The sequence below is a fragment of the Musa acuminata genome, chromosome BXJ3-5, assembly GCF_036884655.1.
Source record: "Musa acuminata AAA Group cultivar baxijiao chromosome BXJ3-5, Cavendish_Baxijiao_AAA, whole genome shotgun sequence".
Classification (NCBI taxonomy): Eukaryota; Viridiplantae; Streptophyta; class Magnoliopsida; order Zingiberales; family Musaceae; genus Musa; species Musa acuminata.
The window spans coordinates 37,866,473-37,925,000 of record NC_088353.1 but is presented as its reverse complement, the minus strand read 5'-3'; the positions used below and the strand labels follow the sequence as shown (position 1 = coordinate 37,925,000).

General features: G+C 36.9%; 6 protein-coding genes and 2 long non-coding RNA genes across 12 annotated transcripts; 3 read left to right on the top strand and 5 right to left on the bottom strand.

The window, feature by feature from the left end:
- Positions 1-1,790: 1,790 nt before the first annotated feature.
- LOC103985674 (cyclin-dependent kinase inhibitor 4-like) lies at positions 1,791-5,548 on the bottom strand. The gene is made up of 3 exons (XM_009403452.3): positions 4,883-5,548; positions 2,559-2,738; positions 1,791-2,403 (listed from the first exon to the last, which is right to left on the bottom strand). The coding sequence occupies exons 1-3, from the start codon at positions 5,266-5,268 to the stop codon at positions 2,331-2,333; spliced, it is 639 nt and encodes a 212-aa protein (XP_009401727.2). The 5' UTR covers positions 5,269-5,548; the 3' UTR covers positions 1,791-2,330.
- Positions 5,549-11,776: 6,228 nt separating this feature from the next.
- On the bottom strand, positions 11,777-13,798 carry LOC135638144 (uncharacterized). Its single transcript, XR_010496523.1, has 3 exons — positions 13,364-13,798; positions 13,139-13,238; positions 11,777-12,908 (listed from the first exon to the last, which is right to left on the bottom strand). It is a non-coding gene; the product is annotated as an uncharacterized LOC135638144 (long non-coding RNA).
- A 2,032-nt stretch (positions 13,799-15,830) lies between these two features.
- Positions 15,831-16,856, bottom strand: LOC135638407 (glycine-rich cell wall structural protein-like). Its single transcript, XM_065151523.1, has one exon. It carries the CDS (start codon positions 16,854-16,856, stop codon positions 15,831-15,833), a length of 1,026 nt encoding a protein of 341 aa, XP_065007595.1.
- Positions 16,857-19,066: 2,210 nt separating this feature from the next.
- LOC103985936 (uncharacterized) lies at positions 19,067-23,804 on the top strand. Its single transcript, XR_010496579.1, has 2 exons — positions 19,067-19,556; positions 23,321-23,804. It is a non-coding gene; the product is annotated as an uncharacterized LOC103985936 (long non-coding RNA).
- Positions 23,805-24,254: 450 nt separating this feature from the next.
- Positions 24,255-24,951, top strand: LOC103985675 (uncharacterized). Its single transcript, XM_009403453.3, has one exon. It carries the CDS (start codon positions 24,380-24,382, stop codon positions 24,761-24,763), a length of 384 nt encoding a protein of 127 aa, XP_009401728.2. The 5' UTR covers positions 24,255-24,379; the 3' UTR covers positions 24,764-24,951.
- Positions 24,952-38,635: 13,684 nt separating this feature from the next.
- On the bottom strand, positions 38,636-41,004 carry LOC135637929 (large ribosomal subunit protein uL6). Its single transcript, XM_065150817.1, has 3 exons — positions 40,561-41,004; positions 39,170-39,292; positions 38,636-39,004 (listed from the first exon to the last, which is right to left on the bottom strand). The coding sequence occupies exons 1-3, from the start codon at positions 40,921-40,923 to the stop codon at positions 38,918-38,920; spliced, it is 573 nt and encodes a 190-aa protein (XP_065006889.1). The 5' UTR covers positions 40,924-41,004; the 3' UTR covers positions 38,636-38,917.
- Positions 41,005-41,294: 290 nt separating this feature from the next.
- Positions 41,295-47,186, top strand: LOC103985678 (uncharacterized). The gene is made up of 8 exons (XM_009403456.3): positions 41,295-41,800; positions 41,885-41,986; positions 42,132-42,213; positions 42,322-42,341; positions 42,440-42,500; positions 45,112-45,170; positions 46,581-46,688; positions 46,826-47,186. The coding sequence occupies exons 1-8, from the start codon at positions 41,384-41,386 to the stop codon at positions 46,880-46,882; spliced, it is 906 nt and encodes a 301-aa protein (XP_009401731.2). The 5' UTR covers positions 41,295-41,383; the 3' UTR covers positions 46,883-47,186.
- Positions 47,187-51,779: 4,593 nt separating this feature from the next.
- LOC135584498 (uncharacterized calcium-binding protein At1g02270-like) lies at positions 51,780-56,354 on the bottom strand. Of its 5 annotated transcripts, XM_065151110.1 has the most exons (11): positions 56,225-56,354; positions 55,953-56,144; positions 55,762-55,866; positions 55,566-55,671; positions 53,785-54,005; positions 53,628-53,704; positions 53,438-53,552; positions 53,204-53,329; positions 52,702-52,812; positions 52,523-52,630; positions 51,780-52,294 (listed from the first exon to the last, which is right to left on the bottom strand). In XM_065151110.1, the coding sequence occupies exons 1-11, from the start codon at positions 56,225-56,227 to the stop codon at positions 52,049-52,051; spliced, it is 1,410 nt and encodes a 469-aa protein (XP_065007182.1). In that variant the 5' UTR covers positions 56,228-56,354; the 3' UTR covers positions 51,780-52,048. The 5 variants fall into 5 exon arrangements, with proteins under 5 accessions (XP_065007182.1, XP_065007181.1, XP_065007183.1 ...); XM_065151109.1 differs by having other exon boundaries at positions 55,953-56,353; XM_065151111.1 differs by having other exon boundaries at positions 51,780-52,291; positions 55,953-56,353.
- Between the last annotated feature and the right edge of the window lie 2,174 nt (positions 56,355-58,528).

Here is a 58,528-nt window from a genome sequence, read left to right as displayed (position 1 = left end):
CTAAATTAATCCTTTAATCTTATTTATATATCTCAACATTTCTAGTGTAATACTGTTCTTTGATTATTATTTTTTCATCTTCACTTAATCATCAATTATTCCATCCATGCATAAATGAATTAAGTTACTATCACCAGATCTGTTATGATGCCTGAGAGTATTATACTATAGTTGGTTTTAGATACATCTTTTAAGGATAGGTTACTTAAAAGACAATGAATTAAATGTTACTTCTTACTTAAAGGTTATACTATAGTAGTTACTTCTTACTCTAAATGTAAATATGTCTTAGTATTTAACCAATAAAAATGAATTAAATCATTCCTCATGTTGTGCTCACCTTAAGGTCTAATTTGGTGTAACCCATAGCGGGATGTATGACCAACCACAGGGTCATCCCAACTTGCATGGAGTCGCACTGGGGCTTTTCCTCTTGGTCATTTTACCCCTTAAGAACTTAGCCACATGTATGATCATTGTGTGCAACTCCATAGACTTAGTGGCCACAAGTAAATGAGATTTTAACTACAAAAACTTTAGGCATAAGTTTGATTCATGATATACGCACCCGATCTGGACATCCCTTAACCCAGGCTTGCTCTTTACACTCAAGCTTAGAGGTCCATATGGCAAGTGATAGGTTAGCATAGCCTAATGAATGCCAACAAATCTTCTTGTAGCCCACATCAAGCATGAGATCACAAGTTGATATGTGCACTAGAATAGTCAAGTGTTCATGCTTATAGAATGACACATTCTCAGGTCTCACGTAGCTAAACATTCATGCATGGGCTTGAATCTCTTGCAGGTATAGGCCCATGAGCGAGTTATGACATTGTCTTTGAGAATGAGCGCACAAATCCACCTGCATATGTTTTGTCTCACCAAACACGAGTCCATGAATGGCACTTCGTTATCTTGCATATGCACGTATATATTTAATGCATAGTAAATGATCTATGTTCTTATATCGCTATTGATGTATTTATGGAATCTTGTATAGGCACATGCATACTTGATGCATGATTGACATACAGACGATTGATCTACTATGCACATGCATACTTGATGCACGATTGATCCACTAAGGTTTGATGTAAGATGTCCACATGTTTGTGCCTCGCTTCGAGCCCATCATGCGATGAAAAGTAATTACTGGATTAAATCCCCTGTATCATCCTCATATGATATACTGTCTTTTGATTATATGTCTAATTGATTAAGCTAATAATATGATGATGATATGATAATATGTTATAACATGTGATTTTGATATGATAAAAGGACCTAGATGATCCCTATCAATTGCAGGAGGATCAGTAGCGATTCTTTTCAGGGATTAGCGAACTATTATATGTGATAGCTAGATAATTCCTTCATCTGTTATTGTGAAAAACGTGTTCATAGTAGACGATGGATATCACTCAATCTAATATTAGAAGTGCGATATAAGTACTCTCTATCTATCAAGAGATGAACTCATCTTATTAGAGTGATACCTTTCTATCTAGTTTTGGAAGAGTATACCATCGAGTGTCCGATTATGCCAAGATGATGACGATGTGCATGGATAATTATATTATATATATATTATGTTGTGCAAGTGACAATTATGAGACTTATAACTTGATCAAATATTCGACTCACAAGTCTGTATAACTAATTATACTTATAAATAATATTACACGAATGCATTCCTATGACTTGTGCATGATGATAGTTAGGTAATCGATAAATGTGATAATTAGTTATGAGATTATATTAAAACATATTTAATACACAGCTCCATGTAATAAATTTTTGAAGGACTTAACGCAAGATATTATTTTCTCAGTATACAAGTTAATTCTTATCAGAACATGACACCAAGTATAATAGCATAAGACGGAGATCTGCCACACGACCAACTTTGTTTCACCGTCGAACACATATGTCCATCAGAAGGAAGCATGGACGAATGAATCATCCAAACAAATGAATCAGATGCAGCACCGTATTCATCTAACCCAGTAAGAGTCCCATGATGAGTTGGTTCTATTGTTAGTGACAGATTCACAGATCAATGACCCCTATGATACCTTGACATGATGTTGAAGAGTTACAACAAGCATGAAGTTTGTCAGGTTCAGGCATCGAAGAGCATCTCATCAGCTCTATATGTTACACAAGTCTAGACTGCACCTATCTTCAGGACCTTTCAACTTCTACAACAGAAGATAACCAATGGTGATTGCGATCCGTAACATTGCGGCCCGTGCTCCTTCCAAGACTCTGGGCAGAGATCACAGGAGCGAATGCGGGGAGGAAGTCATGCCCAGCTAAAGATCTGCCTACTTGAAGTCAATTTTTATCCATTCATACCGGCCAGGAAGCGGATGGTCATTTACGGGATCGAAGTTGTACCTGGACATATGATCGAGAGTGAACGAAAATAAACGGTGAGGAACATGCACAACGTGGTGTCGTATCAGAAGCTCGGTTCTATTTTAATGATGATCCTCATATTCTCATGAACAAGGCTTGATAACAGAGAAAAAAAAATGAAAGAAGAATTGTACCTTTCTATAAATGTTTGTTGTTGGAGTTGCTCTGCACCAGCAAAGAACTCTTCCATCTCATAAGCGGTAGGGATGTTCTGACGAGAAGTTTGCATTCTAGTAGAAATTGTAGGTCTGTTTGCTGAACCCAGGGTCCCTATAGATTCTGTATCCCTTATCAGACTGCAAGGTGTGGTCTCCCTAGAACACCAAAAAAAGAATTTAGAGTTACAGAGTTTATTTGCACTGAGTATTAAAAACTTCTAAGGACCTTTAAATTGTATGTTTCTGATAAAATATTGCCAAAAATAAGACAGCGAGAAATTGTCTAGAAATTATAAATTCTTCTTCGATATATAGCGCAAAGCCAGCCTGATCAGCTCAAGATGCAAATAAGAGAATAGATGAAAGAAGGAAATGCAGTGAAAATAAGAAAAATTAGATTGCCATCAAGGTTTTGCCTTTATGCATGAATGCAATAGTAAAGAAGCAACATGATATCTATTACAAGTTCCATGTTACTTGCACAAGTCAGATCTAAAAAGACTTGATAGAAGGTGTAAAATGCATTAAGAACAAAATAGACAACCAAGGGAGAACAAATACTGGACATGATAAATACAGACAACTCTGTTAGTGACACCTACTACTGTCAGGCAACAATATTCAAACTATGGTTCATGCATGTACTTTATTTAATGTCACTAGACAACAAACTCATCAAACAGTCAGCACAGAAAAAAATCATTGAGCCAGAACAGCTTCAGTCAACATCAGCTAGGTTTAAGATGGACCAGTTGATGTACTGTGGACTCAAATGTGGGGTAAGATCTCAAGTTAACTCAGTATGGTTCTCTATTTTTCTCCTCCTACCATGCTCTATATTGTCCATTGACATGAACTCTAACATGAAGCCATCCCCCATTCATGCAGTGAGCAGTGACCACAATGTCTTCTCATATTTAACCTTCTTAAGAAGCCTTACAGAAAGACAGTTAACCAGCACCAAATTTATCAGTGACAATGCTCAAGCTTTACTGTATCAAATGTCAAATATAGATGTCCATGGTTATAAACAAGGTAGCTCTACGACTAATGTGCCTAATCTTGTCCACTGTATGCACTTTGCTTTGCAAAAGTACTTTACCTGACATTAGGGACTGAATGTGAACAGCCCAAATCTGTCTACCACTAGCAGGGATAACACTGGTGGAACATTTTCAAACACCAAGACAGAAATGTGAAAGGAAGAAGATCAAATAACCAAATAACTACTGAAGAAGTATAAAATAAAATAAAATGGAAGTAATTCCAAGTTTTGTCGATGACAGAAGATCCACTTGGAGGCATAAATGACAAACAGAACAATGAATGCCCCACTAGTACCAAAATCACAGAAAAGAAAATTGTCCGGTCATCAATAATAACTCCAGTAATAAAAGAGGAACACGAATATGAGAATGGCTTAGCCTGCACTGGGTAGTAGTAACACGTACAGCACTCATGTTCAAGAAACAGACCACCAGCAAGAAATGACAATGAAGCAAGTGCAGATTCTCATAGATATCTACATGTAAGAGAAGAGGCACAGGCAATCTATAGAAAAATGTACGTCCCACCAGAAGCAAAGTCTCGGCGGTGCAAAAATAGATAATGACAAGAAGCTTAAGAACAGAACACTTTGCAGGACCAGGAATTAGTAAAACACAGGATTTACTACGTTAACTTTCTATGAACAGAAGTTTCATGGGAGATTTACTAGATAGAAAAAAGAAGGAAAAATGACTCTCTCTTTTTCCCCATGGCACAATATTTTCAATGCACGAAGAGAAGTTTCATGTGAGAAGGCTAGTAAGGGTAGAACCTACATTTCGAGAAAGCATAAAAAGCTTTGTATATGCCAAGAAAATGAGGAAAACAAGCTTCGAGCTTGGGAACGCTGACGTCAAAGAGGGACTTGCAGAGATGAATGCACTGCTTGAAGGAGAGGGATAACTTCTTCCTATATGACACCCTTTGCGAAAAATAGAGATACTGAGTTAGCATGCAGTATTTAAGCTCAACACGTAGAGATAACCTATATTTGAGTCGCAAAGTACTCTTAAACACAAAAAAAACAGGCTATGATTTCCGAAAAGGCGAAAAGATGATGAGCGAAACATATATATGGACATTAATTATTGTAAGTAACTAAATATGGTCCGGTTTTGGAAGGAGATGGAAGAAAGAGGGACGACAGAAACAGAGAAAACAGACGAAAGAAAGCAGGAGTGGAAGAACAAAAGCAAAACCCCGGATTTTAGCTAGAAAGGTTCTATTTTTACTATGATTCGAGCAGAACCCACCTCTCTCTCGCATCGGCATCCAGAATATTCTCCCCATACGATACCTCTGCATCAGCCGGCGCCAACATGATGGCCGCCGCCGGGCACCTGCTCGTCGAGACGGACCCCACCGACCCCGAATTCGCCCTGGGAGCCGGGCCAGACTTGTGCGAGCTCCCCCTAGGGTTGGGCCTGGGCGCGTCCTTGCACGGCTTGCACGCGGGAGACGGCGGGAGGGGCTTCTCGAGGCGGCGGCTCCGTAGCTCGAGGTAGGTGCGGGACGAGTCCTGAGCGGCCGCGGCGGCGAGTGCCCGGGCGCGGGTGCGGACGCCGAGGGTGGACTGATGGGAGACCTCCATGACGGCGACCTCGCCGGAGACCTTGGCTTTCCGCATGTACTTGCCCATGTCCGGCGCCTCTGCTTCAACCCCCCTCCCCGGGCTTTCTCTACGCCGAGCACATACAAGAGAAAGAGAGAGGGACGGATGTGGAGAGACCAGAGGGCTATGGAAGGAATCAAAGTGCGGAAATGAGAGGAGGAAAAGGAGTCGAGTGAGTTGAAAGTGGCCGAAGAAAAAGGAGGGGAAAAGAAAGAGTTTTGAAAGCGGAGTTGAAAGAAGAAATAGTAGGAGAGAGAGAGAGAGAGATTAATGGATTACAGACGGAGCGGAGACATTTAATAGAGAGAGAAAGAGAGAGAGGGAGAGGGAGAGAGAAGGGGGGAAGTACTTGAACTGCAATGTGGCTAAGTCTCGTGAGAGAGGATGTGTTGGAGTGTAATTGAATACATATATAATAGGGAATAATAGTCTCCGAATTAAACTAATAATTTAGTAGGTTTCATATTTATTTTTATTTTTAGCTTCACTCGAACGCATCAAAACTCATCGGATCAAATGTAGATGAAGGAATAATGAGGCCACGACACGTCTGATGAGATTTTAAGTCCAATCTCCAAAAGATTAACTTGTTAATTTCATCCAATTTGCTTCTATAATTACAACAACCAAAAAACTTAGATTATTTCTTTTGAAAATAAAATAAAAAAAAATTCAAAATCATTCAGTTTGGTGTGACATATCAAATCCATTAACCTAACATTAGAGGTTCAAAATATCATTAAATAAATATTACACCTAAAACATTGATATATATATATATATGAAGATTATATTAATTTGATACGATGAGATAAATAATTAATAAAGAGAGAGAAGTTTGAAACAAACTCTGAAAACACAAGAAGTAAAAATATAATGATATATATAAACTATGATCAAATGATAATTTTTTCTTATGCTAATCTATTGGCATTAGACACATCTTAATATACTTTTAATATAATATGGTTAGATTTCATATATATATACATGTACGTCACACATATTTACGATATCTAACTTGATAGGAGCTAATGTCAATTCAGTATGTAGCAATGAAATTAACAAAAGCACCATATAAAATTCACATCTTTAGTATGTATACGAGGCATCATTTAGTTATGTGGACAATATAAGCAACAAAGTAATGTCCAATAGAAGATATATTTTTTATAAAATTTATTGTTATGTTCTTTCTATTTATACGAGAAATTTTTTTTTCTAATAAAGTAATAAGATTCTTTGTGTAGTTGAAAAAATCTTATTTGCTATCAATATCTATTATATGTTGAGTGGAATATGCATCGGAATTGATATAAATAATAATTAGCATGCAAGGAAATAATATGATTGTATCATAATTTTAAAATAAATAAGAAAAAAAACTTTGTTTATCTTCAGGTTTTAATCATGTGACTTATAAGTCTTGTAGCTTTGAGGATTATATAGCACATGAAAACATTGTTTCTGTAATATTATTTTTTGTGTGAGAATAGTTCTATCAGTAAAAATTAAATAACATATATTAGTTTCGATCCATAATTCAATAAGTTTAAAATTTTCGATTGAATTAATATTAATATGATCTATGTTAACATTGACTAATTTAAATCAGATTTATTATCCATTTCTAATATGATATCAAATCTAAGGATAAAAAAATAAAATATCAAGATGATAGAGTCGCACAAAATAGGAAGATATTAGATAAAAATTTATGTGACGAGAGATTGAAAGATGAGTAAAAGAATAATCTCATATCGAGGAGAAAAAAAATTAAGAGAGATTTTTATATTTGATTTGACTCACAACTCAGTAAGTTATATTAGTTTAGGTTGAATTAGTATTAAATAAAATGTATATTAATTTTGATCTATTCAACTCAGATTTATCATCGATTTTCAAATTTGATCAATAGTTGTTCCGATAAACTCGACTGTATATTTCATTAGTATGACATGACGTTTGAGTTTAGTGAACAAATGTTTCATGACTAATGAGTTAGCACGGCTCGATCCATGGATTGATATCGAGAATTTTCTATCGATTGAGTTTGACGTCGAGATAGGTCGAATCTTAACGTTTCTCAATCCGAACGCTGTCTACGGCCATTCGTTTATTCGATACGTGTGGTCGCGTCCAACAATAAATGCTACAAATAGTAACATTTTTATGATATTTAAGGAAAATGACGGCCCCCGTTTCCCATATCGGCAGCATCTTTTTAGTAGCATGCAGAGATAATGTTATTGGCGAGAGGAGAGAGAGAGAAATAGAGTTCAAAGACGATTAATTAGATATCTATTATTTTAATCAATACCATTGAAATGCCTGTTTGTCATCGTGTGCCGTGCAATGATGTCACCTCCACTGCATAGCTACGATCTATTATAATATGTCTACAAAGGCTAAAATATTTTATAGTCAAGACCAAACCACTAAGTAGTAACTATGATTCTTTTCAGAGGAATGGGATGAATCGCCGGTGCGATATGGTGGTCGCCCGTGTTTTGCTGTCGATCCCCTCGTCTTATTATCCGGTTTAAGAAGAGTGAAAGAGTTTAACATCACTAATATCATCATTCTTCCGGAGAACTCTTTTTTTTAATCCCTATCGTAAATTTTGTTGAATATATTTGTTGCTTATAGAGTTGTAAGTTTTGAAAAAAAAAAAAAGTGTTCTTTGCTTTTTCTTATGTGGCTTATTGTTGGTTTTTGTCACGATCCGAATTTGATGAGTTGATTAATTTATTAATTTTATTTATTTTAAATCATCGATAATAATACTTAAACTAAGATTAATAATAATATATTCATATTATTTTTATAAATCGATCAAATTATAGCACGATGAATATGAGGTGTAGCCTAGTGATTACTCCACGTCAAGTCATTCAACTTTGTTTATAATGATTCTAATATTAAGACCTAAATCATTGTAATAATAATATATTAATCGGATCTTTATGAGTCGATCTTAATTTTGTTATATGCGATTAATCGAAGTATTATAGTTCTGTTTTGAATATTTAAAATTTTTAAAATTGTTAAACCCATCCAATTGAGTGATTATAATATTCTTGAATAGAATTATAGTATTTTATTTCAACATACTAAAATATAATGAATTAGAATGGAGTTACAATGTCAAACTAAAAATACTGTAATTAATTGATGATTCCATGAGAGAGTCATATGATTAATTGAAATGAGAGGACCCATATGAAAAAAAAAAAAAAAAAAAATCTATGGGAACAAGTGCATATGTTTAGAACCACTTCCACTTCTTTCTTTCTATAGATACTTTCTTCTATATTTCTCATAATTATGGTTAATTCTTTTGTTATTGTTTTAACCAAATTAGGCTTGATTTATTTTACAATTCTAACTCTATATTCCAGTAGATATACTATTAACATAAGTTATAGCTAAATCAGCATTTTCCACAAAAAATCATTAGCCCCTTCATAATAATAATAACACTATATTATTATTATTACATTAATAATAATAACACTAGATTATAACATATTCATTTTTACTTGGGGGTGCCTTTTTTTTCACTTGGATGCAAATACTTTTAGACTCTTACTTAAATAATTTGATCACATATACTCTTAAAAAAAATATTTAATTTTGATAATATTTTTTTAAAATAAATAATCTTATGATTGTGTTATAGTGATTTTATGAAATTTTGAATTGGTTTAGTAGAAGTTAACTAAGTTACACTCGATTATAGTATCAATTAAAAAATTAAAATTTGATGATTAATTATCATAAAATCTCAAAAAATATATAAATAATTATTATTATTTTAAGATAATTTCTTGTAATTCTATGAAAGTTTGGATTGGTTTAAAAGTTAACTAAGTTATATTCAAAATTAAACTAAGTTATGCTCAAAATTAAGTTATATTTGATCATAGAACCGATTCAAAAAACTCTAATTTTGATAATTAATTATCATAAAATTTTTATAAAAAAAGATACTAATCATGAATCATGAACAAGTAGGTTGGTGAAAGTTGACTAAGTTGCACTTGAAATTAAACTAAATCATACTCGATTATGGAACATGTAAAAAAAAAACTCTAATTTTGATAAATAATTATAATAAATTAAAAAATGATACTAATTATCTTATAACCATATCCTAGTGGTTTTGTAAAAGCTTGAATTGGTTTATTAGAAGTTGATAAGGTTATAGTCGATGACAATATCGATTCAAAAAAATCTAAATTTTGATAATTAATTATCAGGTATTTTATAAAAAAAAATAATCATCTAATAATTATTTTTTAAAAATATGAGTGGTTCAGTGAAAATTGACCCAATTATACTCAAAATTGAACTAAATTACACTCATAGAATCTATCCAAAAATTGATTGGGTTTGATTCATGAGCTTTTTTTTTTATCATTTATAAAATAAAAACATCCGTAAATAAAAATGAATATAAAAAATTATGAAAATTCTTTTCGTAAAATATCCAATAACATTCTATAGAAATTGGCAACTAATAATGATTAAGTTTGATCATTATTTAGCTTACTTGATGATATTTGAGGATCATCACCTAGCGGTCTTGCTAGGTGAAAGTGTTCATTGGATATATCAATTTTTCTCTCTCTCTCTCTCTCTCTCTCTTAGAACGACATTTATACAACCAAACTGTGAAAATAATATACAACCAATTCGAACTTCGTTTGGATGACTTCAACCTTATCAGATCAAAGATCGACCCGACAATGTATGACGATTTAAAGTATATCTTTGCTACTTAGGCATTCCTCTAATCAAAGTCGATTTATTTTTTGACATAAGGAAAAAAGAAAGGTCAATGTTAGTGTCATTGGTTGTGGATGCAAGTTCGGTGCTGATCCTATCTAATTGTTTTAGGAATGTGTTGATCCTATCTTGAGAATTATAATTATCAAAATAAATTACAAGATGAATGCTTCTTCGTGATTCTTCCAAATCAATATCGATAGGAATAGTGCTTAGGGTATGCTTGACAATCCTTTTTTGTTTCTTTTTTATCTTTAAGTTAGTAAGAGATCGGATGTGAGAACTTGAAAAGTGTTTTGGATCAAGATTGAATCTGAATGATGAAGAAAATAATTTTTTACATCAAACACTATCTACACGATTAGTATCGGACATACCTAATGAGCTCACTCAAATACTTAAGTTATATTGAGCTTCCTATATGTCACAGGCACTCAGTAGTTAATTAGATTCCGAATGATAATTAATTAAAAATACCAATCATACCAATAAATATAATCTTTGAAGGATCCACATTAACCTCAGCCATTGACATAAACTAATTACATTTTGTGAACTTAAAACTCAATCAAATCCTTCAAATATAAACTGAATCAAGTACTTTGTTTCGTACACTCTCGACGCAGCTGTTGCGAGGTCTCAACTCGAATCGTTCATTCCTCTGACATCATCATTCGAGACGCACTCGGAAGTCGACTTTATCGAAAAGAAAACAACAACAAAAGGTTTATTATTATTGGATGCGAAGCTCTTAAATCTCTCCCTGCCTTTACTGAACACAACCAGTGGATGTTCTACAAAACCGCGCGTTGATGCATGCAGTTGCGTCAGGTCGAACGCTTGCGTGCGTCTCGTACGAAAGCAGCGTTGTTTCGTTCACAACGGCAAAAGCAACGTAGCGTCCGCCGGGGTTTGCTCGGAAATGATGGGCATGATGACTCACACCGCATGATTCCTCTTCCAACTCCCAACTCGGTGGTGGCCTTCTTCGTACCACACATCATTTCAAGATAGAATTATGCCGAAGCGTTGTCGCCATGGGAAAGCAGCAAGCAAGTGCGAGGCACCGAGCCTTGCTATCTGACGCGATGGACCATCTTCCCATGATATGCTCTCTCGCTAGCTGACAGTGGAACTGGACTGCTATTGAGAATGATGCCAAATCAACATCAATTACAACTAAAAATAATTATATATATTCATATTTTAGTCACAGTTATGTTTGCATTATTTATCTAAAAGAAAACCATTACCATGCATTAGGAGAGTTGAAATGTATGCAATACCAATACAAGGATAAGGATTTTAGAATAAAAAAAAAAAAAAGAATAGCTATTATATGACAGAGATACAAAGTCAGAAAAACATAAAGGATAAAAAATTAGGCTTCTCATTTTCCTCATTTTGAATAATTTTTATGACAATATCTCCTTACACAACTACTAAACTTACACAATATGTTCATACAGACTAACGGTTAAGTGTTTGTACTATAGCTGTATTTGAATATGTAAAGAGCTAGAAAAGAGTAATGCTAATTAACCAATCTTATCATCTCTCAGGGGGAAAAAACCAATCTGTGAGAGTCAAATACACATGCTATGGAATCTTCGAATGAAGGATTTAATCTTAAGACCTTTTGATATCCTGAAACGAATCAACAAGTGAAAAAAAAATTTAATCTTCAACAATAATGTGTTGCATCTTCTTACAGGAAGAGTTTTAAAGCATAAAAGGCTGATTTAATAGATCTTAACAGGAGGTATTCGATAATAGGACCGAAATGAAGGTGGGAAGCATGTGAACCGAAGGTGTTCTCGTGAACTACGGCTTGCAGTACAGTGCAGGCACATATTCCACAGTTTCCTGAGACGCTAAAAAACATCGACAAGACGTAAATCGCATCCTCATTTTGCTAACACCAGTAGAATGATTTCACCTCTCGGGGTTGATGGACAATTAGAGATGAGAGCTTGTTTCCCGCAATGTTGCAATCAACAGGCTTCCCCCAGCTTTCACAATTTCCAATCACATTCCTGCTGAATATGGTCATGATGAACTCAAATGGATCGTTGAGAAGCAGCAGTGGAATCTCCGAGTGAAACACTTCCCGATGAACTCCCGAGAGTGCATGAGGTCATCTACCCCGTGGGAAGGGGAGAGACGAAGGCCAAGTCCCTTTCACAAGTCAGAGAGGGAACAGTAGCTCCGTGGATGAGAACAAAAGACCATTCATGAGTAGTTGTCCTTTCGGAGGACACTGGAACAGCTCCAAGTGCAGCAGTGTGGTTGAGGCTGGGTGGCTCTCATTTCATTGACCTTTTCCTTCTCTCGGTACAAAGTGTTCATCTTGGAGCTTGCTGTGGTATCAGCTTGGCACTTTGCTCATGGGGACAGAGGCATAGCCCACAGGAATAAGGGTTGTGAACTGAGCACTCTAATCATGTCTGCTGCTGCTGCTAGGTTTCGAGTAGGGCCTTGAGGGAGATGGAGTCGTTGATGTTGATTGCTCAATGCAATCTACAGCAGTTTGCCTTGGACTCACATGCATGGAGGGAATCTGGGACACTCGGATAGCATTGAACCCAAATCCTGCGAGGAGTTCTCAGAATCAAGTTTCTTCTCTGTTTCCTCCGGTTTCACCTTTTATGATGTCTGCTACGGTTCCAGCTTCTCCGCGATGAGCAAAATAAGCTTCACCTACACCAGATTATATCAGGTCGGACTTGGGTGGGATCCACGAAAGACCCATATCACTATCGATGGGTTCACATTTCTTCCCCATCTTGTAGAGGAATTTCCAACAACAGGATGGCTCTTTTGCATAAATATGTTACTCATCAAGCTCAAATTTATAGTCGGGTGGCTGCTGCTGACTGAATATGCCAGAGAGTTTTAGATATGTAATTGTAGCAGATCAAGTGTAAAGTATGCACAAAAGAAAATTTGATTACGTAAATAAGACAAACGAATTAAAGTACATCAAAGAACACTAACAAGCAGTTGAGCCTAAAAAAGGAATTTTGGAGAAGGTTACAACGTATGGAAGTGCACTATACCATTGGACATCAAAAAAATATGAAATACATGCATAGAGCAAGCATACCTGGTGATGGATTCAGGTGTCTGTATTGGGCTTCCTTAAGAAATGATGCAGATCCAATCAAACGTTTGGTAGGTCGTCAAGATGAAGGCTTTCGACAAACCTGACAATGAAGAGGCGGCCCCGTTTAAGCCAGAAGAAGTAAGATAGGGACACTAGTCATTTCAATCAAGAAGCCAGCCATTGCATGTGAAAACTTGCATGCCTAATCCCGACTTAAGAACTCACCATGTCTGCAAGTAAGAACTGCAAGCTGATACAACATTTCGTGTGACGAAGAACATGATACATAATCCATAGATGTGTTCCTTCTTATGGGATTCTTAAAGTAGTTTTCTGGATATTCAAGTGTCGGAAACCACTCTGCTACTCCTGAGGTTTTCACTGCAATCCTCAATGACGGAACAGTCTTAGAAATGTTGCCGAGTAAAACAAGCAAGCAAGCAAGCTGAGAGTTCACTCTTAACAGAGATACGTTTTTCCAATCCCGACTGATCTGCTAACTGAGGTGATTATACATGAAAACGCTTTTCTTACTCTATATGATATGCCATAAAGAAAAGTATTAAATCACACATGGAGAGATCAATGTAACAATTTGACAACATTATTTACAACTTAGAAGCACTCACACACAACTTCCATTTCCCTCCTTTTGTGGGCCACAGATTCAAGTTATAATGGCAAGAAATGGAGTAATCGGCCAATAATAGGAAAACGATCATAAGGCCACCTACAAATATCACAATGTGTTGCTACCAATCCATGCATGGCCTTATTGACACACTAAAACCAAGAAATATAACCACATGCTGCAGTTGAGGAAGACAAGAGACCATTATTTTCATAAATGTACTAAAGAATGTTGCTGATGAAATCCCTACCAAGAACAATGGGAGTGTAGAGGAGATCCTCAAATATCAAGCTTTGCAAATTGCGAAGATCCAACAAACCAAAAGGACCGTCAGATAATGTCAAGAATAACAATAAAGACATACAAAAGAAAGTTGACATATGCAAAGAAGAGTCATCAATACGAAGAAAGCTGGTTACAAACTCGAACACAACACTTACTATGAACGATCATCAAGTGAATTCTCACAATAACATAGAATGACATGCAAAAAAGTGACCACAAATTTCTGCATAATGAAAAGAACAATAACAGAAAAAATGTTCATAAAAGTCAGCTAGGTTTACCAAGAATTCTAATGGGAACCAAAATTAGTGAATCAGAAAAATAAAAAGATTAAAAAATCGACATCGAAAAAACCAAACTTCTAAAGACAAGTTAATATCAAACAGGAATATAATAACCTATGAGGACAAGTTTGTTTAGCACTTAATTTCTGCTCCTAGATATGGAAATTCAAACAAGAAAGTGTAGATGATTTTTTTATATTTAGATGTCCACCATGCATTGTGCTCATCTTTGATAATGCATGGCATTATAACCTCAGGATGTAACCCTCAAGATCAATGAGAATGCTATACATTTCACGTGACCATATTCTATTGCCTCTGTTTGTTCTTTGCCTCTCTTCTTCTTCCCTAATATTGAGAAGTATACAAGTCTCCGCTGAACAACTTGGCTTCGAACTTTTCCTTGAAGGTGTCTAGAGAAATCTCAAGAACTCCTCCCAAAGGCACTATAAGACAATTACTACCTAAGGGAAGAAAACCAAGTCATGAAAGAAAAATCAACCAAAGCCAATTACTTGGTCCGATTTTATCCAACACATCAACGTAACTTGAAAAGATCATAAGGATTGTTTAGTATTCATCCACGATGGATCAATTCATCATGAGACAATCAATCCAACCTCGTGGATCTTTGATTCCTCGCATTGGCTCACCACGAAGTCAAAGAAATCCCAAACTTGCTTTGCTCTTTGGGATGCGGTACGATACAAAACCCAGAGAGCAGTGATTCACATAGCAATAAATTGTTCGAAACTCCGAAAGGTTTTTCGAAATAACACAAGGGGCAATTAAATCTAAAGACGACGAGCATAAGAGGCCATCTTGCCACGATGGGAGAACGAGAGGATGTCACTCACAAAGCAAACGCAGCACCCAAAATGGCGAGGTGGATGCGTCATCAAGGGTTCTGACGGTCGTCGCCGTCGCGTTCGACTATGGAACGGGGAGGGAGGGAGAACGCCGGCATCGCCTCGATAGTGGCCATCTTTTCGGTTCGGTGCCAGAAACGAGTATCTGGAAGTGACGTGGGTTTTGCGCCGGATGTCTAATGGACGATCCTCAACGTTCATCGAAATCGGGAACAAATCTCAAAGCGATCGTCGGTACATCTCGATTCAAAACACTCCAACTGGTAGATCAACCGTTCATCACACATCTGTTCTCACACATCTCCCATGACTATTGTTATTGAGGTATATGGAAACTTTGACACTTAGATCAAAAGTATAATTAAACAACCGTAGGATAAAATAATAGGCATTGTTGGCATATGATCCTCCCAGATAAGGCCATCCTACAAATAATATACATGAAACTATTTATTTGATTTATGATAATAATAACAAACAGTACGTCAGCTCCGATCCAAGACAAGCAGCAAACATGGCAAATTGTCTCAGAAACATACGATGGACAGAAGCTTCACAACCAACAGCAACGTAACTCAGTACGTGACTGTAAGACTACATATGTAAGGTGACCATGCAACGTGCTAATGCTTCACTCGGTGACCACCACTGCCAAACCCGCCGCCACCTCCTCCTCCAAACCCTCCGCCACCACCAAATCCACCACCCCCTCCTCCTCCTAGTCCTCCCCCGAGTCCCCCACCTTTCCCATACCCACCCCCAGCACCACCACCCATGCCGAAACCACCACCTGCGCCACCACCAAACCCGCCACCCTTGCCAACTCCACCACCAAACCCGCCACCCTTTCCAAAACCGCCACCGGCACCACCACCAAACCCGCCACCTTTCCCAATTCCTCCACCAAAACCGCCACCCTTGCCGAAACCGCTACCGGCACCACCACCTTTTCCAAGGTGACCGCCGAGTCCACCACCACCACCACCAAGACCGCCGCCACCTCCAAGTCCACCACCATGGCCACCACCGAGACCGCCAGCACCTCCAAGTCCACCACCATGGCCACCACCGAGACCGCCAGCACCCCCAAGTCCACCACCATGGCCACCACCACCACCAAGACCGCCGCCACCTCCAAGTCCACCACCATGGCCACCACCACCACCAAGACCACCGCCACCTCCAAGCCCACCACCATGGCCACCACCGAGACCGCCACCACCCCCAAGGCCACCACCATGGCCACCACCGAGACCGCCACCACCCCCAAGACCACCACCATGGTCACCACCGAGACCTCCGCCACCTCCAAGGCCACCACCACCACCAAGACCGCCGCCACCACCAAGGCCACCACCACCACCAAGACCGCTGCCACCTCCAAGGCCATTACCACCACCAAGTCCACCACCGCCCAAGCCCCCTCCGCCACCAAGCCCACTCCCACCACCGAGTCCACCCCCACCATATCCGCCGCCGAGGCCAATACCCCTCCCGAAACCGGGGAAGAAGCCGCCACCTTTGGTCGGCCACAAGACCTTCTCCCTGCCCTTCTCGCCCCCCACTTCCCTCCCAAAAGCACTCGCAACAACACAGCTGAAGCAGAGCAGCAGCGCAAGCGGCGCTCTGCCAACCCCACTCCTCCCCATCGTTGTTTCTCGAGGCTACCACTACAAGCTGGTGCACTCGTTGGTACCGGGCGAGCACGCAGGAGAGGCTATTTATAGCAGCGGACTGCAGCTGCAAGTGAAGCCAGCGATGCGCGCCTCGCCACTTAAAAGAGACGGCATTGAAGGCGACGCAGTTGGCCGGTTGGCGACGTAATGGCCCGAATTGGAATAGAGACGGCTCAGGTGTGTGTGGCTGACGCACACGGTGCAAACTTGAAAGCCAATAGACAAATGCCACCTCGACAACATCGTAAAAAAAACACCAAAATCAAAATGCTTTCCTTTTGTTTCATTAGCCTGCTCGAGAAATGGGTGTGTGGCTCACACACCTTAACTTCTTATGCCATTCATGCAAATGGAATGGTGAAGAATATAGCTTTCAACTAAACACCAATTTGATAATGATTATGTAAGTTCTTTTAGTTAAGAGGAGAAAGTGTTCATGGTATATATATATATTGGTCACAATGTCATTAAAGAGGTATGACAACAATCTCTTTCTTAGTCTACCCACTCGTTGTACTTGATCAGTGGTTTGATGGAACCAATTGAATTTGACAACATGGAAGAGAACATCTTGATACCAAAAGAATCATCAAGAGAATTAAAAGTACAAACATAAAGAATAACATACACATAATTATGTAATTCAATTATCTTTGCCTGTTTTATAGAGTTAGATGTAGGGTCATCATAAAGTGAACTTTTATGTCTCCTTAATGCTTTGAGGAAGCATATGTTGTTGTTAACACCATAAGCTTGTTTATTTCTGAAATCATAACCTCTTTAGGGTAAGTTATCAGACTCTCTCTCTCTCTCTCTCTAGACATATAATTTGTGTAGCAGAAAATTGTTACAAACTTGAAGAAACCCACAAGTCAAAATAAGACATTTTCACGTACACGATGGACATCACAATCTCCACAGATGAAGAGAAATAGTCCGAGAACTGGATGCAGCTGTGCTTAAAGCTTTGGTAGAACAAGTAGACTAGACAAGAAAATTTTTCCCTTCAATAGCAATGCGTATACTCCAAGAAATGATTCGGCAGTCCAGCTTACTTGTGTTGCACCAGATTCATGCCAAGAGGAAAAGGAAGGTCATCATGACTTGCTATCATATATCTGTAATAGAAGCAGCAACAGAACACTGATAAATGACACGACATGTGTTGTGTGATTATTCTTGCAAACATTTTCTGAATCATTCAACATGTTTATGACAAACTATGCTTCCATTTCTCCTCTTCTTTCTCCAGCTTTGACTTCCTTTCCCCAACCCAAACAGGAGGCTTCCAGTGGAGTGCACGGTAACGAGATAAACCCAATTCTTACCGCCCACAGTGATGGAATACTTATTTTATTGACAACAGAAGCAAAAGCGACACAGAAAATGGTTATTCAAAGTTGGAAGTCAAGTGACGAGTATTGGGATGCAACAGTGGGATGAGCATTCATTTCATTGACATAAATGCTGCAAGTGTAGTAAATCTGATGTTGGGTGGTGGGATGAAGAATGGTCAAGGATGGCTGAGCTGGGCACCATATAATCTTGACAATAGATTTGGTGGAGAGGGGATTGGAGATTGATACGCCAGCAAAGTACTAAGTATGGTCACTTAGACTTAGTAGATAGCTGCACTCCAGCTACTGAGCCATTAGGATACTGGTGCCCCAGCACAGTAAATGTAGCATGTGACTCTTGTAGCAGCAGCACTGCACTTCATTTATTGTCCTTCTTTAGGGTGGTGCCAACAGCGGAACCAACCAGTGTTTGTGTGTAGACTTTGGGTTCGCTGCAATAACACTGGAACATGGCATTTAAAGCCATCGGGTGGGAGTAGATTTCTGGCTATCTACCAAGTCACCAAAGCATTAATATGGGGAGTTAGTGTGCTCGAAGACTTGCAGAGAGAGTATTGAAGATAGCCAGAAATGCTGATCTGATCACCTGCTGTTCTTTAATAAAGGTTCAAATGAAAAGAGGCAGAGTATTGAAGAGAAAGACTTCATCGTACAAAGGAGTAGATGAAGTTCTGCAAGCTTAGTTGTGCTTATAAGGTTGGATGCTTTCTTCAATTCTCTCCAAAGCAAATACCACACACCAATTCTATATAAATACTAGGATGGAAATGCCACAAACTCAAATCTTGTCCTCCGTCTTAAGTGGATAATTCACATGTATTAATCCATAAAAGGAAAAAGATAGTGATGGTGATGATTCGCTTGTTGGCATAGAAATTCTACATATTTACGTTGAGTTGATGATCCCATGTTGATTGCAAAAATGCTGTTGACTGTAGTAAGCTAAAGAAGAATGTTCTCATCCGTTATGGGTTGAGATTGTTCCGTACGTAATGCAATAGTCGCCCATCAAAGGCCCATATACTACTATGGGCCAATTGGCCGTGTCATTGCTGCGTGCTTCCGTCGCGTTGACACGCTGACACGAGGGTGGTCGAGCTACAGGAGGGTTGGGCGTGCTGTTCTTCGCGGCGGAGCTGCTGCAGTTGCCGGTAGAGCGTTGGTGCGGTGCTTCTCGAGGAAGCATAGCCCTGACATCCGCAGAATAAATCCGAAGGTGCCGAGGGAGTAAGCCACCGCAATCTCTCACAGCCTCTACCAGATCGTCAAGGACCATGGCCCCGTCTCCGTCTCCAACACTTGGAACCACGCCAAGGTGACAAAGCTTGGATCTTTCTGTTATACTTGCATATTTGTTTTATTTACTTGCAAGAAGAAAGTGAAATGGCGCTTAAGTATGGATTCTGCTTTTTTCTTTATTTTTCTTAGGCTACATAGTGTGTTGTTCATTTGCTGCTAACAAGATGAATGCGTTGCCTTTTAGGTGTTTGATGAAATGTCTGACCAAATTTTTATCGTCTTCCACCCCTTTGTTAATATTTACTAGTTCTCTCTCTCTCTCTCTCTAAAAGATAAGTAGCTATATTAAACAACCGAAACTACAAAAGTAGAGGAGAAGTAGTCTGAAGTGGGTGGTCGGTTTCAAAGAAGCTTCCAAGTAAAGATTTTGACTTTTGGGATTACCACAAGTTGTCATGCAATGTTTCAACCACTCTATGTATCGCCAGTATACTATTTGCTGTCTTTGAGAAATCTATAAGCATTGCTGGCTGTTAGGGAACCTTGTGGGGACAGGCTTCAAACTCAAGCATCGTTATAGGGGGAGGAGGGCACATGAAGCATACGAATGATGAGGAGAGGGTGAAAGAGCTCTTGCAGCTTAGTTAAATTCCAAGATCCATCCGAAATCAGATCAGCAACAGTATTCATGTTCTCAACAAAATTTATGCTAAAAATAATAGCCATCTACTGAATGATATGTTGCTGACCCAGGATCAGTCCGAACCTTGATACTTGCACCATTGTCAATGACAATTTGGAGACATTCTCTAATCAGATTAGTGAGGCAAGAAAAACCCCTTTCAACATGGAACATCCTTAATGGTCTATGGTCGACCCAGGGGTTGGGGTTACCATATTTAGTGAGGAGGATGTTTACCTAAAGTTTGTTTTCACGGTTGAGAAGAGGGAGGATACGTCTATAATTGATTTTTTTTTTTTTTTGACCAAGTTGAGGTCCCGTAAACGTAGTCCTCCATTGGGTTTAGGGCTGGTGATCTGGTCTCAGGAGATGAGTTTACATTTGGAATGGTTTGGGGAGTCATTTCAAAAGAAATCTTTGGATATTCTGTTCATATGAGAGACAACTTTGTCACTGATCCAAGAGGTCATAAGGGTATGGGTTGGAGTGGCGTTAATGATGGAGTTGTTGAATACAGCCTTCCCAGCTTGGCTAAGGAAACCATTATACCAGCCCTTCACCTTTGCAAGGGTCTTGTCCACCATTCTACTTTGGAGGGAAATCGAGATTCTATTGTGAGAGATGAAGGAGCCCAAGTAAGGCATAGGCCAAGTGCCTTTTTTAATGCCAAGGATGCTACATATTTTATGCTTGATGGGTGGGGGACAATTTCTAGGGAAGAAAATATTGGATTTGTCCAAGTTGGCCTTAAGGCTAGTGAGGTTGGCAAAGAAATCCAAGGTCAAAAGGACGCTATGGTAGGATTTTGGGTTTGCTTGAAAGGAGATATTGACATCATCAGCGAACCTGAGGTGAGAGTCCTTGATCCCCTTAATATTGAAGGGGGTAAGCTTGTTGTTGTTGACGAGACTGGTGAGGATGGAGGCGAGCAGTTGTTGGACAAGGATATAAAGGTAAGGGGATATGGGATCCCCTTGCTGAATGCCTTGATGTCTTCTGAACTAGTTCAAAGGGTTTCCATTTACCAAATAGGTGAAAGAGGGGGAAACCAAGCATTTCGTGATCCAGCTTAAGAAGGTACTAGGAAAGTTCACAAGGTAAAAGGTCTTGCTAGTGGCAATCCAAGAGATATTGTCAAATGCTTTTTCTAGGTCAAGCTTTAGGATAACAAGAGAGAAGCTTCCTTTAGATGGCTATGGAATGGACCAGCTCGTTGGCTATAAGGATGTTGCTGCGGATGGATCACCTTGCTTCAAAGGTAGATTGTTCCTGTTGGACAAGGTGATTAAAGTGATTGCGGAATCTGTTGGTAAGTTTCTTGGACAGAAACTTATAGATGACAATGTCAGGGTTATCTTTATTGGGGATGAGAACAAGGAAGGTCCTACACTATCTGTGAGGGAGAAAGGGAGCATTCTGGAAGGAGTTGAAAACTTGAAGGATGAGAATTTTCAGGGTGTCCCAGTAAGTGAGATAGAACTCCACATTGAAGTCATCAAGGCTGGGGCTCTTACCCTTCCCCGTTTGCTTCAAGGCAGTGTGGATTTATCGAGAATGAAGGGGGCACAGAGCTGATTATGGTCAGAGTTCACGAGGGTGCAAAGTGAGGGAAGAAGGTTCTAATCCTCAAGAAACTGATTGATAGAACAAGACCAGAGACGGGTATACCAATCTGAGAATTGGGCTAGGATAGCCTTGTTCTCCTGGATCAGGTCGTCATAGTCAAGTTTGAGGATGTTGATGTGGTTTTTCTGTTTCCTGAAGGTCCTAGTGAGTCTGAAGGCCTGTATGAGGAGGGGAGCGTGGTTAGACGTCACCTAGCAAGGTGCTGGACTGCAGTGTGATAAAAAGGTTGAACCAGGACTGGTTTCTTAACGCTCTATTAAGCCTAGCAGAGATGCGAGAAGACCCATAACGGTTGTTACACCAAGTAAAATGCTGTCCATGAAAATCAAAATAGAGGCCAGTCCGAAAGATGAAATTTTGGACATGACTTGTGGTTCTATTCCCTTTGCCATAGAAGCCCTTGCGTTTATGAACAACAGGAAAGCATTTATGAACAACCTTCTCCTATCCTAGGAAAGCATTCTTAAAGTTTATAAGCGGTTGCTTTTTCTTCCATGGTTTGAGCATTAATGCCATATTACTAGTGTATTTTTTCTTGGTCCATGAGAGATTTATTATGCTTAAATAATAAGTCATCAAATTGCAGCCAAGTAATAACCAGAGTATTCTTCTAAAATATTAGAATCGCAAATAGTCACCTGTAAAATCAAAATTAGGATAACTCTTTTGTTGTCATTACTCCATGATACTAGTTCTCACAATTTCAAGATTTTGATTTTACAAAATAAATATCCTAGTCATCAACTTTTTGTTGCCGTGCCAACCAACCATAATATTGAATGTGATTTTCAAGTGAACAAATATTAGATCTCATAAGATATATTCTATATAAACTTCTAATTATGATGAAAAAAATTGAAAGTCTAGTCTAGTCTAAATTAAACTAAAAACATGAGTCCATGTGCTTTGGATGCATCATTTGGCATTAAAAGAAAAAAAAAATTAAAGTCTAATTCAGACTCAATCAAGCTTTAAAACCATGACACCATTTGGATTGAGATATATCATGTTCCAATGCTTAAGTTCATTATTATGAAGGCTAGAGTCATCATTTCTTTGGCTTGGTTGGACTGTGCCAAGTAGTATATTCAAAAGAAAAAAATATAGATAATGTTAAGAAAAATTAATATTTTTTATCCTCATGTATTAGTTGACTCCAAATAGTTCAAATTTTATGACTTTGTTGTTGTTGTTGTTGTGTGTCTACATTGACACAAGATTGTGCATATGGACTCTGTTTCATGTTGATATCCTATGCTTTGCTTTGTGATAAACTAATTTGATCAAATTTTACAGCATTTTTTAACATCAAGAAACCTATGGCAATGTGATGTGGAGGTATGGTGCTGTTTGCTCAAATTTGTTGATTTTACTTGGAAAAGCTTTGACGTTTAAAACCATGTAAATTTTTTTCTTTTTTATTTTTTAGGCTGCAAGAAAGGAATTTTCTGTTATACCATTGTGTACTACATGTTGTGACAAATCTGATTTAATTATCACTATTACGGTTGATAGAACATTCATTTGTCCAGGAATCTAGCATCAATGGATCGAACAGTAAAACCCATATGAAAATCATGCTGAAATGGATGATGGGTAGGAAGATGCTCAAGATTTCATGTACTCATGTTGATTCTGCAAAAGAAGTTTCACCGCTCTATTCTGCCGGAAGATCCTCAAGCTCTGCACCACCATCTGACACACTGAATGACTCTAGGCAAGGAGAAAAAAGCAGACACAAAGTACATCAAATAGGAGGGGGATATGAAGTATGTTTCATGCCACCGCGAAAAGGATAAGCTGTGCTCAATGTTGTGAGTGAACAACGTCATTATCTTGTCATTAGATAAACATGTTTCAACCTCAACACCCTAAGTCCATAATTCATGTGAATCCTAATGTAACGTTTTTAGCTTGTGATGACCAATTGTGAGCACGGTGTTTATTATGCTGTTATTTATTTTCATGCTGACGAGAGCCTATCTAAGTATTATTTCCAAAACTTGGTTCTTTTTATGGTTCTGTTTTCTATGATTTTTTTGGTCCTACGGTGAAATGTTTAGGGTCTTTATCTGAGAAGGAAATAATATACCTCGTTCTGTGTATGAGATCACGTCATATATATATATATATATATATATATACACACATGGACATTGTAGTAGGACTTGGTCAAATAATTCATTATCTCTGTCATTGTCATTATGATTAGGCAAAATTGCACATATTCCTGTGATTTTCATATTTATCCTTCTAAATTTTAGTGTATTAAATTACATTTTTAAAACTTAGTTTAAATTAATTAATATTAATGATTAATCTAAACTTTAAAAGATAAAAATAGGTTACTTCTAAATTTTCTTTTTTTAAAAATCAAATCTATTTTTTTATTATTGTTGTTTATTTCTTTAGTTGGCGTTTCACGACCCGTTCCCCTATCGCTCACCAACCGAAGCTAAAAGCGGATCCCACGAACGTGGCAACTAAAGAGAACGCCTCCTTCACCTTCTCGTTCGCGTTTCTTTCCCCGAAAGACGCGACGCGGCTTTGATAATTAGGGTTAGGGATTCGTCCTGCGTCTTTGGCGAGCCATGGCGACCTCCCGCCGGCTCTCCTCCGTGTACCCCGTCGTTCTCCTCGCCCTATCCCTCCTTTGTCTCCTCGTCGCCGCCGCTAGTTCCGAGGACTTTGACGCCGCCGCTGACGCCGTCGATCTCTGCGGCGGAAGATCCGACGGGGTAGCCCCCTCTTGCCGCATCAATTGCTTCCGGCCGGACCCCGTCTGCGGCGTGAACGGCGTCACGTACTGGTGCGGGTGCCCGGAGGCGACGTGCGCCAGCGTCCGCGTCGCGAAGAGGGGGCCCTGCCAGGTCGGCAACGGCGGGAGCGGCCTCGTCTCCGGCCAGGCCTTCCTCCTCCTCCATATCGTCTGGCTCATTGTCCTCGGCTTCGCCGTCCTCTGTGGCTTCCTTTGAGCTTGCCTTCTTGGATGAAGGGTCGCCGGTATTTCTTCTTGTCTGTTTCGCCTCTTGTAATGTCCCATTATTTTCATTCACTTGTCAATTCGTTGTGTCAGAGAGCATTTGATACCATTCTTGTATCGATTGTAGTTAGCTGTAATCTTCTGGACATTTTGAAATCATATATTATTTGTTTCTTCTGACCTTAAGTGTTTATGCAATTCTTCTCATTAATTGGACGAGGGATCTCCATGTGAGAAAAAAAATAAATTCAAACAACCTTTTTGTGTTTGCTGGGATTATCTAACTCGTTGTTCCCCTTTACTGAAAATGTTAAATATGAATATGGCTTATGCATATAGTTTTATCCAGGAAGGATTTGATACCAAGATGATGTCTTGGTTCTGATGAAGATTAATCCGATCCTTGGGATGTAAAAGAATGGAAATTACATGACACATCATAAGAACCCTGCTGTTTGAGCTATTCTGTGTAATTGTGGATTCATAGTTTTCCTCAGAGCTAAAGTGAATCCATATGTTTTCAGCATTCTTTATCAAGAGTAGACTTACACTGTTTCAGGTAGTTTTTGTAATTGTGGATTCATAGTTTTCATCAGAGCTAAAGTACATCCATATGTTTCAGCATTCATTATCAGGATTTGCACTATTTCACATTTGTTCTTTTTCTTGTTTACCTCATTATTTCTCATTTGAGGGCGATTCTTGGTGTCAAGGTAAAGTTGATCACAGTTTGAGTTACGAAAACAACTACTATGCTTACAGGGATTTGACCATGTGCAAATCTTGCATTGGCAGGTTTGACTTTTGCTTCAGTTGTTTGTTTTCTTTTTTTGTTTCCCTCATTAGTTGTCATTTGAGGGTATTTTTGGTGTCAAGGTAAAGTTGCTCCTTGCAGTAATGTAGATGTTCATGGTTTGAGTAATGAAAACAACCATTATGCTTACAGGGATATGACCTTGCCCAAATGTTGCATTGACAGGATCCTTGTGTACTGGTTGCCCTCAGTATCTGCCATTCCTTTGGTATGTTATAGTTTAACATTTTCATTGTGATGTGTGCATGATACATCTAATCATATACCTAATAAAGGATATCAACACTAGTAGGGCAGGCATTTAATTGCACAAGGTGTTGAGGACAACCCTTATAATGTCATTTTGTCATGTATATTAGTTTAACACTTCTTTATGGTGCCTGCATGATGCTTCTAATCATCTACCTAGTAAAGCATATGGATGCCAGGAGGGAGAGCACTTACTTAATTGCACAAGGTATCCAGTCTGCATCTAGCCAACTTTTCAATTTCTTTGTTGATACTTGTCACAGTTTGCTAAAGAGATAGTAGTAGCTTATCCCTACATATTGCTTGTTGCAAGAAATCATGGCTTCTTTTACTAAACCTAAGTGGGAATAAAACAATATTTTTGTAGATCGATGTATTTAGCATCCTGTGCAATTGAGTTGCTTATTTTATCTGAGTGCTGTAGTAGGTAAATCCAGTATTTTAGATCCATTGTTGTGTCCACACTGACTGAACACATTGATGTATATAATTTGGATGGTAATTTCATCATTGTCAATATTGACATATACATGTTATGGATGACAGTTGGGGATCCATATCTTTTAATGGTAAGTGATCACGCTTTTTTGTCGTCTATTTGATAAATGATCTATAAGCAAGCACGAAATATTATCACACGACTTCTAGTGGTATGGAAGGAAACCTAAGGACATTCTTCGTTTTTGTTGCTTGCAAAATTATGCTTATTATACCGCTTATGATTTTTTTATTGGTGTTATTGGAATTATTTATAAGAGATAAATTAAATGAAAAATCCTTCAGTTTTATGAGATTGTTTCAATGCATTACCCATCTTTCCCTATATGTCAAATACTTGTTTTTAGACGAAACGGGGATAGGGACGACGGAGAATCCAAAGAGTCGTTATCTATATTCTTCTAATTAATTTATTTTATTTTAAAATAAATTATTATTAAAATTAATTAATAATATTAAAATTTTATAAATAATAATTATAAAATATTTATGTTTAAATATTATTATGATATTATTATTATTATTATCAAATTTTCATATTATTAATTAATTTTGAGAATAATTTATTTTTTAAAATAGAATGAATTAACTTGGAGAATAAGAAGAACCTGAGTTTTCAACAGAAATTTCCACCCCCATCCCGCTGGCCTTCCTATTCAGGAAGAAATAATGAAAAATCCAATGCTGAGGAATCAAGGGCAGTTATACCTCAAGAAAGAAATCAATACTAAGGTCCTCGAATCTCACCTCATAAAATTCACTGCAAGGATGTAGAAAAATGAACTGAGGTAGCATTAGCTAGTCAACCTTTCAGATGATAAAAGCTTCTAAATACACGCAATCAGATCTGCAACAGTAGTGCAGCTCTCCCAAGTCATGTAACATCCAAATCATTGTCCTTGACATGTTTCTAACTTATTTCCAGACCAATGTACTCGAGATATGTTTAAACTTGTTTCTCCTGTTTCTGAAGAAGAGATGCCAGTCCTATAGGCCAGAAATTAGTCACTGGAGGCTCTTGCTCTTGCTTCTTAGCCACTTCGGAGGATCTGCAATGCGCACACACCATAAAGCATGAAGGAACATACACTGACTACAAGGGTAAAAGAAAAAGAAATCTCATGTGATTTTATGTAATATAAGCCACATTGAAATGTTGAAGCACAGGCAGTAGGTAAGTACAAATTGAAATGTTATGAGCTGCACTGCTGTCTGCTGTAATAAAGAAACCCAAGCAGCACATCCAACAAGTGGAACCACTTTTATTGCTTCCTTTTCTTTATTTACTGTAACCACATATGTGGATTATTGGCTGTCAAATAGAACCACAAACATGCTAAACTATCTGATACTGCACGTGACAAACCCATTTGTTGCGTTGCACTCTGATAGGAAAACCTCATCTAACTAAAGCTTATTAAAGCAAGATGAAAGAGAATATTTCCTACTCACATTCTGATTACTACTGAGATAGAAACATGAAGCAGCCGCTTGTAGCCTCCAGAATAAAGAAGCTTTAGTATCCTTAGTGCATGCCCCATTATTGCTGAAGCAGCAAAACCGAACAAGTTTAACATCTATTGTCACAGATTGTACAGCTTCTGCCCCATGTCATCCGTGCAAGCTTTTCTCCTAAAACAGCTTTATATTCAAACTGGAACCACAGTTTCCAACCTAAGGTTTACAATATGATAGCTGTCAATATTCCCAAGTCAGAGATGCAAATGCTTGAACACCAGGCTAAGATTTCATATTCTTCAACGGCCGAGTGCATCCTAAGTTTTTCTGATTTCCATGGTTTACTTTAGTACTACCACTTCAGTACAATAATGATTGTTCATTGGAGTCCGCAGATTATGACATAGTGGCACTGGAAACAATCATTGTTCTATAGACGGGAATAGACTTATAATGGATTCGCTTGGTCCAGTGCCATTCTAAAAAGTGAATTTTACAACTTTAAGCAAGCTTAAGAAATGACACTCATGAACAACATCTCACTAACATTGCAAGATCCAAAAGAGCTATTCTACTGTCTAACCATGTTTAAAACTTTGATACCGTGTCTTCTTGATGTCAGAGATGCAAATGCTTGAACACCAGGCTAAGATTTCATATTCTTCAACGGCCGAGTGCATCCTAAGTTTTTCTGATTTCCATGGTTTACTTTAGTACTACCACTTCAGTACAATAATGATTGTTCATTGGAGTCGGCAGATTATGACATAGTGGCACTGGAAACAATCATTGTTCTATAGACGAGAATAGACTTATAATGGATTCGCTTGGTCTAGTGCCATTCTAAAAAGTGAATTTTACAACTTTAAGCAAGCTTAAGAAATGACACTCATGAACAACATCTCACTAACATTGCAAGATCTAAAAGAGCTATTCTACTGTCTAACCATGTTTAAAACTTTGATACCGTGTCTTCTTGATGTCAGAGATGCAAATGCTTGAACACCAGGCTAAGATTTCATATTCTTCAACGGCCGAGTGCATCCTAAGTTTTTCTGATTTCCATGGTTTACTTTAGTACTACCACTTCAGTACAATAATGATTGTTCATTGGAGTCGGCAGATTATGACATAGTGGCACTGGAAACAATCATTGTTCTATAGACGAGAATAGACTTATAATGGATTCGCTTGGTCTAGTGCCATTCTAAAAAGTGAATTTTACAACTTTAAGCAAGCTTCAGAAATGACACTCATGAACAACATCTCACTAACATTGCAAGATCTAAAAGAGCTATTCTACTGTCTAACCATGTTTAAAACTTTGATACCGTGTCTTCTTGATGTCAGAGATGCAAATGCTTGAACACCAGGCTAAGATTTCATATTCTTCAACGGCCGAGTGCATCCTAAGTTTTTCTGATTTCCATGGTTTACTTTAGTACTACCACTTCAGTACAATAATGATTGTTCATTGGAGTCGGCAGATTATGACATAGTGGCACTGGAAACAATCATTGTTCTATAGACGAGAATAGACTTATAATGGATTCGCTTGGTCTAGTGCCATTCTAAAAAGTGAATTTTACAACTTTAAGCAAGCTTAAGAAATGACACTCATGAACAACATCTCACTAACATTGCAAGATCTAAAAGAGCTATTCTACTGTCTAACCATGTTTAAAACTTTGATACCGTGTCTTCTTGATGTCAGAGATGCAAATGCTTGAACACCAGGCTAAGATTTCATATTCTTCAACGGCCGAGTGCATCCTAAGTTTTTCTGATTTCCATGGTTTACTTTAGTACTACCACTTCAGTACAATAATGATTGTTCATTGGAGTCGGCAGATTATGACATAGTGGCACCGGAAACAATCATTGTTCTATAGACGAGAATAGACTTATAATGGATTTGCTTGGTCTAGTGCCATTCTAAAAAGTGAATTTTACAACTTTAAGCAAGCTTAAGAAATGACACTCATGAACAACATCTCACTAACATTGCAAGATCTAAAAGAGCTATTCTACTGTCTAACCATGTTTAAAACTTTGATACCGTGTCTTCTTGATGTCAGAGATGCAAATGCTTGAACACCAGGCTAAGATTTCATATTCTTCAACGGCCGAGTGCATCCTAAGTTTTTCTGATTTCCATGGTTTACTTTAGTACTACCACTTCAGTACAATAATGATTGTTCATTGGAGTCGGCAAATTATGACATAGTGGCACTGGAAACAATCATTGTTCTATAGATGGGAATAGACTTATAATGGATTCGCTTGGTCCAGTGCCATTCTAAAAAGTGAATTTTACAACTTTAAGCAAGCTTAAGAAATGACACTCATGAACAACATCTCACTAACATTGCAAGATCCAAAAGAGCTATTCTACTGTCTAACCATGTTTAAAACTTTGATACCGTGTCTTCTTGATGTCAGAGATGCAAATGCTTGAACACCAGGCTAAGATTTCATATTCTTCAACGGCCGAGTGCATCCTAAGTTTTTCTGATTTCCATGGTTTACTTTAGTACTACCACTTGAGTACAATAATGATTGTTCATTGGAGTCCACAGATTATGACATAGTGGCACTGGAAACAATCATTGTTCTATAGACGGGAATAGACTTATAATGGATTCGCTTGGTCTAGTGCCATTCTAAAAAGTGAATTTTACAACTTTAAGCAAGCTTAAGAAATGACACTCATGAACAACATCTCACTAGCATTGCAAGATCCAAAAGAGCTATTCTACTGTCTAACCATGTTTAAAACTTTGATACCGTGTCTTCTTGATGTCAGAGATGCAAATGCTTGAACACCAGGCTAAGATTTCATATTCTTCAACGGCCGAGTGCATCCTAAGTTTTTCTGATTTCCATGGTTTACTTTAGTACTACCACTTCAGTTCAATAATGATTGTTCATTGGAGTCGGCAGATTATGACATAGTGGCACTGGAAACAATCATTGTTCTATAGACGAGAATAGACTTATAATGGATTCGCTTGGTCCAGTGCCATTCTAAAAAGTGAATTTTACAACTTTAAGCAAGCTTAAGAAATGACACTCATGAACAACATCTCACTAACATTGCAAGATCCAAAAGAGCTATTCTACTGTCTAACCATGTTTAAAACTTTGATACCGTGTCTTCTTGATGTCAGAGATGCAAATGCTTGAACACCAGGCTAAGATTTCATATTCTTCAACGGCCGAGTGCATCCTAAGTTTTTCTGATTTCCATGGTTTACTTTAGTACTACCACTTCAGTACAATAATGATTGTTCATTGGAGTCGGCAAATTATGACATAGTGGCACTGGAAACAATCATTGTTCTATAGATGGGAATAGACTTATAATGGATTCGCTTGGTCCAGTGCCATTCTAAAAAGTGAATTTTACAACTTTAAGCAAGCTTAAGAAATGACACTCATGAACAACATCTCACTAACATTGCAAGATCCAAAAGAGCTATTCTACTGTCTAACCATGTTTAAAACTTTGATACCGTGTCTTCTTGATGTCAGAGATGCAAATGCTTGAACACCAGGCTAAGATTTCATATTCTTCAACGGCCGAGTGCATCCTAAGTTTTTCTGATTTCCATGGTTTACTTTAGTACTACCACTTGAGTACAATAATGATTGTTCATTGGACTCCACAGATTATGACATAGTGGCACTGGAAACAATCATTGTTCTATAGACGGGAATAGACTTATAATGGATTCGCTTGGTCTAGTGCCATTCTAAAAAGTGAATTTTACAACTTTAAGCAAGCTTAAGAAATGACACTCATGAACAACATCTCACTAGCATTGCAAGATCCAAAAGAGCTATTCTACTGTCTAACCATGTTTAAAACTTTGATACCGTGTCTTCTTGATGTCAGAGATGCAAATGCTTGAACACCAGGCTAAGATTTCATATTCTTCAACGGCCGAGTGCATCCTAAGTTTTTCTGATTTCCATGGTTTACTTTAGTACTACCACTTCAGTTCAATAATGATTGTTCATTGGAGTCGGCAGATTATGACATAGTGGCACTGGAAACAATCATTGTTCTATAGACGAGAATAGACTTATAATGGATTCGCTTGGTCCAGTGCCATTCTAAAAAGTGAATTTTACAACTTTAAGCAAGCTTAAGAAATGACACTCATGAACAACATCTCACTAACATTGCAAGATCCAAAAGAGCTATTCTACTGTCTAACCATGTTTAAAACTTTGATACCGTGTCTTCTTGATGTCAGAGATGCAAATGCTTGAACACCAGGCTAAGATTTCATATTCTTCAACGGCCGAGTGCATCCTAAGTTTTTCTGATTTCCATGGTTTACTTTAGTACTACCACTTCAGTTCAATAATGATTGTTCATTGGAGTCGGCAGATTATGACATAGTGGCACTGGAAACAATCATTGTTCTATAGACGAGAATAGACTTATAATGGATTCGCTTGGTCCAGTGCCATTCTAAAAAGTGAATTTTACAACTTTAAGCAAGCTTAAGAAATGACACTCATGAACAACATCTCACTAACATTGCAAGATCCAAAAGAGCTATTCTACTGTCTAACCATGTTTAAAACTTTGATACCGTGTCTTCTTGATGTCAGAGATGCAAATGCTTGAACACCAGGCTAAGATTTCATATTCTTCAACGGCCGAGTGCATCCTAAGTTTTTCTGATTTCCATGGTTTACTTTAGTACTACCACTTCAGTTCAATAATGATTGTTCATTGGAGTCGGCAGATTATGACATAGTGGCACTGGAAACAATCATTGTTCTATAGACGAGAATAGACTTATAATGGATTCGCTTGGTCCAGTGCCATTCTAAAAAGTGAATTTTACAACTTTAAGCAAGCTTAAGAAATGACACTCATGAACAACATCTCACTAACATTGCAAGATCCAAAAGAGCTATTCTACTGTCTAACCATGTTTAAAACTTTGATACCGTGTCTTTTTGATTAGACAGAAAGTTTCAAGAACCATAGAGCAGAAGGGAAGAAAAAACTAAGGAACCATGAAACTGAAAGCAAAGCAATTATGTCGGAATATATAGAGGACACAAGCACCAAAAGAAAGAAATAGAAGGTATATGACCAGAACACTTACGCACAAGGCACCGGCCCCTCATAAGCAAATGTTGATATGCCTTGCCTCTGTTTATGCTTGGGATTGGCAGTACATAACACATAAACTCTCCCCCGACGTTTAACTGTCCTACAAAACTCACATAGCTTCTTTACTGATGACCGCACCTTCATGGCTGTGCGAAATCAGAAAAATATAATCAGCTTCAAAAGAAAAAGAGAACTCATTTACTGAACCACCCTTGTCAATATGTATCAATTCAGGAAGTAATGAATTGACAATGGTCTGCACACGTGCTTAACTGTATGAAAAGTCAATCTTGATGTCTAGCATGGAATTCATAATCTCAAAAAAAGTAGAAAAAGTCAATTCAATAGGCACAGGAAAAAGGTTAGTCAAATAAGGGAAGAAAAGATAAATAATCATGGAATTCTTTTTCCTCTCAGACAGCAAGAAAGGGCATTTGCCACATTATCAAACTGCATGATAGAACTGTCTATGGTTCAATCAACAAAAACCATGGACATCATTAGCAGTCAAAAAGGAAATAGTATAAATAAGAACAGTTTCAAACGAGAATGAAAGTTTACAATAATCATAATCTAAAGGGAGAGGAGTACATGATTCTTTTTGGTTGAAATTAGTCTTAAGTTCAGCCCAAATTCAAATACAAACCAAAGTATGTGTTATAGAACTAGAATTTCAATATCCCCTTAACATGTCAGAATTAGTATGGATTTGCAGAATGAAGAACCCCAACCAAGCAAACCTAACTTTGTTTGAAAAGATTTGTCCGAGGCTGCCTCAAGTAGGACTGCCAATTGGATCAGCTCAAGCTGAATGGAAAAGCACCTAATCACGTACAAACTTCACCTGTTTCACCAGAACCTCTTCAACCATGCTACATAAGATGATAGTTATTGTTCCAATAAACAATGTCCATGGAACCCTATTCAAGCAAGTGAGATGATAGTCACTCTTCCACTCAACAACCTGCTAACTGATGTTCCTTCTCACCCAGTTCTATTTGTTTTGCCCCAATACAAACTCTATTGCAGGACGGAGCACTAAGCTATATCAACAAGTGCCAAACACAGCAAATTCATCGGAGGAATACATCGAGAACAAGGCGATATCATCGAAAATTAATCGAGAAGATAATCCTCCTCAACAGCTTTAGTAGTCTCTGGTAGTTACTTTCACGGATCAAAACATAACCAAACTAAGGGTCCATCATCCAGTTTCTTAAATTCTTCTCAAAGAGAAAACGAATCCAAATCACGGACAGCAAATAGAAGATCACCGCATAAAAGCTTACATCCAAATCAAAGCATAAGCAAGGAAATAGCACGAAGTTAACTAAAGCACCGATCTAACAGATCAATGACCTCAACCGAGTTGTGATTGCTTCCCCTTTCGCGGTTTTAGGGTTCGAGAGTGACGGATGGACGGGGAACGCAGAAATAGAGATGGATCATGGATGACGCAAGCAAGCGAAACGGTAAGGAAGTGATCCCAATGATGTAGTGATCTGAACCGTCCATCACTCCCTGAGATGGCTTGCTCGAGAGGAGCAGAACCCTTCCATTGTTGTCACCCGTTGATGGAAGTGGGTCGGGTTTCTTCTGTAGTCGTATTTATCCGATCCGTTTTAAGTCGGATACTAATTAGTGATTGCCATTAATTAGGCTTGGGATCAACATAAATGAAAAAAATATATAGACATTTTTCTAACATAATTCAATAGCAAAATCACTTATCAAATATATGACACGTAAGATCACGTTGCATCTACATATCCTATTGTATAACTTGGTTTTATTATCATCACTCATTTTACTACTTAATCTTTTTAATCTTCATCAAATTGTCTTATTGGTTTCGAGACTTCTGTTATGTTTGATTTGAATAATATGTTTCTTCACTAAAATTATGATGATTCAGATGGTATCATGATAGGTGATAGTAGAAGTTTCAGAATAACATATCTTAGTTCTACAAACCTTTCGACTCCCTCTAAAAAAAACTTAATATCTATATCTAAAATATATATTTCTAATAATATTCCTATTGAATTTTTACCTTCTTCATTTATTACGTAAGATCTCAATATGAGGGCAGATCTTATGGAGGGGTTGAAAAGATATAGAATTTATCAATTGAACTGTTGCAGCATCCAAATCCAAAGATATAGATTTAGATAGAATTTATCCAAATCTATCTTTGCTTTGACCAGATTTTATTTTAAAAATAGTACAATTGCTCATGCTATTCTTCCTTTAAGTTTTAAATCAGATTATGTAATTTATCTTTTAAACTTATATATTCTAATATTTGGGATTTCGTATTAACACAAACTTATGATGGGTTTAACTATTATCTTATTTTTACTAATCATTTCACAAAGTATATATGGTTATTTCGCTTGAAGTAAAAATCGAAGTATTCATTATGTTTTGTAAGTTTGAGCTTATTGTTAAAAAGTTTCTTTAATAATTTATTATTTTATTTTATTCTGACAATGATGGTGAATTTCAAAAGCTTAGTGACTTTCTTAAAACTAATAAAATTTTTTATTTTCTCTTCCCTCCTCATACTCATGAATATAAAGTGATTATGGAATGTTGTCATCATGTATCATCCAAATTGGTCTCGCATTTCTTATTTTTTCAATTTTAGTCTCATACATTTATGATAATATTATCTTATTAATCGATACCCACTATAATTTTCAATATGATTTCACTATTTAAAAATTATTTAGATCCACTAATAACTATAATAAATTATAAGATTTTAGGTGTATATGCTATCTATAGTTAAAACCTTACACTCAAAACAAATTTAAAGTGATTAAAATCATGTGTTTTTTTTTTACGTATTCTACTAAATTTATAAATATTTTGATCCATCAATCAAAAGAGTTATTATTTTTTGTCATGTTGATTTTATGAAATTTATCTTTCCTTATAAATCACTTGACTCTTTCTTTCCTTGGGTTTCCCAAATTTATGAGCCACCTTATATTATCATTGTCATATAAGTTGAAACATCAACCCCACTCATTAATCTAAATATTTTATCCACTTAGAACCTACTAATTTTGGTTCCATATGCTCCCTAGCTCAAGTCCTTTCTCAATGGTGCATGATCAACCATAAGTTACTTTGTTAATCCAATTGCTTTTCTGAGAATTTTATACATAAAATTCATAAGGCATGATTTTAATACCCTTATTTTAAATTCTTTTTGTCCAACACATCTTAGAGATATCATTTACCATATGCCAATTTATCCAATGCTTATAGATCCAAAAATAAAATCTTCAAACCAAATAAATAGTTTTTTTAATAAAATAATCATAAAAAATTATTTTTGAGCCTTATAATATCAACAAGCTATAAAAAATCTCCAATGGTAAGCAATAATGTTTGAAGAGTATAATGACTTATTAAGGAATGATACATAAGTCTTAGTCTAATTTCATTTGAGTCAAAACCTAGGTATAAATGAGTTTTTTATATCAAATAAAATCCTGATAAGTCTATTAATAAGTATAAAGCAAGACTTGTTATAAAAGGATTTCATCAATAGGCCTTGGTTACCATGACACTTTTAACTCAATTGTGAAGTCAACACTAATTTATTATTTTCTGTCTTGCCTTATCTAAAAGTTGGGGACTTCCATAGTTAAATATGAATAATGTAATTCTTCCTGATCATATTTTTGAAGATGTATTTATAAGATAACTTTCAGACTTTGTTAATTATAATCTTCCTTAACATGTATAAGTTGTCAAAACTCTTTAAAGTCCAAAGTAGGCCTCTAGTGCTTCGTATCATAAATTTTGAACAAATCTAGTCTATGTTGGATTTCATAATTCTCAATCTAATAATTTGTTATTCATTTATTCTGATGAGGGCACTTAAATTTTTACTAATTTATATGAATGACTTAATTATTACTATTAATAGATTAATAATAATTAATTAGTTTATTTAGTAACTTAGAAATAATTATTTTATCAAAGATCTTATGTCGCTTAGCTATTTTCTATGTTCAAGTAATCCACATGATAAATGATCTATTATTTTTTTCAACCGAAGTATTTTTATGATCTTCTTGATAGCATTAAGATGTTTGAAACCAATATTTATCACTATGCCAATCTCTACGAGTATTCGTCTGATTTTATTTGATAGTGCTAATCTTAATGATGTCACTTAGTATCGTCAAATTGTTGGCGGTGAATAAATTATCTGCACAAGCATACTTTCAACAATTGGATTGTCATTAAATATATTCTCGAGTACCTAAAAGGGTAATATTGATTATCAATTAACATTTTTATATGTTAATTGGGCCTACTAGTGCTTATGTCAATTTTTTTTTTCAAAATCTAACGTACAGTTCTAAGAAACAATGCTCTATTGCAAAATCTTTTACGTAAACTGAATATTAAGCTGTTGCTTTTACTAGGAATTATACTTGACATTATCCGATCCTCCTTTTATATTATGGTGATAATATCAAGATAATATATATGTGCTAATCCTATATCACTCTTAAATAAAGCACATAGCTATTGATTCTATTTTGTTTATGACAAAATTCAGAATGATAAGTATCTCTCATTTCTTATTTTCTAATCAGTATGATCTTATCAAGCTTTTATCTTACTAGTGATTTATTCTACTTTAGTCCAAAATTTGTGTCTTCGATAGAAGCATCATTTTACAGAAGTCTAATAAGAATAATATTATTAAAAAAATAAATCATGATAATATTATTATGATTATGTTAACATATTATCATGATTCTGTTGAATAATGAGGATCATGATATCAACGTAATATCCTCGATCATTTCATGATTTGAATGAATATTTTTTGATTAAAAAATTATATAAATATCATATTTTGTAATTTTTTTATGTATAAACACTAAAATTTTAAACTAGTAATTTATTTGATATCTCTAGCGATGGAGTAGGTATATTCCACTTATATTGATAAATGGTCATTATACCATGTATAAGATCGACTCAAAAACGTGCTAAATAGATTTGAAAAACTCATAATATTATAAAAAAAAAAGATTTTGTTGCCATCTATGTTAAAGGTTTGACGTGTAATGTTCAAGTATTACAAAATTATATTGATGGATAAATATGATTATACTCGTTGAGAGTATTACCCTAAAAATATATTAAAGTGAACATTAAAGTCCTTAAAGTCATCTAAAGATAGATACCTTCCAAATTTATTATTGAGACCTTGAATCCCATACTTGTGGTGAAAATTTGGGATGAAAAGATAATTCTAATAAATGAAAAGGTGTCTGACGTGCAATGGAGGTTGATAACAATGAAGAAATAGAGGAAGAGGCAAACAACGATGGAAAACAAGGTGAGCAGTAAATGCAACGAAGATGGAGCGAGAGTTGAAGTGAATAGAATAGACGATCACAACAGAGAAAATAAGAGAAACAGGCGATCATGACAAGAGACAGAGAGGTAAAAAATGATGTCATCTGGAACAATCAATGGATTGGGTGCCATTCATTGTCCATCACAAATGCCACCGGCAGACTAACATCTCTTCATATTGACAAAACTAGTGGTGAATATGAAATAATACCAGAAAAGAACATTCAAGAATGATAAGCTTGATTTCTTTGTTGCACAACTCAAAAGAGAGGCAAATGCAGATATTGTAACAAAATTACCAGAACTAGATTAATTAAAATGCAGATATTATAACACTAACTAATTTTGAACAAAATAAGAACTTGGTTCTCTCAATAATTCTAAGAAAGCCAATTCGGAAAGAAGCATCAATCTCGTTATGGTCCCAAGGAAGAACAAGTCTCCACAGCTAATTATCTTGAACTTGAAGACTAATCCGATGATTATATGATGCCAAAGGCAAATCATATTAAATGAGATTAAAAAAAAAACTAAAACTTGATTCCATCCAGAAGCTCAGCTACCCCTCACACCATCTTAATAGATGACTACGCTTCCTCATTAACTGTTCCCTTCTCACTGACATAAATACCATCCAAGAACTTTCTTATATCCTTGTTCTTTACGTGGCATTTCTGTTAAACATAAAAATGAAATGTCTCAGAAAAAAAGAGCTGTTGCTTGCTTAACTACAAGAAGATCGAACAAGATATATATATATATATATATATATATATATATATATATATATATATATATATATACCTTGTTTGTTGACTTAAAGTAACGAAACAGCTGACCTGGTTGATCAAGGCAGCAGAGCGAGAGACAAGTTCCACGTCATTCCCATCAAGGACAAGCTCATCCTTGACCTTCTCAGACCGAAAAATTTGCACACCTTCAAGCATATCAACTTTCCGCACCTGAAACAATAAAAAATTCATAGTTCCAGTAGAGAATTGCCACAACATTTTAAAAACACACAGTATACTCTATAATATCTACATTCTTTACCTGCTTAATGTGGTGAAGTGTCCATAATATTTAAGAGATCAACAATGTATATTGGACTTTGTGATTGGACAATAATTAATATCAGCACCTTCAATTCAAAGAATTTTGTTGAATGGCATCAGAAAAGGCATGCCCTATAATGCAGTAACCGACACTTTTAAATGGTATCTGATTCATTATTAGAATAGAAATCTGAATAATATGACAAGCCCTATATTGCAGTAATTGCTACTTTTATATGGTATCTAATTCATTATTGGAATGGAAATCTGAATAATATCGAACATCCACCAGAACCTAAATTAGAATCACCAAATTGCTTTTACATATTTGGTATATCAGTATAATTGATATGGATTTTAGTACATATTATTTATATATTATTTTTTAATACTTTATCCCTGATTTTTCTTATGTTTACTGTACATTCTTTATAATAATCTGTTATTTTATGTATAGCCTTAGAAATCTTCTCTTAATTCCTATTGAATAGGATTTCAAATTCCAAATGCTAAACAGTATTCCAGATCTCCCATTTGGGAGATCTGAATTCTCTCAAAATGAGATTTGGAATCTTATTTCCCAGTCAAATACTGGAAATACAGTAGTCCTCATCCTACAAACCAAATGCCACCTTAACAAAAATTCAACTCTACAAGCATATTACTTACCATTTCAGTAATGAAATCCTACACAAATTCCAGATATAAAGCCAATATATAACTATTACATGATTCAAGAAGGCTAACCAATAGACATACGAATGCGATCAAAACATTTACAATGCTTCATGCTTTTGTACATGTTGACGAATCCAAAACTATTAAGCATACACAAAAGTGACATCCATAGGAATTTACAAAAGGTTAGTGATTACATCGAGAACTTTAAATTTTTTCGCTTAGCACAACTAGTTTAAGAATAAAGAACAATATAACCCTTCTTTGCCACAATCCATCCAAAAAAAAAGCCAAAAGATACGTTAATGACCGACAGCTTTTATGACCAAAAAAGGCCGAAAACCTTCAAAATTTATCAAAGAAAATCTCCATGAAATCACCCAGCATTGGCAGTTAATTCATAAAAAAATGTAGTAACGACTTAACATGAGACTAGCGATAACACAGGCAACCAAACATGAACGAAACAGACAAGGTAAGACCAAACAAGATTGGACCTTTTTCTCGCCGAGGAAGTTCCTGATCTCGATGCAGGTGTTGCTGTTGGTGATGGAGGCATTGATGGGAAAGTGGGCGTAGACTAAACGCATCTTGTAGCGGTACCCCTTGGTGACGCCGCTGATCAGGTTCTGGACGTGGCTGATGGAGGTGCGGATGGCGGCGGTGGTTTTCCGCGAGCCGAACCAAGCGTCCACCTTCAGCTTCTTCCCGCCCTCGATGAGCTCGAAGTCGAGGTTGAGGTGCTTGAAGTCACGGGTGAGCTTCCCGCGCGGGCCCTCCACCTCGACGATCTTGGCATTCACCTTCACCGTGACTCCCTCGGGGATGTCCATCGTCTGCGAGGAGAGGATCGTCTTCATCTCCGCTGCCGATTTGAAGAGATCGCGCTCCTCCCGCTGGCCGCCTCACTCGAGAATACGTGGAGACGAATGGTCAAGGAGACGAGAAACCGTAGTTTCTTTATACATGAAAGGGAGAACTAGGGTTTCGATAGGTTAAGATCGTGGCCGTTGATTCATGAAGCGAGCCATAGGATGGTGATGGATGGTTGAACGAAGTCTCGGCGGATCCATGAATCGGGTCGGGTTCAAGATTACCCGAACCATATTTGATCAAATCTCAACTCGTTGCCGCATATAACTGCGATCAACAGTATTTGGGCTCGGTAAATAGATGTAATTTGGGCCCGTTAGTCTATGAATCGATGGAGCCTAAGACGACCGGACATGCTTACACTCACGGATCTGTGCCTCTTCGACCCGATCAATCCTACCGTAGCATCTTTCGCCGCATTCTTTGGGTCGGCAGACCTCGTCGGGCATGGCGGCAGAGCTCCAAACCCTCGAGACCGCCGCCGCTCCGGCCACCAAGAAGCGGAAGCCGAAGCACAAGAAGAGCAAGAACCCGAACAAGAGGGTCAAGCAGAAGGCGTCGCCCATGGCCGCGGCCAAGCCCCGGCAACCTAGTCAGAAGATGAAGAAGCTCTTCCGGAAGAGGGCCAGGGAGTACCACTCCGACGAGGAAGACGATGGTGACGTAGAGCGCGAAGAGGAGCCGTCCAGCGGCGACGAGGAGGATTTCGTTGTTAGAGATGATGGGAGCGGAGGCTCAGAAGGTGATGATGAGGAGGACGGGGGGGGAGCTCAGCATGGGATTACCAGGTTCGTGGGCGGTTGCAGGGCTTTCAGGGTTGCCTTTATGAAGATTATGAAGAAACATCTCCCGGACGATCCCCTTGTGAGCCTTGTTTTCGAGGAATTTGAATGGGTTCTACAAAAGGTGATTTGCCTTTTCTTGATTTTTTGGTAATCGTGTTCTTAGGGGCCAATACTATCTGCACACAAGAAACTCATAGCGGAGAAGCTTGCAGAAGACGATGCAGAGCATAAGAAGAAGGGGGAGACGAAGAAGGAGAAGCAGCTGGTGGGTACTATTAGTTAGCTATCTTCTTTTCACTCTGTTGCTTGTCCTCTTCGCTCTACCTTAACTAGGAATTGGTAATTTAGGTATTTGTATTAGTTGAAGTTTTCATGTTGGTTGAAGTTTTCATTTGATGTATGTAATATAGGCAGCAGAGAATGGGCATATAAAGCCTGCTAATTTCTTGGATGCAAAGGAGAAGTTTCTTATTGGCGTTGCAACAAAAGGAGGTAGTGTATCTATTATGCCCGGTTGGTGCCTTGTGTTGTTCTTTTAGTTACTCTTTTATTCTTAACTAAATTCCTCATCTTGCATGCTTGATTGTGGATCCGTTTCAGTTGTGAAGCTATTCAATGCGGTAAGCGAATGAACTTGCCTTTTTGTTTTGTGTTGCAGGTTATGTTTCTTGAGCTGAACTATTACTTTTTTCTGTTAACATTTAAATCCTTGGTGCAGGTCAGTAAGGCACAAAACGCTCAAGTTGGCTTGAATCCTTCAAAATCTAAAGATACAAAGGGTGTGGAATCTAAAATTGTTATTTGTTTCTTTTCTTTTATCCACTTTGTAGGTATCATATTTGGTTGTGTTCAGACAAGGTTGCTGAGTTTGATATTTACCCAGCTTCCAAGCTGTTAGCTTAGAGCTTAAGCTTCCTTTGTTTTGTTTTCAGTTGCATTAGTTGAATGTATTGTGCCTTATTAGAATAATTATACATCCATAGTAAAGAATACTTAGAGAAGATAATTTATTTCTTAGTCAAGAACAAGTTGATTTATAAGATATCTTCATTTCTCATTCATTTTTGCTTTCTTTGTAGCAAATGCTAAATTTTACACCAAAATATATACAATAGCATGCTACTTGAATAAAAATAAGTGATATAGTAACTTTAATTCTTGTTTAAATTTTTAATGGATTTTGTTAAAAATAGAAGTTTATAATGCAATAAATATTTTGCAGTTGCTGTTGTATATTAAATTGCCAAATAATAACATGAAGTAGTTCACTGAAGTTAGAAGATTGGTGTGGCTTATAAGGTAGTTTCTAATGACACATACAGAACTGTATGCTTTCTGGTCTCTGCTTCTTCTATATCAGGATGCAGAAGTAGGTTGAAATATGTTTGTCCTGCTTTTGTGTTTTTTGTTTTTTTTTGTGGGGGTGGGGCGTGGGAGTGGGTAAAAAACTTTTTAAGTGATACAATCTAAAAATCCTCACATTTTTAGCACCATGATGGTTGATATCAATTAATTAAATTGATGTCTTAGCAATCATGAGCAGGACATGCTACAGTCCAATTAAATGGCTGTTAATGAGTGACATTTATTTTTTAATTATACAGGCTCCATGTAAGTGCCTGTTTCATTGTTTCTTTCTGATGGTTGTTATGTTACATGTACACCATTAAGTACCTTCAAGCACAACACCTGTTGATATTGGAGAAACTTTAATTGCATGGGGCTGCATCAATATGGCCACTTTGCTGTAAAAGATAACTTCTAGCAATAGCTACAGACTGCCTTGTTACAAGGAAGCAACTGGTTTTGCAACCAACTTTTTATTTAGTTTCTCTATTTCTTTAGTTGACATATAATTTCTATTACTATTTTCTTCGATGAGTTCCAAATTACCAATTCTAAAAGGAGTACTATCTTTTTGAATGATAACTGCATGTAAAATATCCTGACTTTCTTTATTCAGTGATGTAAGGTCACAATAATTGATGCTAAAGACAAACAGAAATCTTGAAAGATGGAGTTGAATGTTCTGCTCACAATTAAAACTATTCAGTTCAAATATTATATATCTGCCTTGTTAACTGGGCATTTATCTGTTTTGTAAAACATAACAAAAGAAAGTATAAATAAATTGAATAAACATCTCTCATCTTTCTTGTTTAACACAGTGACAGTAATATTCATAAAGCATTAATTTATATCGGACAATGATTTAACCAAAAAACCAGATATTCTTGCAAGAAAAGGTGTGATATTAATCTACAAGGATATTGCCAAAATTTTGGCAAATTTTGGAAGAAGATTTGCTGCAAAAAAAAAAAACAAACAAAATTTGGAAGAAGATTGGGGTCTCTAGGATCCACCTTTTAAGATGAAATATATGTAATAGAAACTATGACTAGTTGCTATTTTGTTTTCTTGTAAAATATGATGTGCTTAGCTGCTTGAAGCTTTTTGATCCTATGCTTGACAATTAAAGTTTTTATCTTTTTCCCCTCTAGAAAATGCAAAAGTACGTCATTATATTTAGTAATAGAATCAAAAGGTGGAGACACTTTTATCATGCTGACCTTTGGGTTATGAATCGCAATTGGACTGTTAGGCTTATAGCAGCTAACACTAGTGATGCTTGGCTCATCATGTTTAGAAGATTCATGAAATTTGTAGGTCTTAAACCTGCAATTCTTTTTGTCTCTTCATAATTTGGTTCATTAAACCCTGTCTTAAATTAATATTGTAGTCTTTGTTACTCGACTATATCGACAAGTCTCTTGTTTATTGTTTTAGTCTGATGTTTTGTTATATGTTCTATAATTTATGAAATACTGATCGTATCTATCACTTGTTCAATTTTTGTATCCTTTGTCTTTTATAGCCTTCTTCGTAACTTTCTGTTTAACTAATTTGATAATTGTAGTTACTTGCTTTTCCTCTTGACTGATCAGGACCAGTCAAAAAACTGTTCAATTTTATCTCAAGTGTATAATAGGTAAATTCTTTGGTCCAGTATGTTTACATAATGGTATTAGCTGATTTTTCTAGGAAGCATCAGCTTGACATTATGCTTGGTAAATGTACATGCAAGGAAATTTTGATGGTATTGAACTTAAAACAGCAGTACATGATTTATTTAATTTGTTAGATGCAAAATGACCATTTTGAGTCACAAATACTTATGACATTGTCATTGCTTTGAGAAATTTCTGGACTTCATACTGGTTTATGTATTCAGTAGACTAAGTAATTTCCATAACAGTTATTTGTGAATTGCTTTTTTTTCAGTGATAATCAGCAAGCCACTTAAGTTTTTGAGGCATTGATACTGTTATGGTATTTTTCATATTGTGGCTTCTGGACTATAATGACCACGGTATCTTGTGATTGCAACAGTGTTGGCAAAACGAAGGAAACAAGCCTTCTTTTCAGAGCTACAGAAGACAAATACACAGGTATGTGATAACTGTTGGTCATGCAATTCTTGTATGATATAGTTTATGCATGCCATGCACATGCTAATGCTTGTTCATTTTCTTTTCCCTTGGTTAGTTAACTAAAATGCAGCTGTTCTAACTTTTTGTTTGTGCATGTGGTCACTGTAGTAATGCCTAATTTTCTTTTTTCTATTTTGTTAGTTATATGGTTAATCTTTGCCGCCATCATGAAACTTCGGTTAGAATAGATCCTGTTTTTTGCTTATCTTGCATCAATGTAATAGCCTCAGATTTGCCAAGGACTTTATATCCTTTCCTCTTGAATTCAAAAAAAATATTTATTTTTTTAGTGTTTCATGCCTCAGAAACCATGCATTCTTTTAAGTTGAAGACCTGGTCAGCCTGTGATATTTGTGCTAGTTAACATGTAAAAAGGTAAATAACATCTCTTTTGCCAGGATGGATTTGGTGATCATTAAAAAAGAAACGTATTTGGGTCAGTTGAATTGTGTAAGTCCGATTTAATGAAAAATCTGCCAATTTCTGATTTTTATCCAGGATGTATAATCTTAATGAGGGGTTCAGAGACATGAGTTTCCATTCTTAGAATGCCATTTTACTAATACATGTTTATTCATTATAACTCGGTTATGTAGATATCCATAAAACGTAATGGCTTTCTTAAGTACATTTAGGTTTAATTTTTCTTAGTTTTGGTTGAACCCAATCTCCCTGCACGCATTGTCTTTTTCAAGAAGATGCTATTTGAAGTAGGCATTTTTTAACACTGCATAATTTGGTAGCTATTTGTATTGCTTGTTTAAGTTATCTATATAATGTTTACTGACACAGTTGATCATGAAATTGGAAGTTTTACGAAAATTCATAGTTTTTCTTAGTTTCCTTTTTTGAAAGTGACATGCATAGGTTCTCATGGTCCTATTTTTACTGAAATTGGTAGCAATTTTTTTTCTGATTTAGATAAACATAGACTTTATGGAAATTGAAGAACTGCAATGTCTTGTTTGGTTACAAGTGTAAGGTCTGATATCGTTAGTGCTTCATTTGTAAGCTTCACCTTAATGACTGCTGACCCAACTATTACTCAGTTCTTCATTTGTAAACTTGACTATAAGGACTGCTAATGTGACCATAAGCCGGTGCTTCATATATAAGCTTCACTTAGAAGACTGTTAATCCAACTAGCTCTGGTGCTTTTGGGAAATTGGTACCTCTATTATAGGTTTGCTTTACTGAAAAGAGTTTGATGATTCTGAGAGCAAATAAACATGCTTCTTTTGATCCTTCTTTGGGTTGAAGAGTCATGCTTATAACCATTGGTTACTTGTAACTTCCTAGACTCTCCATTTCTCTTTCCTGATAAGTTATTTTGTCCTGTTTAGAACATTAACTTCGTGGTTTATGCAGGCCTCTAATTCTAGGAAGGAAGAAAAAAGCAATGTGACCGGGTGGGCTCCATTACGTGACAGTTACATGCTTACAAGTTCGAAGTTGAAGGACTGGGACAAAATGGCAGTATGAACACGAACCGATAACTTATGCTCTCCGTTTTTTTTTTTTCCCTTTAAGCTGTTTTCTCCCTTAATTGTTAAATAATCCTTCATTAACATTCTTTCAAATGCTTACTGGACATCTTTCCTTCCCTTATGCAGGAACCTGCTGCTGTGGTTGGTCAGGAGCATGAATCATCAGAGAGTTCCGATGAATAAGAACATGAAGATATTGGTTAAATACACTTTAATGCTACTAAATATGGGAGCCAACGATATATTTTATTCTTAGATTCTACCCTCTTAGTATGGTATGTGATCTTTCGTCGTCCTCTTTGCTGAGCCTAAGTGATCGTCTTGAGTTCCATCTATCGGTAAAAATGAGAGAACAAGGAAGAGGTGTAGACGTGGCTTTTACGAATGACCTGAGCAATGGAAGCCAAATTTTAGGATTTCTTATCTTGTGATATTTAATTTTCATTTTCCTTGCAAAGAAATTAAAAAATTGGATATTTTTCTCGCATTTTGTTATTAGTCCAAATGCATGCTCTGTTGTCCGTCCAAATGATCTGTACCGGACATGGATCATGCGTGGTCAGCTCTAAAGTTTAGACTGTTTGTATTAGATCTAATAACCTGGCCTAACTTTTCAATCTTTATTTCTCTTCTATTTCATATAACTTAATATCTTTCAGTGCAACGGAGGAGACACGATCGATGCACACACCACAGTAGTAATACTTTAAAATATGGTTTTATATATATATATATATATATATATATATATATGGGTGGAAAGAAAGAGGATAGAGAGAGCAAAGGAATTTTGGTGGCCAATAAGGTTCCAGGCGAGTTGATGAAGACGGAGTGTCCCAATCATGTTGTTGATGCATCTATCGAAGTGTGTGTGGTGTAATATCACATTCTTGAATGCAGAACAAATTGGCCACTATTTCCCAGTCTCCTACTGCTCCCCGGGAAATCTACTGCCCTCGGTCATTGGAATATGGACATCAGCAATCTATGATGGCATCCAGATAGATAGCAGAAGCAGACATGTAAGCATCATTATTGATCCACATCATCTGATCTTCCCCATTGGGAATCGAAGACGACACACTTCTCTTATCTAGCAAGAGAACACACGCTGAGGAACGCCTCCGCAATGAAGCAGTGGAGGTCCGACGGATTGAGCACCACGTAGCAGTAGACCAGCTCCTCCATCTCCTCCCAGTCCCTGACGCCGCCGTCTCTTATCATCTCGAGTATCGACTTCCTGAAGTCGGCAAAAGGGTCGACCGAGTACTTCACCGCGCAAATGCTCTCCCTCAGGTCGCCGCGCACGTCGCCGGGCAGCCTCGCCGAGAAGCTAATGTTCATGGTGGAGCATCTCCCAGCCGTCCTCCTCCTCCTCCTCCTCCGCTCCTCTCTCGCACTCCCAATGCCTCCGTTTCCCATTGCCTGCGCACCTGTCATGTTGCGAACAGCCAGCCTACTCGAATGATAACAAGATTTATATGCAAGCCGGTGTCGAGGGTGTGTACTGCTCGGTAACCATCATGAGCCGTGGTGGCGTTCACTGCAGAATCATGTGGGTTTTGCTACCTGGGTAATGATGCCAATAAATAAGACAGCGGAAGAGATAGGGTGCTGCTCCATTGCAGTCTGCAGATAGTACGGGATCTGCTTTTGTTTGTGTCATTATCTTCGTCGAGCTCTCAAAGAAAATATAGTAAGGTTGCTCTATTACAATATAACTGTATGTATGCTACTGTCATTGGATTCACGTCGGTAGGGTTACAAAGAAGAAAACAGTCTCATGTGTCCTTTTCTCTTATGCTACTATGTGACATTGCAGTGCTAACTTCCGCTCATGCAATAATTGCGCGTGGGGCAATCACGAGCATGTGCTGAGTCGGCTTTGTTGGGAGGCATTCAATGAATCCAGAGATACCCAAAGCACTCTCTCACTTCATAGATAAATTTTTTTATTGATTTATGATACTTACTCTAATAAGATTAATATGTATATGAGTCATGAGTGTAGACTATAAATAGGAGTGTGATCTTCCCTGATGAGGTAGGTAAATCAGATTAAGGAAGAAATAATATTTTTCTAATTTTCAATTATTATTATTATTATTATTATTATTTTATTTTCTCATTTTCGATCCTAGGTCTCGATAAGTGGAACCATAGCCACAATATTTTTTATTTGTTATTGTCGATCCTAATTTTTAGAGGAAATAATTATGTGACATGGAGTGCGAAAATAAAAACTTGATTTCGATGACAAGATTTATGAAAAATTATAGAACAAGACTATGATATAGCCTGAGCCACCAAAGAAGATAAAAAAAAATTAATTTGCATGCCCATTATTCCCTTCGATAATCAAATTCTAAGGAGGCTTAGGAGATCTTAGAATAAGAGTATCATCACATCTCTAAGGTATTGATCTCAAAACTCTTTTAAGAAATTTTAAAAAATTATTTATGAATAGAAGTGAAGTTTATTTTTCATGAGTTATGAAGATAGTAAATCGGATGAGAAATTAATTTTCTGATAAAATATTAAAAATATTTCAAGAAGTCTCTCTAATAGATCATGTAGAATCAATAGGTCTATCTAAGTTACATGTTAGTGAATTATTTGATTCTTTATGATCACATGAGATTAGACTGAATAGATCTTTAGATACTTACACAACATATATAAATGTAAAATAAATTAAATATTTTCAAAAAAAAAAAATAGTGAAGTTAAAAAAAATAAAAGAATGATGTTGTAGTTGTGGTGCAAGAGATACATCAAATAATGAGAGGAACTATGACCCGAATGATCAGACAAAAAATATGATCACATTGAAAGATTTTACTAGCTAATTTTGTAGGGGGGAGATGATAAATCTGAAAATTTATTTTTTACATGTAAATTTATTAATAATGCACCAAACAAATGGGATTTTACTATCAAAGTAGAGTATGATGATAAACTTAAATGGTTCATTGCTTGTAGAGACAGATCATGATATGACTATATTAAAATAATTTGTTTGACCTTTTCAAGTTTAGTTCAGAAATTGATGTTAGTTTTACTATGAAGATGATGATATTATAGTACTAGATGATGACGATGAGTTGTATAATATAGTTTTTATTAGCATTTTAATTTTTTTTAGAATTAATATTTAGTTAAAATTTAATGATAGTATTGAGTTAGACTTAAATATGGATAATATATGCTCTGCAACTTCAATGTCAAATTGAAGTTTTTCATAAGAAGCTACTGCAAGAAAGGTATGATAAAAAATTCTGAAAAAAAATATTAATTTGCTCAAATTGAAGAACTCATAAATTTTAAAAAAAAGAAGCAAAACAAAAAATTGATTCAGAGAGATTAAAGAATTCATATTTTTTAGAAAGATAAATTGACAGATCTAGTGAACACTCAAGTAATAGTTTCAAGTGAAAATTATTTTCTGATAAGCCTACGATTATCACTTCTAATTAGCTCGGTTTATCGGAGATGCTTGAAGCATAACAAATTAAGATACTATAGTAAAAGAGATTAACCTTTATCATAGGAGAAATTTTTATTTTAAAAAAAGAAACCCCTAACATTATAGGGGTGTGTTAAGATAATATTAATGATTTAAATAATTTGAAGCTCTTTAGATAAGAGTTCTATTGATTCAAAATATCTACTATAGATAAGACTACCATGAATTCTAATATGTCTCCCCTTATAAGATACTAAGTCAGATTAAGGGATGAGTAATTGAGGGAGGAGCAACAGATGGAAGATAGAGTATTGGTTGAGGGTTTGTAATCATTTTTTCTAATAAAGTTTTTTTATTTTAAATTATTTTGATTCTTTCATTGGTGTTTAGATTTTGTGTCCTCTCGTTTTTTGATTCTGATTCTCGGCACCACCATATACTCGAAAGAGGTTACCCTTGTGCTTATTTTACGATGATCACAAGGGGAGTCATTGGAAGCGAATGAATTGTTTCTTCCGATAAGAGGTTTCCTTGGGCAGCTGAGATCATGAATGCTGGCCTCCAACTGCACTTATTTTTGGCCGAGGATTTTTCTTGGATTTAAGCTTCTCACATCTTCCGGGAGGGTGATAGCGAGCGTCAATCGTGTTGCTGAGCTGAGGAGGAGGACCTATGAGGACGGTCCTGAATTCGGATCCTATATTCTAATATAGTATGATTGCTTGCTTTGCACATTGCATGCTGGTTTTCGGAGGACAAGTCAAGTATTAAAAGACAAATAAGTGCTGAATCATGTAAAAATTATGATATATTGATTCATTGAATGGCTGGTCGGCTCATTCGAGTTCTATAATTTCAAAGATGATCTGTCACGTACATCATCAATCGAGATCGGTTGGCGTAGAATTAGTAGACATAAGATTTCCTCTTCTTCTTACTTATTAGATTTTGATACATTGTTGTAGCCATTATCTAAGAATCCTTTTTTCTGTTGTTCATCAGTTTCGCTGCTAAATCCTCTTTTGATGTGTCACCCTTTCATCTCTGATGATCGCAGAGGATTGATTAATTGTGTAATTGAATCCGAACTCATGTTTGCTGGGGCTCATCCACTGATGATTGCAGAGGATTGATTTATCACGCTCAAACCAGCATGCCAAGAACTGTGCGTTCCTTGAGATCAATCGGCTCAGAAAGTGCAGTCACTTGTGTCGAATTCAATTACACAATTCGTTGTAGAATGCTACAAATCTTAAGTCGCGGATAACAAAGAGAAGGGATGATGCAGGTGCTATGCTTTTGTCCGAGTTGACGTACTCCGAAGGGAGTGAGGCGGGCCCCACTAGCTCCAAGCCATGGGCGTGTGGGCCCGACTACCCATTGTCGCTGGGCGGGGGCAAAGCGTGGGATGTTTTTAACGCTTTCTGCACTCAGGTGTGACCAACTTAGACCTTAAAATACATTTTTATAATGATATATATATATATATATATATATTATATACACTAAATTGTATTTAAAATGATAAATATGACAACACTTACAATTGTAAATATACAAGTGGATTTAAAATGATACATATAGGAAATTTGTCGGACAATTGACAGAAAAAAAGGCAAAACTATCTCATAATATATAATTGCGGAGGCCATGTCATCACATAGAGAATGATAACTTATTCATTACAGGTGACAGAAAAGAAAAACAAAATTCTCAGGAGAGTGGCAAGGCTCGTTGTATATTTGCCATCTCATGTTCATATCTTTACCTTGTGTTTGTTTGAGCTGTATATGATCAGAGATTTTCCTTCTTCCAGTTCTGCAAGCTTCGATTTATATTGAGGAGGCATTGCTTCCGGATGTAGTCGCACTCCCGATCAGGGATTAGCAAACTGGCCCGCCACAAGGCATCTTTACAGGGGAAAACACGACGGTCAGCGGGGCATGGTCGGAGAGAGAATAGTTTTCCGGCCACATCCCTCTCTCGACTTCTGGAGGGAAGAGGACTGCGTCCTTCACGTCAAAACCAAAGGCCTGCTGCTGCTGTTGTGTCTCTCCACCTGTTATCTTGGTTCCAGTTGCTGTTTTATCCTCAGGTTGCTCCGAACATTTTGGATTCCATATTCGCTGCTGCAGGAGCAGTTCATCAAGTAAGTTTCAGTGGAAAGGCAGGTCCAATGTCTTAGAAAGCCAATAGCAAGTGGTAGAAATTTCATTTCCTTGAGGTCAGCAAAGGTTAAAAAATGGTAAAGTGTTGATCGAACTAATTTGATGACGCGGTTGAGGGGACTCAGTAGAGTAGAAATCAGAAGAGCAGTTTGCAACCATGAAATCGACGTCAATGGCTTGGGAGCATACCAGAAATTCTACGTAGTCCACAACACCATTTCCATCAGTATCAGCTTGAACCCATAGAACTTTTGTGTCTTCAGAACTAAGGCCATCAGGATGACCAGACAAACCTAGCTGTATCAATTTGAGGTGTTAAATTCTTCATGGTTTGGAATATATCAAATTCAATGAGAAGCACTCGGTACCTGATAGAGTGCCTGACAGAAACCTGAGTAGGTAATGTAATCGCCAGGACTGTCAATTTTAAGGAACGCAAATGCACTGGTCTCTGTAAGAGAAGCTGCTCGCAAAAGATACTATAACAAGAAACATTTCAAGTCAGCTTCAAGCAGACAAAATTTGAAAACAATTAAGGTGAAATTTGAGTTATACATGTGTCGAGCATTAAAATGATTTCAAGTCCTGTAAAAGAATTGCGGAACATCTAGCGGCCTATGATTTCAGTATTTATTTATTAACATATTTCCCTCCAGGGAAAAAATGTAATATAACTTTATCAGAGTATGTTCAAGACAGAGGAACAATTCGTGTCATTGAATTATGAAAAAGCTCTTCCTATGGCCATAGGTTAAGCTGAAATATCAGTTCCTCATCTGCAGTTTCTTTACCTCCTAAGAAGATTATATATTATATGCTGCAGGAACAATTTCTCAGTGAGTGAAAGGATGTATAACAAGAAGTATTCACCTTAATAATGCCAAATACTGCTTCGTTCCAGCTAGTTCTCAGTGGTTTCCTTTGCTTATTTGGATTAAGAAGCCATATGAAATCAACTCCGCAGATGTTCCCACGATGATTGCGGTGGCTAATCCACTGCAAGCAAAAAGCAGCAAACACACAGAGAATGTCAGCCAACGAGTAAGAAGTTAACAATGTCTTGCAACGAGAGCGTTGCAAGAGTAATAGAAAAAAGACAACCACCTTGTGGGCATCAGCATCACTATCGGTGTACTGATGAACGGTATCATATGATGATATAAACCCTTGGGACCGAAGAAACTTGTAAACATGCCCACGTTTGCTTCCATTCCAATCTCTGGAAAGTAGAACAGAAGATAAGCAAAATTCATGTTATTCGACAGTAGTAGATGTATGCGTGTCTGGTACTCACCCACATAGTATGACAGGCATTGGTTCAAGATTATGCTCTTTCTGGTATGTTTCTATATACTGAAGGATCTTGTATACCTGGCAGTGATAACTCTATAAGAAGGTTGTCATACAGACAAAAAAGGGAGAGAACAAATGCCAAGAAAGAGAAAATCTACCTGTTGCAAACGAACTATACACAAGGTAGAATCATGAGGGAATAACAGATGGGTATTCACAATGAGCAATTGTTGCCGAATGCTGCTGTTTTGCCCATGCCAGAAAGAAACAACCGATTCCACATCTAAGAGCTGAGCAACACGATCTCCAAAGTCATTGAAGAGCAACTCCCGATGGTTTAGAATCCTGAAGTAGTCCCTGTGAATAGCAGTGAGGAGACCTGCACATACAAAAAAGATAAATCTCGTCTAATCAGCCAATGAAGGCAGGAGGCAAGACTCTGCAACATATTGTTCATATATTGCACATTATATGGTGCTTTCTTTTTTTTTATCCTCTGATGCACTTGGTCAGGAGGCTATCTAAATAAGATTTCTATTGTCAAAAGCATGAGAGCAAGTGACCAAATATATGTTTTTTTCTCATTAATGAGCAGTCTAAGTTGATAAATATAATGAATGAGGAAAATGTTGGGATTCACAAGTATTTTCTGAAGTCCTTAATTCAAGAAAAGTTTAATTATATGTTGCTCGGAGGACAAGTTTACTTGAAGGATAAGTTGAAGAGATTCAAATTTGGAGAAAACTTCTGCATTAAGAAAAAGATATCTTCTGAAAACCAATGATTGATTAATTTGTATTAAGTACTATGAGGATATTCTATATATATTTAGAGACGTTAAATAAAAAAATTCTTGAATGGGCATGAAAAATTGTCTTGGGCTAGGACTTGTCCTAACAGAGTTCTCTTTCTTGTATTTTTTATTATTCTTGAATTTTTTTGACTTTTCTGTGCATGTATGGAGGCAAAAGATTCTAAACAACATAAATCATGCGTGTTACTTTTGAGCAGTGTTTGTCATACCGGATCGTACCGCTCGGTATGGGCGGTACGTACCGATCCGACAGGCCAACGGTACGCGGATCGCTCGGTACCGGTCCGACTGTATCAGTGCACTATAGCAGTGCAGTAGTACAGTGCACTAATACACTGTAGCAATGCACTGTAGTAGTGCTACAGTGCTCGGTGCATCTGGGTGTATCGCTCGGTATACCGTACCGTACCGATACCGAGCCTAGATCAAAATACCGGTACAATACGATATTGCGAACCTTGCTTTTAAGTTTGTCTGCTTTTATTGATATATGTTCTTATTTGCCCACATCAAAGAGAGGTCAAACTAAAATATTCTACAACTAATATTAGTTTGGACCGTGATTACCATAAGATCAGTGAAGTTTCATTGTTTCCAAGCTGTAGGACATCCTAGCCTTAACGAAACAAAGACATTTTTCATCTTTTTTGAAGCAGAGAATATTTAACAAGGAGAGAGAGAATCAACTCTGCTGGTCAGCAAATCTACCAAATTAAACTTTTTTTTTTTTTAAGAAGAAGATAAAGTGAATTAATTAACATAAAAGGCTACATTGCTGTCATTTTATGATTGTTGGAAGAATATACCACAATAATTGCCAAGAAACTTAAAAAAGCAAATGTAGATCTTTAGGATGATCAAGTTAGAAAATTTCAATCACCATAATCAATAAACTCTGTCATTTTCAAGTGTATCATCAACCCACTGTATTACAGGTAGGAATAATAAGGAATAAAGCAATTAGGTCTCCTTTCTTATGAAAAAAGGAGACCCAAAGCCGCAGAAAGCAAGAAACTACCCGTATCACTGCTTTCAATCAACTCATCTTTCGGCAAGCAAATCTAAGGAAGCAAAACGTCCTTTTCCACAAAAAATTGAACCAAATTTCACCGAAGCAATACATACCATCGCCGCGATTGTTCGTCCGGGCAAGCTTGAAGCTGACATAGCCGGCGTCCCCCAGCTGCTTCTCATACATATTGACGAGCTCGTCGTTCCCCAACCAAACCTCCTAAACCAATTCACGCCAACCCGATCAGATTCACAAAATCCCTCGTCGAACAATTGATTCTGTTCTTAAATTGAACGGCATTGATCTCACCTGAAGGCAAATGATAGAGGAACGATCGCCCAATAGCCTGTCGATTATACTTTTGTTCCGGCTCAACCAATACGCTCTGTATTGACTCTCCCTGCAACTCTGATCCTGTCACCCACAATCACTCAGAAAACCCCAAGGGACAGAGATCGCACGCCCGAAAGAAATTCCCAAGCCGAGGCATCCCATCTCACCTCCTCACTGATCCGCTTATAGATGGGCGCAAGAATGTTGAAGGTGGTGCAGGTGACGCAGCGGTCCGAGCGCACCGTCGAGCTGTGCCCCATTCCTCTCCTCTTCTTCTTGATGCTGCTCGTCCTGTTCGCCCACCGGCCCCGCTTGCGCTTGTTGCCGCTGCCGGACTCATAGTTCCGTTCTTTCCTGCTCTGCATTCGATTCCAAACGCAACAACACTGATCAAGCAATCTATCAGAAGGAGATGGAAGAGCGATTCGATTCTTCGCACCATGTTAGACTTAGAACGAGGCGAAGGAGTTGGAGAGCGAGAGAGGCAAAACAAGAAGACGACTGTAACGGAATAAGACAACGGAACGGAAATAAGAGTGGGGAACGCGATGGAGTTAACGATTCTTGACGTGATATATATCAAAAAATGGAACGATAGAGAGAGAGGAGGCGATTATATATACCACTGCCCTTTCGCAAGGCGGACAAGCAATAGGAGGGTGACGTCCGTGGGCTCTGTGAGCCGATCGTTCCAGATCCAACGGCCGTAATTTTCTTAAATTATATAAACAAGTTTTACACGTGGCGCTGAAGTACTGGCGTTTCATTCGACGACTACAGCTCGGTGGAAAACGCCAACCCGGCTTGTTAGTGAACGGCGCTGGGGTCCACGACGTGGAGATTATCCATCGACAGCCACGTGTTGGACTCCGTTGGGCACAAGAGTATCGTGGAGCGCCGACAGGAGGAGTTGAACGTGAAGGGGTCAGGTTGTCGTCATCGGGGTATCACATGACGGTGGGGTATGCGCGTGGGGCCCTGGCGATCGACGCGGGCATGACGCAGATCTGACGGACGAGAACTCGTGGGGACAGTGTCGGTGGGACGGGTAGCGAGCGGTTCAACGATGACACGGATGACGAATATAACGCTGAGCCAACACGAACACGGACGAGGATACCTCGCTCCAGTCTCATACCCAGTAAATAATTTTATCGTCTTATATGCAAATTACTGTCGATATATATATATAGTCTAGGTTTTAATATATATACCAAATAAACATATTCATCAAATATAATTTAATTAATTCCTATTAGGATTAGATCACTTGTCTACGATTTTAATATACATCATATCCAAACATATTCTTTGCACTATGTTTTGTTATAAGAGTAAGGTTTTATCATCTCAATAGAAATTTAGATATCCATCACAATAGACATTTAGATATCAATATCAATACGTTAGCTTCCTAACTTTATCTGATTGAAAGCATATTAGACATTTTATGGATTAGATTTATGAATTACCTGAACGAAACATATCAGAATTGCTAACGCTGCCTTTGACTTCATCGAAGAAAAGGAACTTCTCAAGTCTATTGGATCAACTTCGTGATATGTCACATATACTTCATCCTAATGAGATGGAACAATTTCAAGAACAATCCTTGTATTATGTATTATGGATAAATGGATAGTGCTTTTTAAAGATCATTTTTCTTGTATTATGTCATGTTATCTCTAGGACAAATGGATAAGTTTTGGTTTTAATTTGTTCTCGAGAAAGCTTCAAGTTTAATTCCTTTAGCATTTTGCTTGATTAGAATGTAAGGATTATGAAGTCACATGTTTCAAGTAGTAATATGTATATTTTGAATTTCTCTTTTTTTTCCCTAAATCTTGGATATAATGTCTCATATTTATAATGTTTACTTTTGTATATGAATAGAATAGCATTATTATATATATTTCTTAATATATTGCATTTCTTAATTATTTATAATAATCATTATTAAGTTATATATAGCTAATTAATTATTTTTATAGATGTGAAGTAGATGATGCCTATGTCACCCCCTCCTTCACCACCCCATACTTCATCAGCCATGATATCACCCTCTCCACATTATATAGTTAATAATCGTAGTTACATTGATCATTTTACACACACACACACACACACATATATATATATATATATATATATATATATATATATATATATATATATATTTATATTTAACCAAGTGCTAGGAGTTAAGGTCACATGATTCTCATTTCTCTTGGATAGTATCATGTATATGTGCTTGTTGGACATACAACACATATTTCTAACATTCGTAAATATCGATATGTCATTTATAGTATTTTGAAACATTGGACTAAGGGATGCACTTTCAAGTTTGGTGGCGTCCCATTTGAGTTTAGCCCGACTAATATTATTTTGATTTTGAGGGTTCCAAACTATGAATAAGTGATGGATGTTGAAGCAATAACTTTGGATTATATGTTTAAAAAATACTTTAGAGATTAACTACTGAATAGATAAAATATAAAAGATACGATGTGTAAACTAGCTTCAAGTAATAATAGTGTCACATCATCAACTTTTGTCCATTGTATATTTTATATATTTATGTTTATATTTTATTTTATCAAATAAATTATATTTTACCTCTTATGTCATTTTCCTTTATCAATAATTTGGATTGATTGACAAATTACAACTGGATAATATAATTGTATTTATAATTATAATTGTATTTAGAAAAATAACAACTACTTGATTAAGCCAACTA

Coding starts and splice junctions, on each gene's coding strand:
- LOC103985674 (XM_009403452.3), bottom strand. CDS start 5,268: ATGGGCAAGTACATGCGGAAAGCCAAGGTCTCCGGCGAGGTCGCCGTC. Junction 2,739..4,882: donor GATGCCGATGCGAGAGAGAG/GTGGGTTCTGCT, acceptor TTGGTGTTCTAG/GGAGACCACACCTTGCAGTC. Junction 2,404..2,558: donor CAACAAACATTTATAGAAAG/GTACAATTCTTC, acceptor TCATATGTCCAG/GTACAACTTCGATCCCGTAA.
- LOC135638407 (XM_065151523.1), bottom strand. CDS start 16,856: ATGGGGAGGAGTGGGGTTGGCAGAGCGCCGCTTGCGCTGCTGCTCTGC.
- LOC103985675 (XM_009403453.3), top strand. CDS start 24,380: ATGGCGACCTCCCGCCGGCTCTCCTCCGTGTACCCCGTCGTTCTCCTC.
- LOC135637929 (XM_065150817.1), bottom strand. CDS start 40,923: ATGAAGACGATCCTCTCCTCGCAGACGATGGACATCCCCGAGGGAGTC. Junction 39,293..40,560: donor ACTTCCTCGGCGAGAAAAAG/GTCCAATCTTGT, acceptor TTATTGTTTCAG/GTGCGGAAAGTTGATATGCT. Junction 39,005..39,169: donor CTGCTGCCTTGATCAACCAG/GTCAGCTGTTTC, acceptor TATGTTTAACAG/AAATGCCACGTAAAGAACAA.
- LOC103985678 (XM_009403456.3), top strand. CDS start 41,384: ATGGCGGCAGAGCTCCAAACCCTCGAGACCGCCGCCGCTCCGGCCACC. Junction 42,214..42,321: donor TGGCGTTGCAACAAAAGGAG/GTAGTGTATCTA, acceptor GATCCGTTTCAG/TTGTGAAGCTATTCAATGCG. Junction 42,342..42,439: donor TTGTGAAGCTATTCAATGCG/GTAAGCGAATGA, acceptor TCCTTGGTGCAG/GTCAGTAAGGCACAAAACGC.
- LOC135584498 (XM_065151109.1), bottom strand. CDS start 56,150: ATGCAGAGCAGGAAAGAACGGAACTATGAGTCCGGCAGCGGCAACAAG. Junction 55,672..55,761: donor CCTCTATCATTTGCCTTCAG/GTGAGATCAATG, acceptor GAATTGGTTTAG/GAGGTTTGGTTGGGGAACGA. Junction 52,813..53,203: donor CAGTATTTGGCATTATTAAG/GTGAATACTTCT, acceptor TTCTTGTTATAG/TATCTTTTGCGAGCAGCTTC.